The 70,381-nt window shown below is 45.5% G+C and overlaps 2 protein-coding genes across 2 annotated transcripts in view; both read left to right on the forward strand.

The window, feature by feature from the left end:
* The first annotated feature begins 3,046 nt into the window (after positions 1 to 3,046).
* Positions 3,047 to 50,764, forward strand: SLC7A3 (solute carrier family 7 member 3). The gene is made up of 12 exons (XM_069747297.1): positions 3,047 to 3,118; positions 15,950 to 16,335; positions 23,022 to 23,180; positions 26,684 to 26,849; positions 27,047 to 27,165; positions 36,037 to 36,259; positions 38,567 to 38,706; positions 45,817 to 45,919; positions 46,081 to 46,286; positions 46,372 to 46,538; positions 46,652 to 46,760; positions 47,746 to 50,764. The coding sequence occupies exons 2-12, from the start codon at positions 15,966 to 15,968 to the stop codon at positions 47,874 to 47,876; spliced, it is 1,893 nt and encodes a 630-aa protein (XP_069603398.1). The 5' UTR covers positions 3,047 to 3,118; positions 15,950 to 15,965; the 3' UTR covers positions 47,877 to 50,764.
* An 18,604-nt stretch (positions 50,765 to 69,368) lies between these two features.
* The window catches only part of LOC138667243 (serine protease 23-like), a 13,902-nt gene continuing 12,889 nt past the window's right edge, over positions 69,369 to 70,381 (forward strand). Inside the window, exon 1 of the mRNA XM_069755505.1 lies at positions 69,369 to 69,441. The gene's annotated coding sequence lies outside the window, so the exon portion shown is untranslated. The remainder of the gene's footprint in view (positions 69,442 to 70,381) is intronic.

The following is a 70,381-nucleotide window of genomic DNA, read 5'->3' on the forward strand; positions in this document are numbered from 1 at the left end:
GGAGTGAAATCGCATCATGCTGTGGTTTTTACTTGATTTTTTTTCTTGTGCCGAATAGAGCTGAGAATGAAAAATACTGATCTGCACTGCCTCATTGGCTATCAGATTGCTCTCGTCCGATTTATTAACTTGTGTGAGCGAACCCTAAGGCCAGAAATCCCCTTTTAATTATGCATTTTGTAAAGGGGTAAATTTATGTGTAATTGAACTGTCTTCTCAATAACTTCTTTAGTCCTCCTTTGTTGCAATATCTATATAGCGGTCAGTGTTACTGGGGGGCTGCTCTAGTAACTGGTTGATTTGTTGTAAGTAACCGCTTAGGGATTACTGTACTTTATTTGTAAATGGTCATCTGTTTCTATTTACGGTGCTGTAAAAATAGTCAGACAAGATCATAGCCCTGCCGAAAACTATGCAAGATCTGATGCAACAATCTTCTGTGCAGGTTACATGATGCAACCCTCGCCCTGGTGTCGTCAGGAGGAGGAGGTGGTGTAGGAGGGGAGGAGGGCAGCCCTGCTGGACCCTTTACCACCGCAGCCCCAGGTCCTGGCCAAAAGATTTTTCCTTAGCAAAATGATACAAAATGCAATCAAACAGGTTTTCTTTCTTAAGAGCGGCACTATCATTTACATTGGGTGCGCAGGTACCCACCGAACCTCAAGTACAAATTCAGAGATTGGAGACAGCACATCATCCAGAGTAGGGAAAAAGGGACCTCTGTATAATGAGCCAACATGGCGACGTTTCACCATTATAAGACCAAATCCACAGCGCCAGGCTGGGCGACATTCCCCTCTAATAAACATCATGACAATAAAATAAAGTTGAAGAAAGATGGATGTGGGCGGGTGCTTCACTCGTCTGCAGGTTGAATGAACAGCTGACAAAAAACTGGGACATTTATAGCCAAAAATCCTCCCGCACTTTCAAATTAACCAATCAGATTTTAATAAAAAGACCGCCAAAAAAACGAACAACCTGCTGGTGAACTCCCAGCTGACTAATATTGGAACTATTGACCTCAGATGAAAACCGAGTTATACACCACACAAGAAAATCATGAGACCCCCATTATATTTGTTATGGGGGCTTCCATTAGTGAGAGCCTTTCTCGAGCATCTATATATGGTGCACAATAAGGGAGTCGCTTTCCTGTCATGTCTCCCAGCCTGGCCTCCCTCTTGGTATCATGTGCCCCATCCTAGGTGCTCTGTTTTGTAGGTTACATTAACAACAAACGATGGTGCTCCCCTTCCTGGGTGTCGTCTTCTACAGCCGTCACTGGAGCCGGCAGCTGACTTCGGCGTATGATGTCGCCGTCATGCGCCTCCGGTCACGGGCACGCCGACGTCAGCTGCTAGCCTCTGATTGGCTAGCGCCGTATACAGTAACGCTAGGGCCTGCGGGATCCTTGTGCCTCAATACATGGAAGCTGGATCTGAGTCCAAGGATAGACAACCAGCTGGAAAGGTCGCCTGTACCTCCGGGCCCTGCCGAGGATGGAATATGTGCTCACTAATGTCGCTTTTTACAATGTTGGCCATTCTGTTCATTTTATGGGGAGCCTTTGTAAGTAGATTCTGGACAGACCTAAGTGTAATGTTTCTTTCCATGGAGAGTTTCTCCTCCAAAAAACAGCAAAACAAAAAGTCTGAACACACCCTAAAGGAAGCGTGTGTGTGTGTGTGTGTGTGTGTGTGTGTGTGTGTGTTGTTTTGTTTTTTTGAGGGGGGTTTGTGGATTTTACTACATAAGTTTTTTTTTTTGTTTTTTTTGTTTTAATTTTTAGATATGGGTCTTTTTTATTTTTTATTTTCTCCCCAAGATGAAATCCTTCTCATTGGAATGAATGGGAAGTGGATTGAAAGTGTTTAAAGCTGTTGTTGATGAGCAGAAACTCTCCACAAACCTCCCGTGTAAACGTTCCCTTAGGCTATGTGCACACGTTGTGGATTCCATTGCAGATTTTTCCACTCGGATTCTGCAGAATCCGCAGGTAAAACGCCCTGTCTTTTACCTGCGGATACCCCGTGGATTTACTGAGGATTTTATGCGAATTTTGCCTGCATTTTCACACCTGCGTATTCCAATTATGGAGCAGGTGTAAAACGCTGTGGAATCTGCACAAAGAATTGACATGCTGCAGAAAATCGCAGTGTTTCCATGTGGAATTTTCCACAGCATGCGCACAGCGGATTTGGCTTTCCATAGGTTTACATGGTACTGTACAACGCATGGAAAACTGCTGTAAATCCACAGCCAAATCCGCAATGGGTGCACATACCCTCAGGGCATGATGAGGGGGTGTGCTGGTGTCAGGGGCGTCTGATTTGAGAGGTGCACGCCTGTTAATGATTCCGGTGCTTTTGAAAGGTGTAGAGTGCCTCAGGACAAACCATACTCCGGTCAGTGACTGGAGTAAGATTTGTGGCATAAGAAATGCTGCAGAGCGGCGTCATGACCGCGCGCCCGTCCTCTGCCGTTTTGGGAGTTGAATCTGGCTTGGTAAAACTTACAAAGATGCAATTATTATTATTTTTTTTTTTTACAAACTCTGCATTGTGCAAAAAAAGTTGTGACTCTTGAAACAGAATCGCAATCGCTGTGGTGAATACAGAAGCCCGTGGTCTCTTTGATGCATTTTTGGAGCAGAAACACAGGGCGGAAACTCCACATTTTAGAGAATTTGGAGACTTTGTGCCCCTAAACCTGTGTGCACCCTGCGATCCGTACAGAAATCCGTGCCCGTGTGTATGCAGTCCTAGCTGCGATGCAATGGATATAATTTACACACAGGATTCCTCGGCTCGGGCAATGTCCTGCTCGGTCATTGATGAGTATATACTTGATGTGATTTCCAGCAGTTTCGTCCTGATTTTTGCTTTAGATAGAACCCTGGCGTGAAAAAACCGCAGCAAAACCGAGAACAAGTCTCCTGTAAATCGCAGCCTGGCTGTGATGGGGCCGTCATTGGTCGCGGGGCTGGACTCCGCCCACGCCTGGTCACATGACCTTGACATCATATAGTCTTTCAGCCGAGCCCCCTGACTTCCATTCATTAGTCAGAGCTGAGCGGGAAACCCAGAGGCGGAATATTCCGGAGGCACCGGCACCGGTAAGTGCTGCCGGCAGGGAGGGCGCCATGGCCACACGCGTGCGTTTCCCTCTGATGAACTTCTGCAGGGACTGAGCGCTCCGGAAGGCGCGGATCCTGGGGATCTAGTGATCTGTTAGGTAGTGATCCCCAGTGTGCAGGCTCAGGGGTCTTTGGAGTTTTCCGATCCCATCTCTGCCAGTCTAGTGGAATCTCTCAGGTGGTCGTCACCGGTGGGATCGCACCGATCTTACAGGGCTTCTCCAGTATCGGCTCCATCCTCTGATAATCTCTTGGTTCCCTGCAGAAAACTTCCTGATTTGATTAGTTCCTGTTTAAAGGAAAACTCTTCTTCTTTCCTTCCCCTCCCCAGGTCCAGTGTTAGTGTCTGTTGTGTGAGGTCTCGGTGACAGCACTGCAGCCAATCACTGTGCTCGGCGTCGTGCCACCACTGCCGATGGGCTCCATGTGAGCGTGGTGACACTGGTGGGGCCATCGCCCCAGTATTAGTCCACCACTCAGCCGGTGATGGCGTTTACACCCTGGGAAAGTGTTGTCCTCCCCTTCCCACTAATGTCTGCCTATCCTCCCTGTTGGTAGAAATCTTTTTATAGCGTTGGCCATCGGATGCCCCACAGGCCACTGTTGGCATACAGTCGGGGGGCAGTGCGGCGCTCGCTCACCACTTAAGGGCTATTATCTGACCTCCGTGTGGCCACAAATCTCGGCTCTAGTGCCATCTGATGGTGCGTGTTTCCAGTAATGGCAGCAGCTCCCCTGCCGACCCACGATATTGACGAGCGCAAGGATCGGCTCTCTGATCTAATCACCCCCACAGTTGACCTCTTTGGTGGCGTCTGATACACTGGTGGTAGATGGGGCTGCCCTGCTTTAGATGTGACCCTGATCGATCTGCCCCGCACACATAGGCCGCCATTGTTCCTGGGCATCCTCTTGTGCAGCACTATGGCTTCCCCTGTAGAATGAGCCGTTTTCTCTTTGGGTGATCGGCCGCCTGTCTACACTGTGCGATCATCCTAAGACATTTCCAGGTACACGGGCTCACGATAAGCGAGCAGTGGAAACGGACCTACAGACTTTGGGCACAATCTGGCGCTAGATCTTGGCACGGATTGGAAACCAGATTAAAAGAAACCTGTTACTGGGTTTATGGAGCCACTGAATGACCATTATGTATCTGGAACTTAGTGTTACAACGTGCCCATGTAACAACTGTCTGAGCCCGCTGCGCACTGGAGCCGAGGACCGCCCAGCTGTGTGCACGAGGGGGTGCCGATGTGTGTGATGTACGAGTCCTACTAACTAATGCTGAAGATTAGACCTGGCTGTGTAGGAAACTCCAGGCTTAGTGGCCTGTAACCAATGAGTTGTATCGCCCATCTCTGAACGTATTGTATGGTGCATCTGTTCAGCACGGACGCCGTACGTCTGATAAAGAATGATGGCGAATCTGCCATGGTGTGGAGAGCTGACGATACACAGGTCCCAATCCCCGACAAACGTTATTTATTGTGCCCGCTTATATAGGTCCATCATATTCCACACGAGCCCCAATGGGGACAGTGATGATAATCTAGATTCCCTATCTATATGTCTGTGGGGTGCTGAGGAAACCCACATGATCATTGAAAGAACATACAAACTCCTTGCTGGTGGGATTTTTAACTCAGGACCCCAGTGCTGCAAGGTTACAGTGCTAACCACTGAGCCACCATGCTGCCCAACCTTACAGCAGAGCTCAAGCTCACTTTTCACAACCTGGTTGTGTGGTGAATAGACAGTCGGCCATCTCGGCACACACACATTACTGTCGGCAGAGCCAGTCTATAGCAGCCAACATTCATCTAATATGTATGAGGGGCTTTGGCTACGTCATTAGCACACAGTGCGGGCGTTTGTTTTTTTAATTCCTGCTGTGGGGTTGTGAAAGTTAAGTCAGAAGTAAGAATAAAGTTCCCCCTACGCATTAGACCAACAGCGGTTGTAGTCTGTGTAAGTATGGGGGCCTCACCGATTTGTCCTCCAACACAAGTCGAGTGATACGAGGATTCGGCATGTACAATTTCAGACTGCTGATCCTTATGTTCTCCGAGAGATGCCCCAGAAAGAGGAATCTGGCAGTGGTTTTCTAGTTATTTGGGCAAAATAAGCTTTTAATTGGCTTAGAAATATAATTCTCGGCAGCACATAGTCCTGTGTAAGCAGGAGAAGTGCTGCCGAGAACAAATTACAGCCTGTGTGCACAGAACGATCGACTATTGGTCTTCCTGTGTGCATCACATGTGCAGTTCCTGTCTAAGGCTAGGGTCACATTTGCGGTTGAGTCCGCAGCTTTTCGTATGCAACCGCATGGCAAAACGCATGTTAACGCTGCGTTTTTTTTTATCCGCATCAACTTATAATTTTACTTTCGCAATGGCGAAATCCGTCATGCATAAGTGCAGCCAATTAATGCAATATTTGTAAAATGACACCTGAAGCAGCTTGGCTTAAAAATACCCCCTACCGTTTTGTGTTTCCAGCTCCTGTGCGCTTCCATGACAAGGCCACAACCAAAACTGCAATCTTACGTTCCAGTACACGTCTCCTTGTAAAATGACTATTTGCAAGGTGAAATGCAAATCTGCCCCAGAGCTGTAGACCTAAAACTGACGACTATGGCATATCTATTTCTCAGAGGCTGCAAAGTTCCATCATTTTTGCTACATTGAAGCAATCTGAATTTCAAAGTTGTCTCCAGCCTTGTTTAAGATCTCCCTCCTTTCTAGATTCTGTAGAGAACGTTTTTGGCGTGGCTGAGGCCGATTACCTTTGTTTTTAATTTTTTTTTCTGTTTTTGCTTGCTGCACTTTTCCTGTTCACACCAAAATCAAGCTGGATGAGTTGATTTCTTTTCTTTCCAGTGACGTATCGCGGTCCTGTTTCCTGTACGCTGCCCCCTGTCTCGTGCATAACCAGCAGCTGTGCAGGATATATCCATATATAATTAGTGGTGTTGACATTGACAAAGGATCTCCAATATAACGTCTGCAGCTTCCGTAGGCCTTATGAAACATGACACATTCACCAGGAAATGGCAAAACAGCCGTCCAATATTGTGATGCAACCCCTTTGGAGAGCAGGCGCCCTGAGCAGCATGTACTGGTGACTGCCCTGTCCGTGTGCCATTCATCTGTCTTGTGAGGGTCGTGAAGTGGATGGGATCTTTATAGAGCGGCACCTGGATGATTCTGGCGAGCTCTTTTCAGTCCCATTGAGCGGCTTGTACTCATCATTTTCTCGCTGGTGACAGCTGGAGGTGTTAAGGCTCCAGAGTGCAGTAATCTCTTGAGAGACGGAGGCTTCATTTTCATAAAATGTTTGCAGAGGTAAATTGAAGCAGTCCTACGTTTAGGTCAGAGGAGTCAGACGGTTTACAAACAGAAGGAAACAGTTTTGCTGATTTCCTTAGTGGTAATGATACAGTAGAGCACATTGTCTATACCTATAAGTAGGGGCACACTGGGCCTTAAATATTATTATATATTACTTTCTAAGAAATTGGAATTGTTCACTAGTGTTAATGTTTGAGAAGATGAACATTGTACAACATACAGATAGGTCCAGAAATATTTGGACAGCGACACAAGCTTTGGCATTTTAGCCGTTTACCAAATCACGTTCAAGATAGTTATATAATCAATATGGGCTTAAAGTGCAGAGTTTTGGGCTTAATTTGGAGGTATTCACAGCTCTTTAATATGTTGCTGTCTCTTTTTGAGAATTGTTAAATCCCTTTAAAAGGTCATTAATGAGCTATTCACTCGCTAATCCATAATCGGTTAAGTAGGTAAAAGGTCTGGAGTGGATTCCAGGTATGGAATTTGATTTTGGAAGTTGTTTTTGTGAACCCACAACATGTGGTCAATGGAAGAGAAACACCATCTTTGGGCTGAAATGGGGGAAAAAAAGAAAAAATCCATTAGAGAGCAGAAGTGTTTGGAGTCTTTTTTACATTCTTGCAACATAAAGGCGCACTGGTGAGCTTTTGGAACTCAAAAAGGCTTGGATGTTCACAGAAGACAACAGTAGTGGATGATCACAGGATCCTTCCCATGGCGAGGGAAAAAAGAAACCTCACAACAACCACCCAAGTAAAGAAGACTCTCCAGGAAGTAGGTGTTTCAGTATCTAAATCTACCATCAAGAGAAGACTTCATGAGAGCAAATACAGAGGGTTCACCACAAGGTGCAAAGCATTAATCAACCTTAAAATAGAAAGGCCAGATTAGACTTTGGCAAAAAAAACATGTAAAGAAGCCAGTTCAGTCCTGGGAAACTATTTGGACAGATGGAACTAAGAGCAGAATGACAGGAAGAAGAAAGTATGGAGAAGACTTGGACCAGCTCATGATCCAAAGCACAGCACATCCTTTATAACCTATGGTGGAGGCGGTATGATGGTTCGGGCATGTATGGCTTCCAATGGCGCTGGGTCACTAGTGTATATTGATGATGTGACTGAAGACAGAAGCAGCCAGATGAATTCTCTATGTAAAGGGCGATACTTTCTGCTCAGATTCAATCAAATGCCACAAGGTTAATTAGATGACTCTTCACAGGCCAGATGGACAATACCCTAAACATACTGTGAACGCAACCCAGGAGTTTAATGCAAAGTGGAATATTTGCAGTGGTCGAGTCATCACCAGATCTTAACACCATCAAGCTGCATTTCGAGGCAGAAAGACCCACAAACAAGCAACATCTGGTGACGTCCAGACTTCAGGCCGTCAATGCCTGCAAAGGATTCTCTACAAAGTATTAAAAATGGACATTTTATTTATGGTAGTTAATTTGTCCAATTACATTTGAGTCCCTGAAGTGAGGAGGCTTTGTAGAAAAATGGATGCAATTCTGAAAAATTCTGAGCTCCAAACGGAAAAACGAGGCATGGAACAGTGCTCCGTGTTATTTTGCTATATGCTCAGGAAAAAGCCTTCATGTCAATCACTTTTCAAGGTGCTGACCACGGAGTTCCTGCTCTTGAGGTGACTGTCAGATGGATCTGCCTGTCTCATGCTCTGGGATATTCAATTTCATTACATTCTTAAAATTGTGGGGGAAGATGTGGTTTAAAAAAAAAAAAACCTCCCCAGATTTAAAAAAAAAAAAAATACAGTAAATCAAATCCTTCTACAGGGTTGTTCTCATCTTATTTGGAGGGCTCCGCTTTCCAGCTTTGTCCCTGTAGCATCGGGAGAGCGCAGGGGCACTGAAGCTGCGGAGTACTGGGATGTGACCAGCTGAAGAGCAGTAATGGAAGAGAGCTTGTAAGTGCTGTGCTCCTTGCAGACTGGCCACTGCTGACTGGACTGCAGTGGTGGCCAGTAACCTTGGCAGCGAGCAGTAAATGACAAATCGTACTGTTGATGCATTTTCTAAGCACGTTGCAGTTTTACCCATTTAAGATTAAACACGTTTTAATCAATACTATTTGATCAGGTTAACTCCAAGAAAGTCACCCCACCGATGCAGTGTTCAAATGACTTGAAAGTGTTATCCAAATTCTGCAAACAAATAATAATGGCAACTATTACAATCTGGCTGTGTGGGGGTCCTATTGGTTCATGTTCACAAGCAAGCGGCACGTGAACCCTGCAGCCAGTCTGGGGAAGAGATAACAAGTGCCATGATGCACAGCAAGTGTTAAGGATTTTAAAGAATACTAATAAAGATGCAAGAAGGACTACAGTGTTGGCTTTGGATTGCTTTTCACTCTTGGTTTGATTTACTTACATTTTTAAATGCAACATTCGTTGTTTGTGGCGTTACTGCTTTTTTTTTTAAACATTTTTCTTTCCATAATATTCCTTAAGTGATTTTAAATAGTGTCTGAAAGGTGATGTCTGAATAAAGAAAGTCACCCAAAAAAAAGCACAATTATTTTGAAAAACCCACAAAGCTGAAAAAACTAAAGTCTTTTAAAGTAGCTGCCTTGCTTGGAATTCAAAGGTCTACGGTAATTTAATGCAGTCACCATTGAGAGGTTCGTGGATGTCTGCCTCGGTATCCCTTTGCAAACAGTATCGACATGTATAATAGTATCGGCATGTAAAATGTATACTATTATACATGTATACATGCAGATCCTATTATACATTCTGATACTATTATACATGAATACATTATACATGCTGATCCTATTATACATGTATACATTATACATGCCGATACTATTATACATGTATCGGCATGAATTATGTATAAATGTGTACTAGGATCGGCATGTATACATGTATACTAGGATCGGCATGTATAATGTATACTAGGATCGGCATGTATACTGGGATCGGCATGTATAATGTATACTAGGATCGGCATGTATAATGTATACTGGGATCGGCATGTATAATGTATACTGGGATCGGCATGTATACTGGGATCGGCATGTATACATGTACACTGGGATCGGCATGTATACAGGGATCAGCATGTATACATGTATACTGGGATCGGCATGTATACATGTATACTGGGATCGGCATGTATACTGGGATCGGCATGTATAATGTATACTGGGATCGGCATGTATAATGTATACTGGGATCGGCATGTATAATGTATACTGGGATCGGCATGTATAATGTATACTGGGATCGGCATGTATACATGTACACTGGGATTGGCATGTATACTGGGATCGGCATGTATACATGTATACTGGGATCTGCATGTATACATGTATACTGGGATCGGCATGTATACATGTATACTGGGATCGGCATGTATACATGTATACTGGGATCGGCATGTATACTGGGATCGGCATGTATACTGGGATCGGCATGTATACTGGGATCGGCATGTATACATGTATACTGGGATCGGCATGTATACATGTATACTGGGATCGGCATGTATACATGTATACTGGGATCGGCATGTATACATGTATACTGGGATCGGCATGTATACATGTATACTGGGATCGGCATGTATACATGTATACTGGGATCGGCATGTATACATGTATACTGGGATCGGCATGTATACATGTATACTGGGATCGGCATGTATACATGTATACTGGGATCGGCATGTATACATGTATACTGGGATCGGCATGTATACATGTATACTGGGATCGGCATGTATACATGTATACTGGGATCGGCATGTATACATGTATACTGGGATCGGCATGTATACATGTATACTGGGATCGGCATGTATACATGTATACTGGGATCGGCATGTATACATGTATACTGGGATCGGCATGTATACATGTATACTGGGATCGGCATGTATACATGTATACTGGGATCGGCATGTATAATGTATACTGGGATCGGCATGTATAATGTATACTGGGATCGGCATGTATAATGTATACTGGGATCGGCATGTATACTGGGATCGGCATGTATACATGTATACTGGGATCGGCATGTATAATGTATACTGGGATCGGCATGTATAATGTATACTGGGATCGGCATGTATAATGTATACTGGGATCGGCATGTATACTGGGATCGGCATGTATACATGTATACTGGGATCGGCATGTATACATGTATACTGGGATCGGCATGTATAATGTATACTGGGATCGGCATGTATACTGGGATCGGCATGTATACATGTATACTGGGATCGGCATGTATACATGTATACTGGGATCGGCATGTATACATGTATACTGGGATCGGCATGTATACATGTATACTGGGATCGGCATGTATAATGTATACTGGGATCGGCATGTATAATGTATACTGGGATCGGCATGTATACATGTATACTGGGATCGGCATGTATACATGTATACTGGGATCGGCATGTATAATGTATACTGGGATCGGCATGTATAATGTATACTGGGATCGGCATGTATAATGTATACTGGGATCGGCATGTATAATGTATACTGGGATCGGCATGTATACATGTATACTGGGATCGGCATGTATAATGTATACTGGGATCGGCATGTATAATGTATACTGGGATCGGCATGTATAATGTATACTGGGATCGGCATGTATAATGTATACTGGGATCGGCATGTATACATGTATACTGGGATCGGCATGTATACATGTATACTGGGATCGGCATGTATACATGTATACTGGGATCGGCATGTATACATGTATACTGGGATCGGCATGTATACATGTATACTGGGATCGGCATGTATACATGTATACTGGGATCGGCATGTATACATGTATACTGGGATCGGCATGTATACATGTATACTGGGATCGGCATGTATACATGTATACTGGGATCGGCATGTATACATGTATACTGGGATCGGCATGTATACATGTATACTGGGATCGGCATGTATACATGTATACTGGGATCGGCATGTATACATGTATACTGGGATCGGCATGTATACATGTATACTGGGATCGGCATGTATACATGTATACTGGGATCGGCATGTATACTGGGATCGGCATGTATACTGGGATCGGCATGTATACATGTATACTGGGATCGGCATGTATAATGTATACTGGGATCGGCATGTATACTGGGATCGGCATGTATACATGTATACTGGGATCGGCATGTATACATGTATACTGGGATCGGCATGTATACATGTATACTGGGATCGGCATGTATACATGTATACTGGGATCGGCATGTATACATGTATACTGGGATCGGCATGTATACATGTATACTGGGATCGGCATGTATACATGTATACTGGGATCGGCATGTATACATGTATACTGGGATCGGCATGTATACATGTATACTGGGATCGGCATGTATACATGTATACTGGGATCGGCATGTATACATGTATACTGGGATCGGCATGTATACATGTATACTGGGATCGGCATGTATACATGTATACTGGGATCGGCATGTATACATGTATACTGGGATCGGCATGTATACATGTATACTGGGATCGGCATGTATACTGGGATCGGCATGTATACTGGGATCGGCATGTATACATGTATACTGGGATCGGCATGTATACATGTATACTGGGATCGGCATGTATAATGTATACTGGGATCGGCATGTATACTGGGATCGGCATGTATACATGTATACTGGGATCGGCATGTATACATGTATACTGGGATCGGCATGTATACATGTATACTGGGATCGGCATGTATACTGGGATCGGCATGTATACATGTATACTGGGATCGGCATGTATAAGTTCCCAGGGGAGCATTGCACGTCCTGTCGGTCTCTGTTACCTTTGTGTTTTCCACAAGGAGAAACTTTCACGGTATAACAGCAATATTCCCCCTCGGTAGCGCCAGCGCGCGTGTGTGTGTGTGTTTGTGTGTGTACATCAGTCTTCTGTTCCATACGGTGTTCTGAACAGTGTGAATAAAGTATTACTCTGGTAGGTTACATCGACATTGGACTGGTTAGTCAATTTGGTGGCTGCCCGTGTCATCAGGCTCTTAGTCCAGCAGATCGGGGATGTCGGTATGATGCCCATCATCATCTTGCTTTCTTTTTAATCCAGTTGCCTTGGATACTCGGACTCGAGCCGTGCTCTGCTTTTGATTTATTTTTTAATTCTCGTCTGTGCTTCCTTATTACCTTGTGCTGCTTTCCTTCCAGTTGTGGCTTTATTACTGTAGTAACGTCTGCTTTCTTCTTTTTTGTTGTTGTTGTAATTTTAAGACTATTTTCCTGCTTTACTTACAGGGTCATTCATTGTGTTTTTTTTCTAATTTTATCGGATTGCCACCTCTAATTGCTTGACCTGTGCTGATTTTGGAACAGTTTTTCTTTTTGAAGTTTTCTGTGATTTTGGTGCACAGGGGCCGGACTGAACACGGGTCTCCTCCTCCCTGACTGATTCCTGGACCCTCTGCCGGCCTCCTCTATATGGAGACTAGGTAGGTCACTGCTAGTGAGGAGCGCCAGTGGTCGTTACTCGAGTCTGCCTAGGGGGCTCGGGTATTCGAGTATGTCGAGTGCTTGAGTGACATGTTCGCGTCCCCGCACCCCCATGTTACATGGATGTTAGCCATAAAACATGCAGGGATTGGTTGACATAGGCAGGTGCGGGGACTTGAACATGTCGCTTGAGCACCCGCGATATTCGGTGCAAACTCCAATAACGACCACTTGCACTCATCACTAGTCAGTTTTTTTTCCCAAGACCGTAGGCAGGCGGAGAACATGGATTTTTACTAATGACGCCCCGAATTGTAGGAATCGTGATCTCAGCCAGAGAGCAAATGGGCAATATTAACTTTTAAAGCCATGAAGCCATTATTTGTAGATAGTACACACAATGTTTTTACAGTGAGACTGTGTGGCCCTTCGGGCTTTCGTGTTTTAACCTATTGCTATTAAGGGTGCTTTTTTCCAGTTTGGGCAAATCACATTTTCTTCATTGAACTGTAAAATGAATTGGCCATGATATCTATATTATTGGAGCATGGCGTTCCTCATTTATTAAGGGAATTAGGCTGAAAACTCTTCTCCATAAACTGGCAGTTCTGTAGTAACTGTTATATTTTTAAATTTACATTTTTGTTGAGATTTTTTTTCTGTTCTGCATTTAATATAAAAAAATGATTACTGTAAATATATTTTTCACTTTTATTCCATGTTTAAAAAAGTAAAAATAAAAAAATGCAATTTTACAGTAACTGGGAAAGGTGGAAATATGAGCATACGCCACTGAGCTATACACACACATGAATATGGGGGACTTGTCAGTCAAGCAGAACCGTCTGGAGATTTTCCTCAATGACTAGTATTTCTGTTTGCCTCGTTCCCAGATGTGCTTTCATCTATGTTTGGGGGATCAGCTCTTATTCAAACAGCCCCTTCTGGCTGCATGAATCACATGCCTGGTTCCTTATAACTGCTTTGAGCATTGGGATGAAAGAGAGATCCAGTAGATCATCGGGGTGTCAGCGATTGATCCCTCACCAATATTACCTTCAATATGCACTTTTGTCATTTATTTGAATAGTGGGACATGTTCACTGCCACAATTTTCATACTATGTGAAACGGCCTCAGGTGGCTGAGCACTGTACTTGGGTATCTTTGGCAATCCCAGTGTGAACACTGCCCTGATGTACTCTGTTATCTTCCAGCATCACTAGACCAAGAAGTTGCACTAACAATGTGACTTTTTTTTTTTTTTCTGTTTAGGTGGCCATTGAAATGACTGACAACTAGTTGGTCATCTCACAAAGTCTGGAACCCTCTCATCCTGCTAAGATTTTTTTATCTTGTGTTGAGCAGAAGTCTGGTGGATACACAGCGGATAGTCCTACTGAATAGACTGTTAGCTGCTTTTTTCTTGCCATAATACAAATTCTAACAGTCTATTCAGTAGGACTATCCGCTGTGTATCCACCAGACTTCTGCTCAACACAACTGATGGTCCCAACCCCATTTATAAGGCACGAAATCCCACTTATTAAACCTGACAGGGCACACCTGTGAAGTGAAAACCATTCCCGGTGACTACCTCTTGAAGCTCATCAAGAGAATGCCAAGAGTGTGCAAAGCAGTCACCAAAGCAAAAGGTGGCTACTTTGAAGAACCTAGAATATAAGACCTATTTTCAGTTGTTTCACACATTTTCGTTAAGTATAATTCCACATGTGTTAATTCATAGTTCTGATGCCTTCAGTGTGAATTTTCTGTATTTTCATGACTACGAAAATTGTACAATCTTTAAATGAGAAGGTGTGTCCAAACTTTTGGTCTGTACTATACATACATTTTAGCTGAATACCCAAAAGAGGAGTCCCCACCACCCTTCTGACCGGATCGTCAGAATCTGCCGCAGTAGTCTTGCTTTAAGACTGCAGAACCCTGATGAACCCCATTGTAATTCAGAATTTGTTGGGATCCATTGAAAATGTGAGCAGTCTTGTTTGTTTCAATGCAAACATAAGATCTCCACATACAAGAAATAAAGTATATATTTAATGCTATGATGACGTCGGGGGAATAAATCTGACACCCGGCTAATTGAATGTTTGACTATATCCTGTGGCACAGCCGTGAAGAAGGTTGTGTGTGATTCTCCGCTGCCTATTGATCGCCCCCTGGCCCAGCAGTGTATGGCCATTATTCCTAAGTGATATAGATTAGGTCTGTAGCATTGTCTGACGTGTAGTTTATATCCGGTGTTCTCACGACGCCATCAATAATTCTATTATCTACTCTACTTGTCGTGAACGACTAAGAAATCCATTTCTCCTAAAATTTCCAATTTCCACAATCTCACTGATGGGAAAAAATGTCTAACCTTTGTCACAACAGTTCCTTTATGTTTAGGAAATGTAAATTTGTGCAGCGTTTTAATAGTGCAATGAAGCCTGTGCCTCACAAGCCACGGGGAAGACTTGTGTATTATTAGTGCGGCTGCAGCCATAGACAGGACTGTGCCTTCTGCAATATGACGGGCCCTTCTGTCACTACATCGTGCTACCTTGTCTTAGTTGGGGGATCCGCTTTAAGGGAGAACCTTTCATGTTCCTTGATGGATCTATAAAAGTAAAAATGTAATTTTCAATTTCCTCGTTCTTAAAATCTGGCCCCATTCTTCAGATTTTATTCTGTATTTTCATTTCTTTTTATACTTTACCGCTCATTGTGTAGGGGACTGTCTGTCTAGGAGCGGTGGCTGAATATGCTCCGTGCTTACAAGCTCTTTGGTGCTAAGCTTGTAAGCTCAGCGTTGAGAATGGCTGAGATCACCAGAGTACGCGGCTTTCTCCTGATCCTGTCCAGTCTGTGTGGCTGCACTTCCAGTTTCAGACCTTTTTGACAGTGTTTTTTTTTGTTTTTTTTAAAGGTATTACATTAACAAGATGACTTGTGGCGGACTGACGATAATTGGCAAGAAATTGATCCGCCGGAGAGTCATAGACCTGAACAATGAAGAATCCTGCTTTGCCCGCTGCCTGACCACATTGGATCTTATTGCACTCGGAGTTGGTAGCACACTTGGAGCTGGTGTTTATGTCCTAGCCGGTGAAGTTGCGAAAGAGAAAGCCGGGCCGTCAATTGTCCTCTGCTTTCTTGCTGCCGCGCTTTCTTCAGTGCTAGCTGGTCTGTGCTATGCGGAGTTTGGTGCCAGGGTACCCAAGACTGGCTCTGCCTACCTGTACAGCTACGTCACTGTTGGAGAGATCTGGGCATTCACAACTGGGTGGAATTTAATACTTTCATATGTTTTGGGTAAGTTTTTTTGTTTGTTTCTCTATCTATCTAATATATATATATATATATATATATATATATATATATATATATATATATATATATATATATATATATATATTTAAACTACCAAGCTTTAGTTCATTTTTTCCCTAACAGAGGAATTTGGATAGCGCCCTGGGATCTGAGTGATTATCTATTATAAGTGTCATATTGTGAGCATAGAAAGAGGCGAGACCCCAAGGGCAATGGGGTCTTATCTGGTGGAGAATTTGGTCTAGGTCGGAGGTATAGGAATTGCTCACCTTTTAGGGCTTGTTTAACCCATAACTGAAGAATCGAGGTATGAGAGCTGCTGCAGTACCCTCAGGTCGGGAGATCCCGCCATGTAGGACAAGTGGTAGATGATAGGAGTAAGCAGTGTGCGCTGCTGTGCCAGATACAAGACATCTGGAGGACACAATGAGGGGTGAGACCATAAGGTTTGTTCTCAACACGTTTTTGAAGCTGGGGTTCTCCTGAGGATGATGGTTCAACTTCAGAATGCGTCTAATCCCTCCATCACACTACTACTCCTATCCTCCTACCAATTGTTCTACTCTTAAGTGTAGGTGTATAGGATCATTCAGATTCTTGTTTTTGGACCCAGAAGCCTAAAAATCTTTTCATTTTATTGAACTAGTGGAATAAATAACTAATTTGTCTTATCGTGCAGGTTGTTACATATGTGGCAACATACAAGACATATAAGACATACAATTCTGCCCTTCACCTCTCCAAACAAACCTACTTCAACACCCTCATCATCTCCCTGTCCAATAACCCTAAACGTCTCTTTGACACGTTCCAGTCCCTACTCAACCCAAGAGAGCAGGCCCCAACCACGGATCTCCGTGCTGACGATCTGGCCAATTACTTCAAAGAAAAAATTGACCACATTCGACAGGAAATTATCTCCCAATCTCTTCATACCATGCAATGTCCTCCCTCCCCCACTGCATCTAATTTACTTTGAAGCAGTTACAGAAGAAGAAGTAAGCAGGCTCCTTGCATCTTCTCGCCCGACCACTTGCACCAGTGACCCCATTCCGTCACATCTCCTCCAGTCCCTTTCCCCAGCTGTCACCTCTCACCTAACAAAAATATTCAACCTTTCCCTCACTTCCGGTATTTTTCCCTCCTCATTTAAGCATGCCATCATACATCCATTACTTAAAAAACCATCCCTCGACCAAACTGTGCCGCTAATTATAGACCTGTCTCTAATCTTCCCTTCATCTCTAAACTCCTCGAACGCCTGGTCCACTCCCGTCTTACCCGCTATCTCTCAGATAACTCTCTTCTCGACCCTCTTCAATCTGGCTTCCGCTCTTTACACTCTACTGAAACTGCCCTCACTAAAGTCTCTAATGACCTACTAACAGCTAAATCTAATGGTCACTACTCCATGCTAATTCTCTTGGATCTCTCTGCAGCATTCGATACTGTGGATCATCAGCTCCTCCTCACTATGCTCCGCTCCATCGGCCTCAAGGACACCGTTCTCTCCTGGTTCTCCTCCTATCTCTCTGACCGATCCTTCACTGTATGTTTTGCTGGTTCCTCCTCCTCTCACCTTCCCCTTACTGTTGGGGTTCCTCAAGGATCAGTCCTAGGCCCCCTCCTCTTCTCGTTGTATACTGCCCCTATTGGACAAACAATCAGTTGATTTGGTTTCCAGTACCATCTCTATGCTGACGACACCCAATTATACACCTCTTCTGTTGTCACGCCGACCTTTTTAGAAAACACCAGTGATTGTCTAACCGCTGTCTCTAACATCCTGTCCTCCCTCTATCTGAAACTAAACCTGTCAAAAACTGAACTCCTCGTGTTTTCTCCCTCTACTAACCTACCTTTGCCTGACATTGCCATCTCCGTGTGCGGTTCCACCATTACTCCAAAGCAACATGCCCGCTGCCTTGGGGTCATCCTTGATTCTGACCTTTCATTCACCCCCCACATCCGATCACTGGCTCGCTCTTCTTATCTGCATCTCAAAAACATTTCTAGAATTCGCCCTTTTCTTACTTTCGACTCTGCAAAAACTCTTACTGTTTCACTAATTCATTCTCGTCTGGACTATTGTAACTCTCTACTAATCGGCCTCCCTCTTACCAAACTTTCCCCGCTCCAATCTGTCCTGAATGCTGCTGCCAGGATCATATTCCTCACCAACCGTTACACCGATGCCTCTACCTTGTGCCAGTCATTACACTGGCTACCCATCCACTCCAGAATCCAGTACAAAACTACTACCCTCATCCACAAAGCACTCCATGGCTCAGCACCACCCTACATCTCCTCCCTGGTCTCAGTCTACCACCCTACCCGTGCCCTCCGCTCCGCTGATGACCTCAGGTTAGCATCCTCAATAATCAGAACCTCCCACTCCCGTCTCCAAGACTTTACACGTGCTGCGCCGATTCTTTGGAATGCACTACCTAGGTTAATACGATTAATCCCCACAGTTTTAAGCGTGCCCTAAAAACTCATTTGTTCAGACTGGCCTACCGCCTCAATGCATTAACCTAACGATCCCTGTGTGGCCTATTTAAAAAAAAAAACAAAAAAAACAATCCGGTTCCTCGCATCATGTTCTCATTCACTTTATGCAGTTAATAGCCCTCTGTGTCTGTACTGTTACATACTTAGGCAGTTAACTGGTTCATGCAGCTTTACATGAACACCTGAGCCTTACACTATGGCTGGTCCGAATAACTAAAGCAATTGTTACCATCCACCTCTCGTGTCTCCCCTTTTCCTCATAGTCTGTAAGCTTGCAAGCAGGGCCCTCATTCCTCCTGGTATCTGTTTTGAACTGTATTTCTGTTATGCTGTAATGTCTATTGTCTGTACAAGTCCCCTCTATAATTTGTAAAGCGCTGCGGAATTTGTTGGCGCTATATAAATAAAAATTATTATTTATTATTATTATTATTATTATTATTATGTGGCTATAGCAATTGTGTGCTAATTTTATTATTATTTTTTTTTTTTTTTACGTAATTATAATTTTGTAACATTTATTTTTTTTATTTTGAACAGTTCACTTTTTGTTGATTCCTTGACTTATGATCACCTAAATAATGCGCTGCAGTTATACACTGTTAGAAATAAGCAAATTGGTACTTGGGCTCCTGGTCCAGTGGCCACTTGAGTAGGCCCAGCGCCATGTCAATCGTACGCCATGCCAAAACAATGCCCTGGGCCTACAAAGCCAGAGGCACCAGGGATGGTGGCAGGTACGTAGTGACTCCTGGCTAACAGCCATGGACTATTGTGGCCGCTGGGCTTAGGGTCCTGTGAATCGATTCCCTCATTTCTATATACTGTGTAATAAACCTGTTGGTGTGACACACGTGGTCCTTAAGGTCCTGTTGGGAAATTGGCCGATTCCCAGAACACGTACACATTACTAGAATTGCTTATAATTGTTTATCTACAAAAACAGGTATTCTTTATGAAAGGTGCCCATGTTTTAAGATGCCTCCATTTTTGGATCTAGCTTAACACCTCACAGGGTTTCCAATATCCGCCTCATTAGTGCAGTGTATGAAGGGGCCTGGCTGGTGGCTCATATTAATAAGCCTGTCCCCTCTGTCGCTGCTAATGCACTGACAGTGAAGAAGGCTCACTGAAATGAGCCAGTCAGCCGGCCACCTTCTCTATGGAGAGTGCTGTTCACCACTGGGATGGCGGCCACCGGCAACCAGGCGTCGTCTTGTATCTGTGATGTTCTGAGGGAACACTCGAATACCATATGCCTCCTGAAGAACTCATACCATGGGAGGGAAACGCGTTGAGGCTGACGCTGATTGAGCAGAGATAAAGCTGATCAAGCATGTGTAAGCGAAGTATATTTTATAGCTGCCAGATTGTTTTTATTATCCAGGCATAGTACAATAGAGAAGTGATCTATAGGAGCGATGAACAAGGAGAGGGTTTTTGACTGGCATATCAATACCCTATTATTCACTTGTTCTGTTTAAGGGCTCGGATGCTCTCACCACTGTTTATAATTGTTTTGCACTAATAGATAGATAGATATATCTATCTATCTACTATATAATTGTCTAAGGGTCACTTCCGTCTGTCTGTCTGTCACGGATATTCATTGGTCGCGGCCTCTGTCTGTACTGGAAATCCAAGTCGCTGATTGGTCGCGGCAAAACAGCCGCGACCAATCAGTGACGGGCACAGACCGGAAGAAAATGGTCGTTCCATACTCCCGTGGCGCAGTCAGTGTCCCCGGCGCCCGCTCCATACTCTCTGCGGCGCAGTCAGTGTCCCCGGCGCCACTCCATACTCCCCGTGGCGCAGTCAGTGTCCCCGGCGCCCGCTCCATACTCCCCGCGGCGCAGTCAGTGTCCCCGGCGCCGCTCCATACTCCCCACTCCATACTCCCTGCGGCGCAGTCAGTGTCCCCGGCGCCACTCCATACTCCCCACTCCATACTCCCCGCGGCGCAGTCAGTGTCCCCGGCGCCGCTCCATACTCCCCGCGGCGCAGTCAGTGTCCCCGGCGCCACTCCATACTCCCCGTGGCGCAGTCAGTGTCCCCGGCGCCCGCTCCATACTCCCCACTCCATACTCCCTGCGGCGCAGTCAGTGTCCCCGGCGCCGCTCCATACTCCCCGTGGCGCAGTCAGTGTCCCCGGCGCCCGCTCCATACTCCCCACTCCATACTCCCCGCGGCGCAGTCAGTGTCCCCGGCGCCCGCTCCATACTCCCCACTCCATACTCCCCGCGGCGCAGTCAGTGTCCCCGGCGCCGCTCCATACTCCCTGCGGCGCAGTCAGTGTCCCCGGCGCCCATTCCATACTCCCCGCAGTCAGCGCCCGCTCCATACTCCCCTCCGGTCACTGCTCACACAGGGTTAATGCCAGCGGTAACGGACTGCGTTATGCCGCGGGTAACGCACTCTGTAACCGCTGCTATTAACCCTGTGTGACCAAGTTTTTACTATTGATGCTGCCTACGCAGCATCAATAGTAAAAAGATGTAATGTTAAATAATAAAAAAAACAAAAAACCTGCTATACTCACCTTCCGACGTCGGACGATGCGCTCGCACCGGCCGCCATCTTCCGTTCCCAGAGATGCATTGCGAACTTACCCAGAAGACTTAGCGGTCTTATAAAATATATATAAAATAATGCTGTTTCGGCTGAGGTAATGGGTAATGTCAATCTAGCACTTTTAGGACAAATAGTATCTTGAATTTATCTACTTGATCTACTGCTGGTTCGTTTGGGGCACAGTGCAATAGAACCATAATCCTAATCTACCTAAACTGCTATGGTAAAAAGCAGTGAGAGAATCTAATGTTTTGTTTGGGCACAGTGCCATAGAACTACAATCTATGTAGACTGCCATAGCAAAAATAACTGACAAAAAGATTTTTTTTTTCCTCTAACAAAATAAGTCGTAATGCATCAGTAACGACTGTTAAAAAAATAAAAAAAAAAATTTGGCACAACTTATTGGCAGTATAAACCGTGCCCAAAATGGTCAAATAAGAGATAGGTAGGCTCTAGTTGATGGCCCAGAAGGCCACTCATTGCATACTGATTCTCAATTCCCTTTTTTTCCCCCCTTAATTGCATTTTTGCTTTTTGTTGACAATAAGTAAAGGGTAGTTTGTAGGGAAATCAAGGGTAAGGCTTTGTTGAGCGGGGGCGCCACTTGCGTGCCGTGGTAGGGTGCCACCCTCTGCAGACAAGGAGGGACATGTTATATAGGAACCGTGTAGGCTTCACCCCCCTTTTTCACTGAAATATTGACCAGAGTTTTTGACGTTGATGTTTGACTGTATAATGGTGGCATTGCTTCCAGAAAATGTCTTGGAACCCCCTGGCTCTATCTCTAAGGATTTTGTTGTGTGTATCCTAGTATTCCACAAAGGAGTTATGTTTATTGGATTGTGATATTAGTGTATATACACTTGTGGTTGTACCATTCTAGGGGCTTCTATGGACTATAGGGCGAGCCGCCGTTGAGTGGGGGTGCCATTTGCGTTGAAGAGGGTGCCAACCTCCGCTGTCAGGAAGGGTCCAGCTAGGGCTAATTAGGCTTACACCGGTTTAACCACCGCCTATGCTGTCACACCTTATACGGATTAGCGGTATTTCTATAGTTTTCGTTTGGTTTTTCTGACACTGTGTGGTTTGGGGATTAATTCCCCTTTAAAAAAAAAAAGATTTCAATAATAAAGGATATTTTTTAGAGGTATTAGTTTTTTTTTCAAATGAGTCGGCGGCCACGTGTACAGACACCTGTGGGGGTGGCCATGATCCTGTGGGGGATTTCTCAGGTAAGTAATGATTCTTGCGTCACATTTTATTATTTACTGTACTTCCTTTAGCCTAATTTACCAATGGGGAAAATCCACTTTTAAGTAACTGGAAATGTTGTGCTTGGTTAAAATACGCCTCAAAGAACACATTGAGTCATGGCATAAAAATCTTGTGCTGCTGATTATATAAGTAATGGCTTCCTCCTCCGGAGCTTCGGCAGCACACAGAGGCCTTTGTCCTTCCTGGGCGTCTGGCTCCTGAGGAAGTCTCTGGGGCAGCACGATATGGGCGAGGGGTCAGTGTCCACCCGTTGTCTTGTAAAGAAGAAACCTTAGTAATTTTGCCCCCTCTGTCTTGCCCTGACTCAGGTACCGCCAGCGTAGCCAGAGCGTGGAGCTCTACTTTCGATGATATCATCGGTAATCACATTAAGAATTTCTTCGTCGCGAGAATAAACATTAAAGTGGAAAATGTGTTGTCAGAATACCCGGATTTCTTTGCGCTTTTACTCGTGATCTTGCTAACTGGTAGGTATATTTTTTATAATGGGGGGGGGATAAATGGCTTACAATCTATTTATTATGTCCATAATTGATGGAAATCTACTGTTTTTCCGGAGCAGAGTCACTTTGTCCATAAGCTTAAAGAAGAACCATACTATATTCATTAACTCGTTAAATTACACATTAGGCATATTTTGGTGATATAAACTGTACTTCACGGACACCTTTTTCCTGTGCTCCGCCCATTACCTCTGCAATGATTGCCTGCCTATTAGTGACGAGCGAATGTGCCATCATAAGGTGTTATCTGAGCATGCTCGGGTGCTAACCAAATGTTAGACAGCTGTAATACATGCAGGAATTGCCTAACAAACAGGCAGTCCCTGCATAGGTTGCACTGTTGAACAGCCATGAGACATGCAGCCTTTGTTTTTCAAGCACGCTGAAGTCACTATTAGGACCCGAGCATGCTCAGATAACACCTTATCCCAGCACATTCGCTCATCATTAATGGCTATGGCTCACAAGCATTTTAGACGGACTTCAACGATTGTCGTATTGACAGATAAATAAGGAGTAGGGTAATAACTGCCCGATCAACGAGGTGCCATAATTACACTCTTATCAAGTAATAAATAAAGGATCTCTGTTGTAGAGACCGATTGGGGGGGGGGGAAGAAAGCGGAGCTCTGTGCAGACATTGAATAAGCCAAATTGTTTCTGCTTCTTCAGCAAAAGTTAATGAGGACTAATGACCTCATTAGGCTAATGACAGCTATTTCTGTTTGCTAGTTTTTGGTCCAACGGTGTTTATGACAAGACTTACATTCACAAATTGAAGATTGGGTGTGTAGTTGGTGCTGTCTAATTTAAAAAAAAATTAAAATAAAAAATGATAACTTACAAAAACCAAATACAAAAAAAAAAGGACATTCCTTTGAAGAGAGTTGGATATTACGGTAATTTTGTGCCTGAACAAATGTGTGTTTTTGGGTTTTTTTTAAACTAAATAAGTTACAAAATTCCTAATTTTAACGTTTGACTGAAGACTTCCATTTATCAGGACACATCCTATGTAATTTATTTTTTTTTCAATTGCATTTCTCTTTGGTCCTTTTTGTTTTTCTCTCCTGATGCTGGCCATCAAATCACAGTTCGGTGGTGTACACCCAGTTGGTGTAAGGTGAAAGTATGAATTATTACTGGGGGAATACCTTTGCAATGGAGGGGATATTAAAAAAAAAAAGAAAAAAAATTTAATGACTGTTGAATGTATAAAGCAGCCTCAACTGAATGAGTTTTTTGTTAAAAAGAAAAAAATGCAGTGAAATGTCCTCTTCAAGGAGCGTTGGAGGGTAATGACTTGGTATGGATGGAGCTGTAATTCTTAGCCCATAAAGCAAAGTTGACCCCAACGTCTTTAAAAAAAAATAAAAAAATCAAAAACTGAAATCCTAAAAGTCCTTTTGAATAACTCGAGTGCAAGTACAGGGAGAGGATATAAACTCTTTGGAGATGTTCTTGGTGGGATTTAAACCCAGGACCCCAGCGCTGCCGAGTGTTGGGGTGCTAATCACTGAGCCGCGGTGCTGCCCATCATTACAATATGAAGACGACAGCTGATCAGAGATCGGCCTATATTCTTTTTGCGTGTTTGCTAGATACTTTTTCATAGTCGCCATGAGAGTCGTGAATATCTTCGCAAGATCTTTAAAGGGACTGTTGGCACAGAATGAACAAACCAAGTACAGGCGCTTGGTGCCTCATCGTGGGGCCACTTGCTTGGTTTCCCTTTGTCTCCACCCTTCCCCCCGTTGATTGACAGCTCTGGCTTGTTAGACAAGGGTGGAGGTAAATAGAAAACAATCAGGTGGGAAGGTGTGCCTAGTTGTTTGGCCACCCATGATGCACCGAGCGCCTGTGCACAAAATAACTGTTCAAGCCCCTTAAGGCTAGGTTCACATTGCGTTAGTCCAAAAAGGGATTGCGTTCAGCGATCCCGCTAGCGCAGATGCCCGATCTGCGCTATTGAAGAACGGATTCTGAACGCTGCAAGCAGCATTCGAGGTCCGTCCGAAGTTAACGGGACATCGCTGACGCATGCCAAAAAAGGCATACGTTAGCGATGCGTTGGTTACATTGCGGTCAATGGGTGCGCTAACGGATCCGTTACATTGCGTTAATTGCGCCATGTAACGGATTCCGTTAGCTGACACCTACTAACGCAAAATGAACCCAGCCTAAAGGTACCGTCACACTAGACGATATCGCTAGCGATCCGTGACGTTGCAGCGTCCTGGCTAGCGATATCGTCCAGTGTGACAGGCAGCAGCGATCAGGACCCTGCTGTGCTGTCGCTGGTCGGGGAAGAAAGTCTAGAACTTTGTTTCGTCGCTGGACTCCCCGTAGACATCGCTGAATCGGCGTGTGTGACACCGATTCAGCGATGTCTTCGCTGGTAACCAGGGTAAACATCGGGTTACTAAGCGCAGGGCCGCACTTAGTAACCCGATGTTTACCCTGGTTACCATCGTAACAGTAAAAAAAAAAAAACACTACATACTTACCTACCGCTGTCTGTCCTCGGCGCTCTGCTTCTCTGGTCTGGCTGTGAGCACAGCGGCCGGAAAGCAGAGCGGTGACATCACCGCTCTGCTTTCCGGCTGCCCGGCGCTCACAGCCAGTACAGAGAAGCAGAGCGCCTAGGACAGACAGCGGTAGGTAAGTATGTAGTGTTTGTTTTTTTACTTTTAGGATGGTAACCAGGGTAAACATCGGGTTACTAAGCGCGGCCCTGCGGTTAGTAACCCAATGTTTACCCTGGTTACCAGGGACCTCGGGATCATTGGTCGCTGGAGAGCTGTCTGTGTGACAGCTCTCAAGTGACCAAACAGCGACGCTGCAGCGATCCGGATCGTTGTCGGTATCGCTGCAGCGTCGCTTAGTGTGACGGTACCTTAAGGGTACCGTCACACAGTGGCATTTTGATCGCTACGACGGCACGATTCGTGACGTTCGAGCGATATATCCGTGACGTTCCAACGATCTCGCTGTGTCTGACACGCTCCTGCGATCAGGGACCCCGCTGAGAATCGTACGTCTTAGCAGATCGTTTGAAACTTTCTTTCGTCGTCTAGTGTCCCGCTGTGGCGGCATGATCGCATGGTGTAACAAAGGTGTGCACGATATTGTATACGATGTGCGCATAGTAACCAACGGCTTCTACATCGCACATACGTCATGAAATTATCGCTCCAGCGTCGTGCATTGCAAAGTGTGACAGCAGTCTACGACGCTGGAGCGATATTGTTACGATGCTGGAGCGTCACGGATCGTGCCGTCATAGCGATCAAAATGCCACTGTGTGACGGTACCCTAAATCTAGACTGGTCAGATCTGAGCACTTGTCAGTGGTAGATGCGGTAGATCGAAGTTATTATTTCTTTTTGTTTTCTGTTACTGGACTTTATTTCAGATTACTTACAATGTGTCACATATATATATTGTTTTTGTTGGGTTTTTTTCAGTGTTGTTGGCTGTCGGTGTAAGTGAGTCTGCATGGGTTAACAAGATCTTCACAGCGATCAATCTTCTGGTGTTGGCCTTTGTCATCCTGTCGGGCTTCCTGAAGGGTGATATTAAAAACTGGAATCTTGCTCAGGAAGATTATGATAATGTTAACGTATCGGAAGGGTAAGTGTGTTTCCGTTGGCGGCTCAATGTCCGTTTTACATGAAAAACGGATTATTGCCAAGTGGCCTGTGTTTCCTTTATGGGGTCTTCTGCATTATGAGTATTTTGCAGGACTGGAGATCTAGCAGCCCTTTTAAATAGCAGATCAGTGATGCTGTGAATCCTTTTCCTAACCATTACTTGCTCTTTTATTACAGCACAGAAGTCGGTTCCTTTGGTTCTGGAGGTTTTGTTCCTTTTGGTTTTAGCGGAGTTGCGTCTGGAGCTGCAGCGTGCTTTTATGCATTTGTGGGATTTGACTGCATTGCCACCACAGGTAAGGAGCTGGATGCTGATTGTACTAGATAATGGTGAATTGGTGGCTGGCCATGTACATTATCACTTCATTCTCTCTAGTTTTTGCCCCCTCTCCTTCCGTTGATGCTTTAAGTTTTAGGTTATGTTCACGCGTTGCGTTTTTTGCAGCATTTTTTTTGTTTTTTGGGCACTAAACTTTATCAACATGCACAAGAGACAATAAGAAGGCAGCAAATCCTGCTTTTTGTAAGCAGCATCTTTAGTGACGAGAGATGTTTTTTGTTTTTTTTTCTGTTTTTTTGTGCGGGGGAAAAAAACGCAACGTGTGAACATAGCCTTATTAGAAAGGGAAAGCCTTTTACTACCTTTTGGATGAAAAGCTCTGTCATATGCATGGTTTGGAAATCCAGTTGGGTAATGAAAATCATTCCCTAGTTTTGTACATTTTGTAGGACTCATAAATTTGCATTTTGTTTTAGAGAAAAAAAAATGGATTTGCGAATACCTGATGGAAATGGATTGAAGTTTTAAACAACGTATTTAGCTGCTAGAAAAAGGACAACATGAATGTTATTCTTTATAATGTACCTGATCGCTTTCTGGCAAATGGGAAGTTGCATTTCCCAAGAAATATTTCTGAATGTTTCTTTAGACGTGCGCTGTGCCTTTGCTCTTGTATTTTTCCCTGAAACGTATGAATAACTTGATAATGTCACTACACTAGCTGACCCTGCCTTGACAGTGTCACATTGTGTCCATATGCTATCGACTGACAAGGGCAGAGGTAATGCCACATTGTGAATGTATTCAGACATTTTCAGGAGGATCAGGAAAGGCTCCAGAATGTAAAGAGACTTCAGGCATTTACTAGTGGAAAGGTGATGAGCGAGGAGTTATCTGAGCATGCTTGTGTCCTAATTGATTATTTTTCATGCGCGGGCATGCTCGTGTCCTAATTGATTATTTTTCATGCTCGTGTCCTAATTGATTATTTTTCATGCTCGGGCATGCTCATGTCCTAATTGATGATTTTTCATGCGCGGGTATGCTCGTGTCCTAATTGATTATTTTTCATGCTCGTGTCCTAATTGATTATTTTTCATGCTCGAGCATGCTCGTGTCCGAATAGATTATTTCTTTATCGCCTCTCATTGGGGGACACAGGAACCATGGGGTGTATGCTGCTGCCACTAGGAGGCTGACACTATGCAAATAAAAAAAGTTAGCTCCTCCTCTGCAGTGTACACCCCACCGACTGGCATTATACTCTTCAGTTTAGCTTAGTGTCAGTAGGAGGTGGACACGGGTCTTTCATTAGACCCTTATCTACCTCAATGTGTTCGTCGTTTCTTTTCAGGTTTCCGGAGGGATACAGGGTGAGCAGTCACACCTGTAGTCCCACAATGCGGACTATGAGTACGGCGTGTACTGCCACCCCGTATCCTCATAGATCCCTCTCCAGGACCAAGAGCCTAGCACACAAGCGTGCTTAGAAGTCCGGTCCTGGCTCCGTCCCCCACCCACTCGCCTTCCAGAGCCTGTCGGTTGGAGGAGACGAGGACGTCCGTCTCCACCACGGACGTCTAATACTTTCCACGCTTTAAGGTTAGTACCGGACGGCGTGGGATTTTAGGTGAGTATTTTTTTCCCCTAATCAGCTCTCCCACGGCGCCTTACAAGCGGATTCCTTCCTTTCCTGCGGCTGCATCTTTACTGTGCGGTGCGGTGCCTTACAGGCAGCCGCGCTGCTATTTCTGCGGCCGCACTTCTATTACTGCGGGCACTTTTCCTGGCATATCGTTTGCCCTGATGTCCGGCAGCTTCCCCTCGGTGGCCGCACTTTTACAGGCAGTCACACTGCCTTGTCTGCGGCCGCACCCTTTCACCCTGCGGCGCGGCTATCTGGGGGGGCCGTACCTTTTAGGAGCCTGCTCGCGGCCCGCCGTTCTCTCCAGCGGCCGCCGCAGCCTTCTAATATAGACCCCGGCGGCAGCGCTCCCCTTTCTATGCGGCGGCTGCCGTGCATCTTAGCCGGGCAGCGCCCGCCCCGCTGTTTACCTCCAGCGGCCGCCGGCTTCTAATCTAGGCCCCGGCTTTTCCGGGGCCTGCTTCCGGCGTCGGCGGCAGCGCTCCCCTTTCCATGCGGCGGCTGCCGCGCCTCTTAGCCGGGCTGCGCCCGCACCGCTGGTTACTTCCGGCGGTCGCCGGCTTATAATTTAGGCCCCGGCGCTTCCCGGGGCCTACCTCCGGTGCCGCGCTCCGCCCACTTCCGTTTTAATCGGGCGGGCTTTCTCCCGCCCGACAATCTGTCCGGCGCCATCTCAGCTGACTCCTCCCCTTCCTCTACGCCGCTGCTCGGCATCTGGATTTTAACTCATCGCGCTCCGCACCTTCCTGAGCGCACATCATGCTCGTCCTTCCAGCGGTCACCATCTGCGCGAATTGCAGCAGGGGCTCGTCTTCTCTCCGGAGATCCACCGCAGCTGGACAGCTTCCTCTACTTGGTATCCGTTTTCTCATCTGCCGTATCTGCACTGCAGACTGACACCCCCCTCTGCTCCGCTGTCCCCTAACCCTCTGGCTTTTCTTCAGATCTCCGCTCTGTCAGGCCTGCAGCAACACAATTATTCCTACCGTCCGAGAGTGATATGCCTCCTCTCTGTCACAATCGGTGGCCGATCTAACACGGGTGTCTCAAATTTTGGTGTCCGTGCTGGATTGATTACCTCTGCAGACCCCCGCAGTAGCCAGCGGGTCACAGGAGCCTCCGTCCGAGCCCTTCTTGATAAGCCACAAAAGGTCCAGACAGGAACGTCGGTCTGAGTCCTCTTCTCGCTCCATCTCGCCACACGGTTCTCCTCTGCGGTAGGCGTCCTCCTCCCCTGAGTCAGGCAAGGCGTTCTCTGGGAAGGTGCCCTTTCTTATGCCCCCTCGGATGATATTTCGGAGCTGGATTCTAACCAAATCGCCACTATGAGGGATATGGTTCAGAATCATTGGAGCTATAAACCAAACCTGTGGCATCAAGGATCCCTCTACGGAACCCGCAGATCCGGCGGTTTCGTTTAGACGGGCTAAACCACCTTCCAAGTTTTTTGCTCCTCATCCTGAATTCGAGAAAATCATGAACAGAGAAAGAGCAAACCCGACCAGTCGTTTTCAGAGTGGAAAACGCCTTGGTGTTTTGTATCCTTTTTCTCCAGAACCTACCGCCAATTGGACGGTCTCGGTGGATCCCCCGGTTTCCACGGTGTTCACAAACACGGTGCCTCCACTGTCCGGCGGAGCATCTCTGAAGGATTCTAACGACAGAGTTATAGAATCCTTCGCGAAATCTGCCTTGGAAGCGGCTTCAGCGGCTCTATGTCCAGCTTTTGCTTCCACTTGGGCCTCAAAATCCATCTCAAAATGGGCCAAGGATCTACGGCGAGGTATCCTGGACGGGGCGCCTCCCGCGCAATTAGCGGAACTTGCCAACCAGATTTCCCACGCCGGTGAATACCTGGTCTCCGCCTCCCTGGATGTCGCGTCTTGTGCGGCTCAGGCTTCCAGCAATGCCGTTGCCATCCGCCGGACTGTTTGGCTCAAGGCCTGGCAGGCGGACTTGTCTTCCAAAAGTCCCTCACTAGTCTGCCCTTCCAGGGCTCTCGTCTCTTTGGTTCCCAGCTGGACCAAATCATTAAGGACGCCTCCGGGGGTACAAGTTCTCTTCTCCCCCAGGCTAAGCCTCGTCGCCCTCCTCCTAGATGGCACTTTTGCTCTTTTCGGCCTTTTCGTCGCTTCGCTGCGTCAAGCTCCCATTCCCAGCAGCAACAGAGGCCACAGGCACGTCAAGAGAAGAATGCGGTGGCCTTTAGGCCCACTCCGTCCTGGCGTCCTCGCTACTCCCAGGGTAGATCCTCCAGACCCAGGACTGGAAGATCCACCTCCGCATGGCTCTTGGCAAGACTCCAGCCCAACTCCCAGGTTGGGCGGCCGTCTTCTCCTTTTCAGGGACGTCTGGTTTTCCGCAGTAGAGGACGCAGGGGTCATTGAAATTGTATCCTCGGGATACAAGATAGAGTTCACCTCCCGACCCAGGGATCGTTTCTTCCAATCCCGTCCTCCAAGAGATCCCGCTCTAGTTCCGGGCTTCTTCGCAGCCATCGCTTCTCTGCTCAAATCCGGGGTAATCGTTCCCGTCCCAGAGAGAGAACGGTTCACGGGTTTCTACTCGAACCTTTTTGTGGTACCGAAAAAAAGACGGCAAGGTTCGCCCCATTCTGGACCTCAAATTGCTGAACAGGAGAGTTCGCCTGAGACACTTCAAGATGGAATCCCTTCGTTCGATAATTGCTTCCATGGAGGCCCAGGAATTTCTAGGCTCAATAGATATCCAGGACGCCAACCTCCATGTCCCGATATTTCCCGGACATCACTGTCTCCTGCGCTTCGCAGTGCAACGAGAACACTTTCAATTCGTCGCCCTGCCGTTCGGTCTCGCAACAGCGCCAAGGGTGTTCACGAAGATCATGGCGGCGCTGATGGCCATCTTGAGAGTCAGAGGCTTGGTCCTATGTCCATACCTCGACGACATCCTCCTCAAGGCTCCGTCCTTTGCTCAGGCTCACGAAAGCCTGTCTATTGTTCTCGACACCTTAGCCCGTTTCGGGTGGCTGGTCAACCGAAAGAAGTCCTGCCTTATTCCTTCTCAGCGCATCATCTTTCTGGGCATGCTTTTCGACACTCGTCAGACCAGAGTCTTCCTTCCCAAAGACAAGAGATCCACTCTTTGTCGGGCCATACGCTTGCTCCAGGGTCCTCGGCCTCCCTCCCTCCGATCGGCCATGAAGGTTCTGGGGAGGATGGTAGCTACATTGGAAGCGATTTCTTCGCCCAATTTCATTCGCGACCTTTTCAGCAAGCCATTCTGTCTCAGTGGGATAGGTCTGTCTTCTCCCTGGATCGGCCGATCAGACTCTTTTCTCGGGTCAAACGGTCCCTCAACTGGTGGCTGACGTCACCTCTCATCTCCCAGGGCAGGTCCTTCCTTCCAGTTCACTGGCAGGTGGTGACAACGGACGCCAGCCTGTTCGGCTGGGGTGCAGTTTTTCGCCACCTGACGGTTCAGGGCCGTTGGTCGTCGCAGGAGTCATCTCTGCCAATCAATGTCCTCGAAATTCGGACCATCTTTCTGTCCCTCCGCCACTGGGAAAGGATCCTCAGTGGCCTTCCAGTCCGGATCCAGACGGACAACGCCACGGCTGTGGCATATGTCAACCATCAGGGGGGGACCCGGAGCTCCTTGGCCCTTGCCGAGGTATCCAAGATCCTCCTCTGGGCAGAGGCAACGGTTCCGGTGATATCCGCGGTGCATATCCCCGGCGTGGACAACTGGGCCGCCGACTTCCTCAGCCGCAAGAGCCTCGCGGCAGGGGAATGGTCCTTGCATCCGGAGGTCTTCCATCAGATTTGTCTTTGATGGGGCACTCCGGACGTGGATCTCACAGCGTCTCGAATCAACAGGAAGGTTCCGCAGTTCGTCTCCAGGTCCTGTGATCCTCTCGCAGTGGGCGTCGATGCTCTGGCCATTCCTTGGTCTCAGTTCGAGCTGCCCTACCTGTTCCCACCCCTTCCATTTCTTCCCAAACGGTTGAAGATCAAAGCGGAAGGGGTGTCGGTCATCCTGATCGCCCCGGATTGGCCCAGGAGAGCTTGGTTCGCGGAGCTCGTCAACCTTCTCGCGGACACTCCCTGGCGCCTTCCAGACAGGCTCGATCTGCTGTCCCAGGGTCCGATCTGCCACCCGAATTCTCGGTCGCTCAGTTTAACGGCGTGGCTGTTGAGACCGCGGTTCTAAGAGCGTCCGGCCTTTCAGTCCGGGTGATTCACACCATGATTTAGGCTCGGAAGCCTTCGTCTTCCAGGATCTACTACCGTACCTGGAAGGCTTACTTCCGTTGGTGCGAATCCAACCGCGTTCCGCCTATGGTTTTTTCCCTGCCTTCTCTTTTGGCCTTCCTTCAGGCAGGACTGGATTCGGGCCTGGCTCTTAGCTCTCTAAAGGGCCAGGTTTCTGCGCTTGCCATACGCTTTCAGAAGAACTTGGCCTCTCGGCCACAGGTTAAGACCTTCTTTCCAGGAGTAGCCCACGCTGTCCCGCCGTACAGAGCCCTTGTGGACGCAGAGGACTTAAACCTGGTACTGGACGTTCTGAGGGTTTCCCCCTTTGAACCTCTTAGGGAGATTCCTCTATCGGTTTTATCTTGGAAGGTGCCCTTTCTTGTGGCCATCACGTCTATTCACGGCGTTTCCGAGCTGGCGGCCCTGTCTTGCCGTCCTTTGTTTTTGGTCATTCGCCAGGACAAGGTGGTCTTCCGGCCTCCACCTTTTCTTCCTAAGGTGGTTTCCACCTTCCACCTCAACGAGGACATCATTCTACCTTCCTTTTGTCCAGCTCCGACTCATCCTCTGGAGCGATCGTTGAACAAGCTGGACCTCGTCAGGGCAGTGAGGATCTATCTGGACAGAACGTCCACTTTCCGGAAGACGGATTCTTTTTTTCGTCATTCCTGATGGCACGCGCAGAGGCCAACCGGCTTCTAAAGCGACTATTGCTCGCTGGATCAGAATGGCAAATTTGGAGGCTTACCGGGTCAAGAACAGAGTGCCCCCTCCTGGGATTAAGGCTCACTCTACCCGGGCAGTCGGCGCCTCCTGGGCGGTGCACCACAGGGCTTCCGCCCTACAGCTTTGCAAAGCGGCAACTTGGTGTTCCATCCACACGTTCGCAAAATTTTACAAGGGCCATACCTATGCTTCGGCGGACGCCGGCCTAGGCAGAAGGATCCTGCAGGCAGCAGGGGTGAGTCCTCTGGCCTGATGGAAGTCTGTTTTTCCCGCCCTAGGGACTGCTTTGGGACGTCCCATGGTTCCTGTGTCCCCCAATGAGAGGCGATAAAGAAAACAGGATTTTTGGTTGCTTACCGTAAAATCTGTTTCTTGGAGCCTCCATTGGGGGACACAGCTCCCTCCCAATGTTTCTCAATTTCTATGTTCTATGACTGTTCTCACGTTTACAGTTCTCAAGTTTCTGGTTATGGTTTTCAACCTTGTTATTTATCTCCTACTGCTTTCTCACTAACTGAAGAGTATAATGCCAGTCGGTGGGGTGTACACTGCAGAGGAGGAGCTAACTTTTTTTATTTGCATAGTGTCAGCCTCCTAGTGGCAGCAGCATACACCCCATGGTTCCTGTGTCCCCCAAAGGAGGCTCCAAGAAACAGATTTTACGGTAAGCAACCAAAAATCCTGTTTTTTCATGCGCGGGTATGCTCGTGTCCTAATTGATGATTTTTCATGCTCGGGCATGCTCGTGTCCTAATTGATGATTTTTCATGCGCGGGCATGCTCGTGTCCTAATTGATGATTTTTCATGCTCGTGTCCTAATTGATTATTTTTCATGCTCGTGTCCTAATTGAGTATTTTTCATGCTCGGGCATGCTCGTGTCCTAATTGATGATTTTTCATGCTCGGGCATGCTCGTGTCCTAATTGATTATTTTTCATGCTCGTGTCCTAATTGAGTATTTTTCATGCTCGGGCATGCTCGTGTCCTAATTGATTATTTTTCATGCTCGTGTCCTAATTGATGATTTTTTGATGCTCGGGCATGCTCGTGTCCTAATTGATTATTTTTCATGCTCGGGCATGCTCGTGTCCTAATTGATTATTTTTCATGCTCGTGTCCTAATTGAGTATTTTTCATGCTCGGGCATGCTCGCGTCCTAATTGAGCATGCCCGAGCATGAAAAATAATCAATTAGGACGCGAGCATGCCCGAGCATGAAAAATAATCGTGTCCTAATTGATTATTTTCCATGCTCGTGTCCTAATTGATTATTTTTCATGCTCGTGTCCTAATTGAGTATTTTTCATGCTCGGGCATGCTCGTGTCCTAATTGATTATTTTTTCATGCTCCGTCATGCTCGTGTCCTAATTGATGATTTTTCATGCTCGTGTCCTAATTGAGTATTTTTCATGCTCAGGCATGCTCGTGTCCTAATTGATGATTTTTTGATGCTCGGGCATGCTCGTGTCCTAATTGATTATTTTTCATGCTTGTGTCCTAATTGAGTATTTTTCATGCTCGGGCATGCTCGTGTCCTAATTGATGATTTTTCATGCTCGGGCATGCTCGTGTCCTAATTGATTATTTTTCATGCTCGTGTCCTAATTGAGTATTTTTCATGCTCGGGCATGCTCGTGTCCTAATTGATTATTTTTCATGCTCGTGTCCTAATTGATGATTTTTTGATGCTCGGGCATGCTCGTGTCCTAATTGATTATTTTTCATGCTCCGTCATGCTCGTGTCCTAATTGATGATTTTTCATGCTCGGGCATGCTCGTGTCCTAATTGATTATTTTTCATGCTCGTGTCCTAATTGAGTATTTTTCATGCTCGGGCATGCTCGCGTCCTAATTGAGCATGCCCGAGCATGAAAAATAATCAATTAGGACGCGAGCATGCCCGAGCATGAAAAATAATCGTGTCCTAATTGATTATTTTCCATGCTCGTGTCCTAATTGATTATTTTTCATGCTCGGGCATGCTCGTGTTCGAATTGATTATTTTCAGCGTGCTCGGAAAAAAACGAAAATGCTTGACTTACTGCGGCTGTATGTCTCGCGGCCGTTCAACATCTGTAACCCATGCAGGGATTGTCTGACAAATGGGTAATTCCTACATGTGTTGCAGCTGTTGAACAGCCACGGTGAGTCGAGCATTTTTTTTTTTTTTTCGAGAATGCTGAAAATATTCTATTAGGACACGCGCACGCACACTCATCACTGTTTATTATTCATCACCATATTGCAATATACCCTTGTAAAATGTTATTTCATTCCAGGGGAAGAAGCAAAAAACCCCAAGCGTTCTATCCCAATCGGTATCATTGTTTCACTCCTAATCTGCTTTGTGGCATACTTCGGAGTATCTGCCGCACTTACACTCATGATGCCATACTACTTACTGAATAAAAGAAGTCCCATCCCGGGAGCGTTTGGGCACGTACAATGGGAGCCTGCTCGTTACGTCGTATCTGTGGGGTCTCTATGTGCCCTCTCAACAAGGTAAAGTGTTTTAAGGGGGAAAAATAAAATTCTAAAATTTCAGTCTCTTTTGGTTGCATACTTATGTGTCCTATAGATTTCACGCCCTTAAACACTAAATGGTGCACATGTATTTAATGTGGCAAATTATACCGTTAGGATTTACATGTGCATAATCTGGGTGATGTTGGTAATTCCAGATATGTTATTTCCATCCCTAAGGAATTAAATAAAAAGCTTTCTGTTCCCAAAAGTGGCAGCAATGATAACTACAGCTTGCATCTGCACAAAAGAAAAAAATAACAAAACACACAGCTTTGTCTACTACGTAGAAAATGTAAAAAATGTATTTATGGCTTCAGAAAACACTGTCTCCAGGTACATACAGTTTACTTAAAACCTGAAGCAAAACAAGCTGAGCTTTACGCTCACTCCCTGTCTCCAGCGCTGAGTCTCCGCTGCTGCTTTTGGCGTCTCCTATTGGCTGCAGTGCTGATGTCACATAATCGGTGAAGTCACTGATTGGCTAGAGCGCTGCAGACAATAACTCGCCGGGAGTAGCAGCCGAGACTCAGCGATGGACTCTAGAACAATGAGTCCTGCACAGTCCCCTGGGGACAGGGGTTTTCTGAAACCGTTAAAAGAACCCTTTAAAGGGCTAGTCCGAAGGCTAAATAAATTTTCATCTAAATCTGTGTAGTCACATAATAAATAGTGATGAGCGAATATACTTGTTGCTCGGGTTTTCCTGAGCACGCTCGGGGGTCCTCAGTGTTGTTTTATTGCTCGGAGATTTTTTCTTGCCGCAGCTGAATGATTTACATCTGTTAGCCAGCATAAGTACATGTGGGGATTCCCTAGCAACCAAGCAACCCCCACATATACTTATGCTGGCTAACAGATGTAAATCAGCTGCGGCAAGAAACTAAATCTCCGAGCACTAAAAAATAATCGGAGGACACCCGAGCATGCTCGAAATCTCAAGTAACGAGTATATTCGCTCATCACTAATAATAAAAACTAATTTCTAGTTATGCTTGCATTAGAAATTCCCTATCCTTCCCTAACTACACGATCTATCTGCTATTGTATTTTTTTTCCTTACTTACTGTGTGATGACGCTTCAGTTGAGAATCACAGTACATGCTGGGATGCTCAAACGAGTCGTCATCAGGGGGCAGAAACTACGGTCACTGCTGCAGCCTTTGCCCCCTCCCTGAAACATAGCTTCATCGGGGCAAAAAGCCACAACTGCCAGAACACATCCTACAGATTTCCCATACTTTCAAGTCTGTAGAATACACATTGAAGGCTGGAATTGCATGACACTTCAGAAGCCATTTTTTAGAGCTAAACACAGGAGTGAATGAGTGTCTGTGTTTTTTCCCTTTTTTTTTCTTATTGGAGCCACTTCTAATTTTTGCTCCAGAAAACTTTATTTCAGCCGTGGCTTTAGCAGAGGGGGTTCTCTGAGGGCGTGTACTTTGTACCTTGCATGACGTTGACCAATCATATGCAAGAGGCATAATGCTGGGAAAGATAGAACACTCCCTTAGAAGGTCAGAAGAACATGGCATAAAATGATACTGTCATAATGTCTACACTTGTGTAAAGTACAGCAAAGTTGAGTGCGATTACAAACACCTCCAGCTTTCATCTCCCAGCAGTCACTGTGGTGGGAGGGGCTTTAGAGCCGAACGGTGTGATTATAAACATCTCTGCAGCTTTTTTATCACAGAATGGTCAGCTCTGCTGTATCCCCCTCCCTTCACTGACTGCCATGAGATGAAAGGTGAAATCATTTGCAATCACACTCATGTCACACATGTTCTCTCAGGCATATTCTTCTTTCCCTTGCATTACACATTCTGCTTATGATTTGGCAATGTCCAGAAGGGGAAAAATACCTCACACCCCAGAGACAAATCTCTGGTAACATCCCGCTTATACCATAATCCTTTTAAATTATACCTTAATCCTTATAATTAATGTCTCGGCAATGGAGATGATGTGGCCAGTTTAACATGTCCAAACTGGTGACCAGTCCTCTAACATATTTAAGTGCTGTTAAGCTAAACGGCAGGGGGAAAAAAATGTTCAGTCCTCTAGAGAGACTCTTCAATGATTAAAATGTGAGTGGGGGAAAAACCCCAGTACTTACTGGAATCTCACTGTATATCTAATTTTATTTTTATTTTAAGAAAAATGTCAGTATCCATATTAGATGTATAAACCGGTTGTATAGAAACTGTTAATACATTGGAGATTGTTATGATGTGGAAATGCTCTTACTGTATTAAGTATGTTTTTATTTAATGGTTTTTACAGTTTATTGGGTTCCATGTTTCCAATGCCACGTGTTATCTATGCGATGGCTGAAGATGGACTTCTCTTTAGGTTCCTAGCTAGTGTCAATAAGAAGACAAAGACTCCACTGATTGCAACCATTGTGTCTGGTATTGTGTCAGGTGAGAATGTGTCTCCGTAACCCTCTATTGTGTATATTCTAAGAAAACATGGTGCTCGTTGGTCTTGTATAGCCGCCAATCTGTTGTGCATCCACTTTATGGCCGTGTTCTGATTTGTTTTATTTTTAAGTTAGGATAGGCTAGGACTGTCCCAATGGGTACACCTTGTCGTGGTTGAATGGCATTTTTTTTGTCAAAATAGCATTAAAGGTAATCTGTCGGCAGGTTTTTGGTATATACCGTATTTACTCGAGTATAAGCCGACCCCCCCCCCCCCCCCCCCCTCCTAATTTTGCAACAAAAACTGGGATAACTTATCGACTCAAGTTTAAGCCTAGGGTGGAAAATGCAGCAGCTACTGGTACATGTCAAAAGTAAAAATAGATACCAATAAAAGTAAAATTAATTGAGACATCAGTAGGTTAAGTGCTTTTGAATATCCATGTTGAATCAGGAGCCCCATATAATGCTCCATACTGTTCATTATGGCCCCATAAGATGCTCCATACAAAATAGGCCCCATATAATGCTCCATACAGTTCATTATGGCCCCATAAGATGCTCCATCTACAAATATGCCCCATATAATGCTCCATGCAGTTCTTTATGGCCCATAAGATGTGCCATATAATGCTCCATGCAGTTCTTTATGGCCCCATAGATGCCCCATATAATACTCCATGCAGTTCTTTATGGCCCCATGTAATGCTCCATTTTATGCTCCATGCAGTTCATTATGGCCCCATAGATGCCTCATATAATGCTCCATGCAGTTATGTCCCCATAGATGCCCCATATAATGCTCCATGCAGTTATGGCCCCATAGATGCTCCATATAATGCTCCATGCAGTTCTTTATGGCCCCATATAATGCCCCATATAATGCTCCATGCAGTTCTTTATGGCTCCATATAAAGCTCCATATAATGCTCCATGCAGTTATGGCCCAATAGATGCTCCATATAATGCTCCATGCAGTTATGGCCCCATAGATGCTCCATATAATGCTCCATGCAGTTCTTTATGGCCCCATATAATGCTCCATGCAATTATGGCCCCATAGATGCTCCATATAATGCTCCATGCAGTTATGGCCCCATAGATGCTCCATGCAGTTCTTTATGGCCCATAAGAAGTGCCATATAATGCTCCATGCAGTTCTTTATGGCCCCATAGATGCCCCATATAATACTCCATGCAGTTCTTTATGGCCCCATGTAATGCTCCATTTTATGCTCCATGCAGTTCATTATGGCCCCATAGATGCCCCATATAATGCTCCATGCAGTTATGTCCCCATAGATGCCCCATATAATGCTCCATGCAGTTATGGCCCCATAGATGCTCCATATAATGCTCCATGCAGTTATGGCCCCATAGATGCTCCATATAATGCTCCATGCAGTTCTTTATGGCCCCATATAATGTTCCATGCAATTATGGCCCCATAGATGCTCCATGCAGTTATGGCCCCATAGATGCTCCATATAATGCTCCATGCAGTTCTTTATGGCCCATAAGAAGTGCCATATAATGCTCCATGCAGTTCTTTATGGCCCCATATAATACTCCATGCAGTTCTTTATGGCCCCATGTAATGCTCCATTTTATGCTCCATGCAGTTCATTATGGCCCCATAGATGCCCCATATAATGCTCCATGCAGTTATGTCCCCATAGATGCCCCATATAATGCTCCATGCAGTTATGGCCCCATAGATGCTCCATATAATGCTCCATGCAGTTCTTTATGGCCCCATATAATGCTCCATGCAGTTCTTTATGGCTCCATATAAAGCTCCATATAATGCTCCATGCAGTTATGGCCCCATAGATGCTCCATATAATGCTCCATGCAGTTCTTTATGGCCCCATATAATGCCCCATATAATGCTCCATGCAGTTCTTTATGGCTCCATATAAAGCTCCATATAATGCTCCATGCAGTTATGGCCCAATAGATGCTCCATATAATGCTCCATGCAATTATGGCCCCATAGATGCTCCATATAATGCTCCATGCAGTTGTGGCCCCATAGATGCTCCATATAATGCTCCATGCAGTTCTTTATGGCCCCATAGATGCCCCATATAATACTCCATGCAGTTCTTTATGGCCCCATGTAATGCTCCATTTTATGCTCCATGCAGTTCATTATGGCCCCATAGATGCCCCATATAATGCTCCATGCAGTTATGTCCCCATAGATGCCCCATATAATGCTCCATGCAGTTATGGCCCCATAGATGCTCCATATAATGCTCCATGCAGTTATGGCCCCATAGTAACATAGTAACATAGTTAGTAAGGCCGAAAAAAGACATTTGTCCATCCAGTTCAGCCTATATTCCATCATAATAAATCCCCAGATTTACGTCCTTCTACAGAACCTAATTGTATGATACAATATTGTTCTGCTCCAGGAAGACATCCAGGCCTCTCTTGAACCCCCCGACTGAGTTCGCCATCACCACCTCCTCAGGCAAGCAATTCCAGATTCTCACTGCCCTAACAGTAAAGAATCCTCTTCTATGTTGGTGGAAAAACCTTCTCTCCTCCAGACGCAAAGAATGCCCCCTTGTGCCCGTCACCTTCCTTGGTATAAACAGATCCTCAGCGAGATATTTGTATTGTCCCCTTATATACTTATACATGGTTATTAGATCGCCCCTCAGTCGTCTTTTTTCTAGACTAAATAATCCTAATTTCGCTAATCTATCTGGGTATTGTAGTTCTCCCATCCCCTTTATTAATTTTGTTGCCCTCCTTTGTACTCTCTCTAGTTCCATTATATCCTTCCTGAGCACCGGTGCCCAAAACTGGACACAGTACTCCATGTGCGGTCTAACTAGGGATTTGTACAGAGGCAGTATAATGCTCTCATCATGTGTATCCAGACCTCTTTTAATGCACCCCATGATCCTGTTTGCCTTGGCAGCTGCTGCCTGGCACTGGCTGCTCCAGGTAAGTTTATCATTAACTAGGATCCCCAAGTCCTTCTCCCTGTCAGATTTACCCAGTGGTTTCCCATTCAGTGTGTAATGGTGACATTGATTCCTTCTTCCCATGTGTATAACCTTACATTTATCATTGTTAAACCTCATCTGCCACCTTTCAGCCCAAGTTTCCAACTTATCCAGATCCATCTGTAGCAGAATACTATCTTCTCTTGTATTAACTGCTTTACATAGTTTTGTATCATCTGCAAATATCGATATTTTACTGTGTAAACCTTCTACCAGACCATTAATGAATATGTTGAAGAGAACAGGTCCCAATACCGACCCCTGCGGTACCCCACTGGTCACAGCGACCCAGTTAGAGACTATACCATTTATAACCACCCTCTGCTTTCTATCACTAAGCCAGTTACTAACCCATTTACACACATTTTCCCCCAGACCAAGCATTCTCATTTTGTGTACCAACCTCTTGTGCGGCACGGTATCAAACGCTTTGGAAAAATCGAGATATACCACGTCCAATGACTCACCGTGGTCCAGCCTATAGCTTACCTCTTCATAAAAACTGATTAGATTGGTTTGACAGGAGCGATTTCTCATAAACCCATGCTGATATGGAGTTAAACAGTTATTCTCATTGAGATAATCCAGAATAACATCCCTCAGAAACCCTTCAAATATTTTACCAACAATAGAGGTTAGACTTACTGGCCTATAATTTCCAGGTTCACTTTTAGAGCCCTTTTTGAATATTGGCACCACATTTGCTATGCGCCAATCCTGCGGAACAGACCCTGTCGCTATAGAGTCCCTAAAAATAAGAAATAATGGTTTATCTATTACATTACTTAGTTCTCTTAGTACTCGTGGGTGTATGCCATCCGGACCCGGAGATTTATCTATTTTAATTTTATTTAGCCGGTTTCGCACCTCTTCTTGGGTTAGATTGGTGACCCTTAATATAGGGTTTTCATTGTTTCTTGGGATTTCACCTAGCATTTCATTTTCCACCGTGAATACCGTGGAGAAGAAGGTGTTTAATATGTTAGCTTTTTCCTCGTCATCTACAACCATTCTTTCCTCACTATTTTTTAAGGGGCCTACATAGATGCTCCATATAATGCTCCATGCAGTTCTTTATGGCCCCATATAATGCTCCATGCAATTATGGCCCCATAGATGCTCCATGCAGTTATGGCCCCATAGATGCTCCATATAATGCTCCATGCAGTTCTTTATGGCCCATAAGAAGTGCCATATAATGCTCCATGCAGTTCTGTATGGCCCCATATAATACTCCATGCAGTTCTTTATGGCCCCATGTAATGCTCCATTTTATGCTCCATGCAGTTCATTATGGCCCCATAGATGCCCCATATAATGCTCCATGCAGTTATGTCCCCATAGATGCCCCATATAATGCTCCATGCAGTTCTTTATGGCCCCATATAATGCCCCATATAATGCTCCATGCAGTTCTTTATGGCTCCATATAAAGCTCCATATAATGCTCCATGCAGTTATGGCCCCATAGATGCTCCATATAATGCTCCATGCAGTTCTTTATGGCCCCATATAATGCCCTATATAATGCTCCATGCAGTTCTTTATGGCTCCATATAAAGCTCCATATAATGCTCCATGCAGTTATGGCCCAATAGATGCTCCATATAATGCTCCATGCAGTTATGGCCCCATAGATGCTCCATATAATGCTCCATGCAGTTCTTTATGGCCCCATAGACGCTCTATATAGCCACATGTAATGCTGCTGCACTAAAAGAAAAAAAAATGACTTGCTCACCTCTCGTCGCTGCTCCTCAGCGTCCCGTCTCTCCGCACTGACTGTTCAGGCAGAGGGTGGCGCGCACACTAATACGTCATCGTGCCCTCTGACCTGAACAGGCCGTTGCAGAGGACGCGGAAGATGGAGCGTCGGTGGAACGCGGAAAGGTGAATATGACATACTCACCTCCTCCCAGCGCTCCTGGCGCGGTCCCCGCATGTCCCACGTCTCTGGGAGCCGCAGCTTCTTCCTGTAGTGAGCGGTCACGAGGCACCGCTCATTACAGTAATGAATATGCAGCTCCACCTCTATGGGAGTGGAGTCCATATTCATTACTTTAATGAGCGGTGCCATGTGACCGCTGAACAGGGGAAGAAGCTGCCATGCCCAAGGACCGTGGAACATGCGGGGACCGCGCTGGGAGCAGGTGAGTATTTGACAGGCGTCGCTCCCCCTCACCCGCTGACCCAAAACAAACCCCCCACCCCCGCCGCCTTCTATGACTCGAGTATAAGCCGAGAGGGGCACTTTCAGCCCATTTTTTGGGGCTGAAAATCTCGGCTTATAGTCGAGTATATACGGTAATCTGAAGACAGCATGAGATGGGGGCTGAGACACAGAATTCAGGGATTTGTCGTTTGTTAAAGTGTGTGTGTGTGTGTGTGTGTTGTTTTCCAACTGTGAATGATTTCAGTAAGAGATTAACATTGCCAGACTAGTTCGGCAATGCCCTCCTGTGATAAGCAGCTCACTGTCTATGAACATTGTACATACAGAGCCTGGTGGGGGCGGGGTTAGCTTCCTCAGCTCTGCTTCATTCTAAATCTAAAAGCTCTGACTGTGTCAAAACGGCTGCATGCAGTAATCTGTGCGATACCTCGTTGGATTTAGCTTTTCCATACATTAAGCTGCTCTTGGATGAGGTAGTTAAAAGGGAATCAGTCTGCAGGTGTTTGCTAAGTACCCGGTGTTATTTACATGTACTATTACTATTTACCTGCTATAGGATATATGCTCATTTTTTTTTTTTTTCTTGGGTTTTGTCTGTGAAATGGCCACAGTATGAACGTGCTCTTACACATTGCATGTATACCAGCTTATAGTCTGGCTCATTTCTTTGGTTTTATTTTTAACGGTGCAGCTTGTAGGGTTCAGCTCGCATTGTGCGTAAATGTCATTTTACACATGGAGTCATTTTGCGATACATTTAATGTTCCTGACGCTGCTGCAGAGTAGGTATGAATAAACAGGGATGATTCAGTGCAAAGAAAAGGCACCTGGTCCTTCCAGATACATAGTAACATAGTTAGTAAGGCCGAAAAAAGACATTTGTCCATCCAGTTCAGCCTATATTCCATCATAATAAATCCCCAGATCTACGTCCTTCTACAGAACCTAATAATTGTATGATACAATATTGTTCTGCTCCAGGAAGACATCCAGGCCTCTCTTGAACCCCTCGACTGAGTTCGCCATCACAACCTCCTCAGGCAAGCAATTCCAGATTCTCACTGCCCTAACAGTAAAGAATCCTCTTCTATGTTGGTGGAAAAACCTTCTCTCCTCCAGACGCAAAGAATGCCCCCTTGTGCCCGTCACCTTCCTTGGTATAAACAGATCCTCAGCGAGATATTTGTATTGTCCCCTTATATACTTATACATGGTTATTAGATCGCCCCTCAGTCGTCTTTTTTCTAGACTAAATAATCCTAATTTCACTAATCTATCTGGGTATTGTAGTTCTCCCATCCCCTTTATTAAACTCTGTATCTATCTAATGCCATATCCCAATGTTTTTCTTCTATGTGTTCTGTGTTCTTTACACATAGAACATGCATCTATTATAGTTTATGTGGTTGTTGACATGTCTGTGATTTTTTTTTTTTTTTTTTTATGCGGGTCTAAGTTTTTTTTTTTTTTTGTCACGGATTAAAATTACTCTTACAAGTTCATGAAAATCACTGAAGATATGTATAAAATCAGATGTTTAAACGAGGCCTTGTGCGCCTATACAGCTGCCTATAAAGGAATTAGGATATTAATATTATAAGCCTAAGTTCACATGAGCATTTAAAAAAAATATCTGATTTTTGTCTAAAAAAAAATAAATAATTTTTTAATCTGTATTGGCACCTGCTTCTAAACATCAGTAGTTACTGAAATTAACAATACCAAATAGCTTTTTTATGTTGCTAATAGCTATGTAAAAATAGTTGCAATGCAAACGACCTGTATGGTGTACAGTTTTTGGTGTTTTTGCATTTGCTGTAAGTACGTGTTGAGTTCATTTATTTGTTCTTGTATGCCTTTTTTTGTGCTCTTGTTTGGTGTAATTAATGTGTTGTTGGTATTTGCTTGCAGCAATCATGGCCTTCCTTTTTGATCTGGAGGTCCTTGTGGAGCTGATGTCCATCGGTACCTTACTTGCTTACTCCCTGGTGGCTGCCTGCGTCGTTATTCTCAGGCAAGTTGTATAGTAACACCTCTATAATGCATCCATATGTAAAGTTACCTGTTGTCCTACAGCATTAATCCAGAGGAGAACTTTTCACCTTGGTCAGGCTCTTGCTAAATGTGTTAGTTGAAAAACAAAACTCCAATAAATAGTTATCTTTGGGCTTGTAGATACCAACCAGAGATGCTGAACTGCCCGCTGAAGACCACTGAAATGGAGAAGCTGACTAAGGCAGACAGTGAGAAGACGCACGCAGATGTTCAGGTCACCTTTACTCAGTGTGATTCCTTCAACATCCGGCATCTTGTGTCTCCCGGAAGTGATGTCCCCACCAAAACGTCAGGACGCGTAGTTTATGGCTGTGTCTCAGTGATTTGTAAGTCGTGTTGGCAATATTCATTAGTTATCATCAGAGCGGCTCGCTTATGTCCCCTTCATTACTCTCTCGTCTTGTTTTCCAGCCATCTTATTTATTGCCATGTCAGTGATACTGGGTCAGAAGCTCGATGACCTTCTTGCCGGGAGCCCCATCTGGATCACGGTCTTCACCCTCCTGTCTGTGGGGTCCGCTGCTGTTACTTTTGTGATCTGGAAACAACCAGAGTGTAAAACCCATCTGTCATTTAAAGTAAGTTATCGCCTGATTACTACATGGAAGAAAAAGTTTTCAGAATGCCCAATGTAATTATTGCGATAAGGAAAATCCACTTGAATACATGTGGCGATGTTTTTGTGCTATAGGTGCCCGCGCTCCCGCTGTTGCCTCTCTTCAGCGTGTTTGTCAACCTTTATTTCATGGTCCAATTTACCGCTGGGACTTGGATTCGATTTGCTATTTGGATGGCTTTAGGTAAAGTCTATTTCTTTCATATCACTAACAAATTCTGTAGATCTCTCATCACTTGCATTATTTTAAAGGGATTGTTCTGTGTATTTAAATTTATGAACAAATGTAAAGGGGTTGCTTCGTTTAGAAAACCCATAAGGGGATTCTGAGTAAATAGAATGGAGTCCCCTGTTCAGACCCCCCACATTGATAGCCAGAAGAGAGCGCAGATGTAAAGGCTCCATCGGAGGATCTGCAGACAGGCTGGGTGTGAGGCCTTCCGATTCTCCGCTGACGGATTGTCGGGAGTGAGCAGAATCGGGCCTGTTGAAAGCTGTTCCTTTCCTTCTCCCTGGAAGTACGCCAGTGGGGAACCAAGCTTTCCTGGTATGGGCTGGGAGTCATGGCCGTTCAGCAGAGTAATTGACCCACGGGTGCCTAATATGTATGGGGGACCTTTAAAAGAAGAATGCCTTTTGGCTCTGAATGACCCAGTATAACCATGCACTATACAGACAGCCTGGTCCACCTCCCGTCTAGAAACGAGTTGTGTGAAGGCAAATTTACTCATCTCACGTTTGATTTATGGAATCCAGGAGCTCTATCCATGAAGACTCACAATTTTTTGTTTTAATCATCCCTGACTTCTATCATGATCATCGTTTCTATCATATTCATAGTTTAGTTTATTCATAAAGTTCTATGGACTTGTCTTGTTCACACTTTTTAAAGTAGCAGCAAAGTGAATGAGATTTCTGCTTATTTTGTCCTCGCAGTTTTGAATTATTGGTGCATTTTTTTTTTTTTTTTTTAATCTGCAACCTGTCGCTTCTTTCTTCGTTGTTGCAACGTTTTTCAACGATTCAAATGAATGTGGGGAAAAAGTGACGCGCAAATTTTTCAGTGTTTATTTTCCTGCCAACACTATGGTTTTAGGTGCCGAAAATCTTCCGCAAATACTCAATATCTCCACGTAATCTTTTAGTAATAATCCTGTTTTGTGCTTTAGGTTTCATTATCTACTTCAGTTATGGCATTAGGAACAGTACGGAGGAACAGAGCTCTAAAGGAAAGGCCAATCTGAAAAACCCTGACTCGTCTAGTCCAGCTGTCAAGGATCATTCGACAACTCTTCTGTAGTAACCATTTTGTTTCACTCATGCACTTAGATCATTTTACATTGTGTCTATGCAGGTAAAATGTGTCCCATAGAATACTAACCTCAATATTTGATTTTCAACCTTTCTATTTTAAAGAGGATCAGTCGTCAAGTTTTTGCTATTTAATCTGAGAGCAGCATAATATATAGAAAAAAAATTCTGATTCCAGAGATGTCACTTACTAGGCTGTGTGCTGTAGTTCGTATACAACCAGCGTTTTATCAGCAAGAGATTCAGTAGAGGACTAGGTGTTATGTGGAAACCAGTCCAGCTATTGTGTAACCCCGCCCCCACCACTGATTGGCTGCTAACTTCCAATGTGTATGGGAAGCTGCCAATCGGTGGTGTGGGCGGGGTTATACAGAGCTCAACATTCCGACCACTGTTACATTTACAGCAGAGAAAACAGGGATTCTATCCAAACTACACCAAACAGCCCAGTTATTGACACATTGCTGGAATCGGGCTTTCTGCCCCTACATCATTACTGACATTCCTTTTAATTTAAATGGGTTAGTTTAAAATCCTGTGGTTATTGAGCATTTAAAAATGATTGATTAATATCACAGAATTTCAGAACGGTTTAAAAATCCGGTTTCTCTTGATCTCTCCATGTTCGGCCAGTTTATTGCATACAGTAATATACATAGCTTTGTGTGTTTCCTTCTACTTGGCATATAATAATGATCCTGTTACTTCCGACATGAATTGTTATAAAAAAATGTTTGCTATTCTTGTTCTTATTCTGTATTTTGCGATTTAACTTCTATTGTCAGCTGTAATGAAAATATCTCACATTCAATCTTGGCTTCATCACTGTAATGTATTGAGATTTGGGCATATCTTCTGGCTGAGCGCTGCCAACAAGTTTATTTATATATTGAATTATTCTTTTTGAATGGAAGTTTCCTTTTAAAGTGGCTGAATGTAAAGGAAAGATTTTAGAAAAGTACTCAGATGGGCATGATTTAGAAATCCCAATACTTGACTCTTTATGTTTACAGAGTAAATATTTATTGTATTTTTATTACTTTTTATACGCCCGCTTCATCTAAGATTGCAACCTAGTTTCTTGTATTTCTTCTACCATCTACTGCACTACCAGTATTTTTTTGTAATATATTCTTATGTCGACCAATTTTTCTATTTGTTGTACATTTTCTTATTTCTAGGCTGTCAATGTCACATTTTGGATATAGACCTATGTTACAAATCCATTTTATTGTACGGGCCCTTTCTTACCAGGGTGATTAGTAGGTTGTGCCGGGATAAGGTGTTATCTGAGCATGCTCGGGTGCTAACAGAGCGTCTTCAGCGTGCTCAGAAAATAGGTTCGAGTTCCAGCAGCTGCATGTCTTGTGGCTGTTAGACCCGCAGGGATTACCTAACAAAACAGGTAATCCCTCTGTGTTACAGCTGTCGAGCAGCCACGGGAACTTACTTTTTGAAACCGCTGAAGACCCTTTTAGCACCCGACAATGCTCGGATCACGCCTTATCCGAGACTGGGAAGTACTAATGGTGCCTGGTGTAGACACCTCGGGATGTCTCCTACATCAGGAGAATGGCGTCTCTTAGGCCATTTGGCACTTCATAAAGTAGTATGTGACTTAGACAGGTGAACTTCCTTATCTGTGACTCTCTCCATTGTAGTTTATGGGAGATATAAGATATATGCAAGCTTTGGGTTTTTTTTTCTTTTTTTACAAGGATTTAAAAGTGGATTTTACTACAAAATATATTGAAAAAATCGTTTCCTATTTTAATTGTAAATGCTCAAAATAAGGTGGGGAAAAAACACCACCATAGAAGCAATCTCATTCAAAGAGTATTTGATGTAAAATTTGGTGCAAAATCTTTCTATATCTTTGTAAAAAAAAAAAAAAAGAAAGAAACCTGTGTGAATGTCCATTTAGAGCTGATTGGTGGAGGTAAGAGTCCTGTAAGTAGGTGGAAATTCTATCAAACATTTATGATATATTCTTTTTATATATCGCAAATGTCACGGAAGGTAATACACCCCATAATTTTCATTATGACTATCTGACCCTTGGACCAAAAAAGGCCGTGCACCCCTGACTTATGAAATGAGAACATACCAGCACCCTGGTTCCACGTAGTAAATCTACATTGTGGGTAATAAAATAATAAATGTAACTTAAGTGGACGATGCTTCCTCTGCATTCATGCGACTACGGTAAAGATGAGCAGATAGTTTCGCCGTCAACAAGTTTCAACTTCTTATCCTCTCTTGCAGCCGGGATCTCTTGGGCCGGACCAGAGATTAGAACCAGGGCTGTGGAGTCGGTAAGCAAGACCTCCGACTCCTCAATTTCCATGACACCGACTCCACCAAAATGGGCTCCGACTCCAGTTCTAATCAGGGCTGTGGAGTCGGAGCCCATTTTGGTGGAGTCGGTGTCATGATCCTGTATTTGCTCATCTCTGGACCGTAGATGAAAGTATAATGAATAGCAGACCTTTTACTATTGAAGATGGCACAAGAGCATTACTGTAATCGGCTCCTGGGGGGCGACTCCTGGGTATTATTTTTATTATATTGACACATGTGCGATTGAAAGTATTTTATGATATTGCTTTTTCATTTAATCATATATTTTAGGTGAACTATTTTACAATCCAGCAGTACAATGTTTTTATAGTGTTTCGATGTCGTGTGTCCGATCTTCATTGTTCGAAATTTTTCCTATATTTAAACTGTACATTTTTATATTGCAGATAAAGATTTGTAACTTCCTAAAGTTTGTGGTATTAAAATTGTCTTTTTTTTATTTGTATGAACAATGTCATCAATGATTTAAATGTCTCTTTGGATGTATTTTTGTAGAAAATAAAAAAGTAAAATTTTTTTGTGCTTTCTGTTACTGTTCAATTTTGTTTGTTTTTTAAGCCATTAAATGTTACTCTGCTTTCAGACAAGTAGTCAGTCTGCTGCTGATCACACGATGACAAATTACAGAACATAAAGTGAGAATGTGGGCAAGTTACTCATAAAGCGTACGACAACTGCAGTCATGCATGGTTGAAATTGGGATTTCTATACAATGAAAACTTTGTGTGAAGCCCCTGAGCCCTAGGGCTCGTGCAGACGACCGCAGTTTCAGTCCGAGTGCAATCTGTCAAAACAGAGATCTCATTGAGACCAATGTTGTTCAATAAGGCCGTGAACATGGTCCAAGGGGGAAAAAATAAATTCCGTATGCATGACTTTCCTCCCAAATACATGAGTTTGGGTCAGCAGACCTGCAGCTGGGTCTGACACCCTTGTCTGTACTCGGACCGTACTTCTTGGATGTCTAAAATTCGGCCATAGCTTAATTTCCCTTTGTTTATGTGCAGCACTTCCTTGATATTCTTCTTTTTATCAATAAGGCTTTGGTAGTGGATGGTTCATTAAAGACGTTTTCCAGTACTTCGACAACTTCCTGTCATACCCCTCGCCTGGCTCTCATAAAGTAATAAAGCCTACACTCCCCTCCCATGCTGGTGCCGTTCCCGCGTTGTCCGCACTCGCTCTCCCAGGGCTCTTGGGCTGTTGTTGTGACATGTGGTGCCAGCGTCACTGTCCCCCCTCCAGTCGAATTTAACATGAAGAGGAAGTGAGAGCAGCTGCGGCACGGACTACTTCTTCATGTTCAATTTGTCCAAAGGCGGGGACAGTGATGCCAGCGAAGATTGGGCGCTGGCGTCATGTGTCACAACCGCTACACAAGAGCCCTGGGGCTCTAGAAGTGCACCACATTCGGGTAGTGTCAGACAACGGTTGCCTATATCAAACATCAGGGGGGCACAAGATCCCAGGCCCTGATGCTGCTATCACAGTCAATTCTCCAGATCATGGAAGAGCATCAATTGAGACTAACCACAATACATATAAAAGGGAAGGAGAATGAAGAAGCAGATTTTTACCCTTCGCCACGACAGCACCCCACATGAGAGAGAGGGATCCGCCCATAGGAACAGGAAACCTACAGAATAAAAGGAGGCGGTCCCCTCTCCTCCTCAGTTTAGGTTTCCTGTTCCTACAGGGACCCGGCTTACCTACAGATGAAGAGGATCCCTGGGCCATGCACCCGCCTGCGCCGGTTTCTGTGGGAACGGCAGGGGCTGCGGTACCAGAAGCAGCGGCGGGGGAGCCCCTGCTTGCAGCCTCCCCCCTCGTCTGGCCAAACATTCACGGTCCGGGTCCGGTCACCGTAGGTCCGGCCGGCACTGTGAGGACGCGCGCGCTGCAGCGGCCGGCTTAATAGCCTCCGGCTGCCGCATGGTGAGTGAGAGCGGCGCGTCTAACCCGGAAGTCGCGGGAGCACTTCCGGGTTGGTCCGGGGAGGCAGGAGAATGGGCGGCAGTTTTAAAAATGCAGTGCTAGCGTCGGGCCGGTGTGTGTGAAATGGCTTCACCGGCCGACGAAGCGCACCTGCCCGCAGTGCAACAGCGCTCTCCCAGCAGGGAGAGAAGCACGAGGAGCAGCACAAAGAGTGGTGGCCGACCTCCAGAGAAGAGTTCTACCACCAAACGAATTCCGCCTCCAGAACCGGTACCTGTCAGCTTCACTGGGTGAGTTTTTGAAAGAGTCTCTTCCTATATGCTGATATATGTTCCTCCTGTATCCTTCCTCTAGACTAAGAAAAGGACACACAAATCTAAGCATAAAGAGTGTGCTTTATGTACGCAGCCCCTCCCGGATGATTATGCCAAAAAACTGTGTGCGGAGTGTATCATGCAAACTCTACGGCAGGAAAATATCATGACTCCCTCAGATGTCAGAGCTATTATCCGAGAAGAGATGCAGGGTTTGGCGCAGACAAGTAGCGCCAGTACCCGTCAGCCTAGCAGGTCCCGGTCTCCGGTTAGTTCGGAGTCAGAGGGTGTATGTATTTCTTCAGACGAAGAGGGATCTTAGCCGAGCTCATCCGAGACTGAAGGGGGACTTTGTCTTCCCAACAGTAATGTGGACAATTTAATAAAATCTGTCAGGAGCACGATGGGGTGCCCAGATGGGAAAGAAAAGAAATCAGCACAGGACATAATGTTTGCGGGGTTAGGACAGAGGAAACGTAGGTCCTTCCCCGTCATACAAACCATCAAAGATATTGTTAAAAAGGAGTGGGACAAGCAGAATAGAGGGTTTTTACCATCATCCTCTAAAAGGCGCTATCCCTTCAGCGATGAAGACCTAAACACCTGGTCAAAGGTGCCGAAAGTTGATGCTGCGGTAGCCTCCACAACCAAACAGTCGGTCCTACCAGTGGAGGATTCAGGGGTCCTGACAGACCCGCTGGACCGTAAAGCAGAAGCTTTACTAAAGAGGTCATGGGAAGTCAATACGGGGGCGTTCAGGCCCGCCATATCTAGTACCTGTACTGCAAGATGTCTACTAGTATGGACGGAGCAATTGGAGGAACAGATTAGAGGCAAAACTTCGAGGGAATCTATCCTGCTGAAATTGCCTCAAATTAAAGAAGCAGTAGCATTCCTAGCTGATGCCTCAGTGGACTCGCTACGTCTTGCAGCCAGGTCAGCCGGCCTAGTCAACACAGCCCGGCGTGCACTCTGGCTAAAGAATTGGAAGGGGGACGCACAAGCTAAAGCGAAACTTTGTGCGATTCCCTGTCAGGGTGAGTTCCTTTTTGGGAAGACGCTGGATGAACTCCTGAATAAAGCAGGTGAAAGGAAGAAAGGCTTCCCTAACCAATATCTCCCATCCTACAGGAGAGCCTTCAGGAGACGCCCCTTTACTAGGAACAAGCCGCTTGAACAAAGAGAGCGATGGGAGTCGAAGGACCCAAAGCAAAAAGGTGCCTTTTTTAGCGGGTCCCATAATCCGAGACGTAAATACCGCTAACCAGGAAGTAGGCGGCAGATTAAAATTTTTTCTTCCCCAATGGGAACAGATAACATCCAGCCAGTGGATTCTGGACATTGTGCAATACGGCCTTAAATTAGAATTTGATCGAATCCCTTGGGATTCCTTCATAATAACATCTCCAAAAGGTCAGGACCAACAGAGGGCTCTAGAAATAGAGATCCTATCTCTTCTATCTAAAAAAGTCCTGATAGAAGTTCCCCAGGATCAAAAAGGGAAAGGGTTCTACTCCCCTTTATTCCTGATTAATAAACCAGATGGTTCATTTAGAACCATCATAAATCTTAAAAAATTAAATTCTTTCCTGCGTAATCATACCTTCAAAATGGAATCCATTAGTTCTACCATAAAACTCTTATTCCCTAGGTGTGTCATGGCCGGAATAGACTTAAAGGACGCCTATTACCATCTTCCCATACATGCCGAACATCAGCAGTACCTAAGGGTAGCAGTCACCCTGGAGGGAAAGGTTCGTCACTTTCAGTATGTTGCAATGCCATTTGGGCTTTCTATGGCTCCCCGCGTCTTCACTAAGGTGATACTAGAAGTGATGGCTCATCTACGCCAATGAGATACCTTGATAATACCCTACCTAGATGACTTTCTAGTGGTAGGAAGCTCTGCACTTCAATGTAAAACTTGTTTATCTAATACGATCTCGTCCCTACAGGAGTTAGGTTGGATCGTCAACTTCGAAAAATCTCGGCTGAATCCAGAAACCGTTCAGACATTTCTAGGAATCCAGCTAGACTCCGTAAGTCAGAAATGCTTTCTTCCTCAGTCAAAGAGGTTGACTATACAATCAAAGGTATCAGACGCAATACGCAAACCCTACATGACACTAAGAAAGGCCATGTCCTTACTGGGGTCATTATCATCATGTATCCCTGCTGTACCTTGGGCACAATTCCATACCCGTCAATTGCAGTACGAAGTATTGTCGGCTCAGGGGAAAGACGGTTATCTAGAAAGTAGAATAACTCTTTCCAGTAATGTCTTAGAATCACTATCCTGGTGGCTAGACATGGACCACCTATCACGGGGTGTGCCATGGATAATAGACCCGTCTAAAATAATTACCACCGACGCCAGCCCTATTGGGTGGGGAGCACATATGGAAGACAATCTGGCCCAAAATACTTGGGATCAGACAGAATTAATATGTTCCTCCAACTGGAAGGAGTTAAAAGCAATAGAATGTGCCTTATATCATTTTCTTCCACAGATTCATGGAACAAATGTAAGAATTTACTCAGACAATTCCACCGCAGTGGCATACTTGAACCGTCAGGGTGGTACAAAGTCAGGAAGTCTGATGACCATAGCTGCAAACATCTTTCAGCTGGCAGAGGCTCATCTAACATCCTTAACAGCCCTGCACATCAAAGGTGTAGAGAACATCAGGGCAGACTACCTCAGCAGAAACGAGTTGCGTCAAGGAGAATGGACCTTAAACAAATCCATATTCAGAAGGATAACAGAAGCATGGGGGATACCACAAATCGACCTATTTGCCACAAGAGACAACCGGCAAGTACAAAGGTTCGCTTCCCTGAACACCAGGGATCACCCAGATATGTTGGACTCTCTCCACCATCCTTGGCGGTTCAGACTGGCATATGCCTTTCCTCCAATGTCTCTGATTCCTCTAGTGATCAGAAAGATCAGGAGGGAACAGGCAAGAGTAATCCTCATTGCACCATTCTGGCCGAAAAGACCATGGTTCTCTTGTCTCCAGACCATGTGCCTATGCGATCCTTGGATTCTCCCATCAGACAAGGAGCTGCTGTACCAAGGCCCCTTTTTCCACCCGCAAGTGAAAGGTCTTCACTTGACAGCGTGGAATTTGAGAGGCAACTATTAAGTTCCAGAGGGTTCTCAACAGAACTAGTAAACACCCTCTTATTGAGCAGGAAAAGATCTACCACCCTAATATATAGTAGGGTATGGAATAAATTTTTAGACTTCTACACGGTACCGTTCACTAAGCAAGTTCCACTCACACCTATCCTAGAGTTCTTGCAAAAAGGCCGAGAGTTAGGACTATCTGTAAATACCTTAAGAGTTCAGGTCTCGGCATTAGGAGCCCTATATGGATGCAATATAGCAGCTAATAGGTGGATCTCCAGATTCATAAAATCTTGTGAACGTAGTAAACCGGTCCATATTCCCCATCTACCTCCGTGGGATTTAAATCTAGTATTAGAGGCCTTAACAAGCTCTCCATTTGAACCATTAGATTCAATACCTTTAAAAATCCTAACATATAAAGTAGCCTTACTAGTAGCCCTAACCTCAGCTAGACGGGTTAGTGACATCCAGGCCCTATCAGTAGACCCACCTTTCTTACTGATATTTCATGATCGGATAGTCCTGAAACCAGACCCCTCATACCTCCCTAAGGTAGCGTCCACCTACCACAGGTCACAAGAAATATTTCTCCCTTCCTTTTTTGATTCACCTGTAACTCCAGAACAACATAAGTTCCACACCTTAGATGTCAGAAGAGCCATCCTGACTTATATAGAAAGGTGTCAGACATGGAGGGAGAGTAGGGCTCTGTTTATCTCCTTTCAGGGCCACAAGAAAGGACATGGGGTCACGAGAGCTACCATATCTCGGTGGATCAGAGATGCTATCTGCTTGGCCTATACGTCAAAAGGCGAGATTCCTCCAGTGGGTATAAAAGCGCACTCAACACGAGCCATGGCTTCCTCCTGGGCGGAACAAGCAGATGTACCGATCCATTTAATATGTAAGGCTGCAACTTGGTCTACACCTTCTACAACCATTATAGACTTGATCTGTCCACGTCTTCTGATCTGACCTTTGGTAGAGCTGTTCTTAATACAGTAATCCCACCCAAATAATGACTCTCTGAAAATCTCTCGTGGGGTGCTGTCGTGGCGAAGGGTAAAAAGCCGGATTACGTACCGGTAATGCTCTTTTAATGAGTCCACGACAGCACCCATGTATTACCCTCCCTAAATTATGCACAGCTCTTTCCTTTAAGGTCACAAATAATGGTTGTATAGAGTTAAGAAATTTATGTGACTGAATAAGAATGAATACTAACACTTTTGCGGTTCCCTTTTTATACTCTGTAACTAAACTGAGGAGGAGAGGGGACCGCCTCCTTTTATTCTGTAGGTTTCCTGTTCCTATGGGCGGATCCCTCTCTCTCATGTGGGGTGCTGTCGTGGACTCATTAAAAGAGCATTACCGGTACGTAATCCGGCTTTTCTCAGCCGGAATACCCAGAAGCAGAGAAACTGGGAACTGCATCCGCTAGTTTTTTGCAGATTGCAGATCGATGGGGATAGCCAGAAATAGACCTGTTTTCCAACAGGAAGGCAAAGATGTTCTGCTCTTTGAACCCAAGAGAAGGACCGTACGCGGTGGACGCACTACAGATCCCTTGGGATTTCAGGCTGGCTTACCCCTTTCCCCATTGATGTTGACTCTGGCAGTCCTGAGGAAGAAAGATTCGGGAGGAGGGGGCAAGAGTCATCCTCATTGCTCCTTTTTGGCCCAAGAGGCCATGGTTCTCATGGATGAGGAGAATGTCCTTATCAGATCTCTGGATACTCTGGGTCTCCTCAGGCAGGGCCAGTGTCTCATCCTTAGAGGTCAGGTCTGAATTTGATGGCCTGGATTTTGAGAGGGCACTATTAATACAAAAAGGCTTTAGTCGCTACCCTGCTGCAGAGTAGGAAGCCGGTAACAACTAGATTATACCGCAGGATATGGGCTAAATTCTTAGCTTGTTCAGGACAGTCTGTGGGTGGCAAAGTCCCAATTAAAGCTATATTAAAATTTCTGCAAAGAGGTAGAGATGGACCTGGCCACTAGCACTCTTAAGGTACAGGTGTCTGCCTTGACAGCCCTATATAATTATGGAGGAAAAGTGAGTCCTTATTCGTGCCATTTCAGGGAATCAGGAAGGTTCTTAAGGTTACAAGGGGTACTATAGCTAGATGGATTAGGGACACCATTAGCCTAGCATACACCTCTAGTAATATGCCGTTTCCTGAGAACCTGAAGGCCCATTCCACCAGAGCCTTGGCAACCTCCTGGCCTGAGAAAACGGAGATGTCGATCAACAGAATATGTAAGGCAAGAACATGGTCTTCCCCTTCAACTTTCTATAAACCCTACCGTCTTAAGTGGTCTTCATCTGATGACATATCCTTTGGGAGAAAGGTGTTATAAGTGGTGATCCCTTCCTAAGGTGCTTTTGATCTATATAAATCTCTCAGGTGGTGCTGTCATGGGAGAAGGGGAAAAAAATCTTAGTTACTTACTGGTAACAGGATTTTACAGAGCCCATGACAGCACCCTTATATTCCTTCCCATTTTATCACTAGTGGTGTGCACTTTAAGGGTGTTTAAGAAAGAATGTTTATTGGTGATGGTTATGGATCTAGCTTTTCTATTAACCCATCTTACTCCTTCACCATGTTTACATATGCCCTTGCAGTGTTTGCTCCACTAATCCTCTCTCCTTCGCTATCCACAAACCCCAGCACCCTCTAACAAAATAATCATCTCCACTGCACTCTTACCTACCCACCTGTCTGCCTCTGTTGACCTGCTCCTCAACCTCAAATCTGTCCTAATAAAACATAAAACAAGTCGCCCACTCTCTGTCTCCCACCTGCTCTCCCTTTCTCTGCTTCTCACTGCTGGCGACATATCTCCCAACCTTGGACCCCCACAGCTCATACCTGCCATTACTATCGCTTCCTATCTAATACAAACTACCACAATCTTTCCAACATAAAACCCATGCCCCTGACACCCACCCCCCTGCTCCCTCTCTGGAGCACTCTGGAACTCCCGCTCAATCTGCAATAAGCTTCATGTGATTCATGACCTTTTTCTCTCTTCCAAGCTTGCCTTCCTTGGCCTCACAGAAACATGGCTAACACCCTCTGACACAGCCTCCCCTGCTGCGCTGTGCTACGGCGGCCTCCACTTCACCCACACCTCTCGTCCCGACAACAGACATGGTGGAGGAGTGGGTCTACTCCTTTCTTCTAACTGCACCTTTAACCCAATCCCACCTCTACCCTCCCTTATCCTCCCCTCTTTTAAAGTCCACTCTGTCCGCATCCACTCTCCCTCCAACCTCCAAGTGGCCGTCATATACCGACCTCCGGGCACTGCCTCTATTGACCAATTCTCCACCTGACTACTTCACTTTCTGCTTATTGACATTCCCACCATCATCATGGGTGACTACAACATCCCCACTGATACCCTTCAGTCAACAGCCTCCAAACTAATGTCCCTTACTTCATCTTTTGGACATACTCAGTGGTCCTCCTCAGCCACCCACACAGACGGACATACACTAGACCTGGTCTTCACCCGTCTCTGCTCTCTAACTTCACCACCTCCCCTCTCCCTCTATCCGACCACCATCTGCTCACTTTCTTTTCCCTGTCCTCACCGGTCACCCATGTCCAACAACATGCGCAACCCCGCAGAAACCTTGCGCACATAGACTCCCAAACGCTCTCTGACTCTATCCTACCACTGGCATCCATATCCTCACTCCATGACAGCGCCACTGCTTTCTACAATGCCACTCTTGCATCAGCTATTGACACGGTCGCCCCTCTCGTTCATGGCGAGGTATCAATAGACAACCCTGGCACAATAACACCACTAAAAGGCTCTGGTAACTGTCCAGGGTTGCAGAGCGGCATTGCAAGAAAACACATTCGCAAGACGACTTCACTGCATTCAAACAGGCAACACTTGCTTTTAAATCGGCTCTCACCTTTGCTAAACAGGCCTACTTCACAACCCTCGTATCCTCCCTATCCTCCAACCCCAAACAGTTATTCAAAACCTTTAACTCCCTCCACTGCCCCCTCCAACCTCCCTCATCTCTGCTTAGGACTTTGCGACACACTTTAAAACTAAGATCGACCAAACAAGGCAAGTCTTCATTGTTCAACCACCACAACCCCTTTGTATACCAGACCAATGCCCAAACCCCGTAACCTCTCTCTCCAAGATCACTGAAGGGGGGGCTTAATTGTCTCCTCTCCAAATCGCACCTCACCACCTGTGCGCTCGACCCCATCCCACCTCCTCCCCAACCTCACCACCACACTTATCCCATCCCTAACCCACCTCTTCAACCTATCACTAACTTCTGGCACCTTCCCTTCTGCTTTCAAACATGCCACAATCACGCCTATCCTTAAAAGCCAACCCTCAATCCAACTGCTAGGTCCAGCTAGCGCCCAATATCGCTGTTCCCATTCGCTTCCAAACTCCTGGAGCAGCACGTCCACGCTAAACTTTCCGCCCACCTCTCATCTAACTTGCTCTTTGACAATCTACAATCTGGTTTCCGCCCCCATCACTCAACTGAGACAGCCCTGACCAAAATCACTAATGACCTACTTACAGCCAAAGCTAACTGACAATACTCTGTGCTCCTCCTTCTAGACCTGTCCTCTGCTTTTGACACAGTTGACCACTGCCTCCTACTACAGATCCTCTCCTTTGGCATCAAAGACCTCGCCCTATCCTGGATCTGCTCATACCTTTTCAACCGCACATTCAGTGTCTCCCACTCCCACACTACCTCCTCATCCCACCCTCTCTCTGTTGGAGTCCCCCAAGGCTCTGTTCTAGGACCCCTACTCTTCTCAATCTATACACTTGGCCTGGGACAACTCAAAGTTCCATGGATTCCAGTACCACCTTTATGCTGATGACACTCAGAGCTACCTTTCTGGCCCAGATGTCACCTCTCTGCTGTCCAGAATCCCGGAGTGTCTATCAGCCATATCCTCTTGCTTCCTCAAACTCAATGTGGACAAATCTGAACTCATCATCTTTCCTTCATCTCATAGAGCTTCCATACCTGACCTATCTATCGCAATTAACAACACCACGCTTTCCCCCGTACCGGAAGTCCGCTGCCTCGGAGTAACCCTTGACTCTGCCCTGTCCTTCAAACCGCACATCCAAGCTCTTTCCACCTCCTGTCGCCTCCAGCTCAAAATATCTTCAGAATCCGTCCTTTCCTTAACCGTCAATCTACTAAAATGCTTGTGCATGCCCTTATCTCTCGCCTTGACTACTGCAACATCCTTTTCTATGGCCTCCCTGCTAACACCCTTGCACCTCTCCAGTCCATCCTTAAAGGTACCTTCACACTGAACGACTTTAGAACGATGACGATAGCGATCCGTGACATTGCAGCGTCCTGGATAGCGATATTGTTGTGTTTGACACGCAGCAGCGATCAGGATCCTGCTGTGAGATCGCTGGTCGGAGCTAGAAGGCCAGAACCCGCTGACATCGCTGAATCGGCGTGTGTGACGCCGATTCAGCGATGACTTCACTTGTAACCAGGGTAAACATCGGGTTACTAAGCACAGGGCCGCGCTTAGTAACCCGATGTTTACACTGGTTACCTAAAAAAAAAAAAAAAACTACATACTTACAATCCGGTGTCTGTCGCGTCCCCCGCCTTCAGCTTCATGCACTGACTGAGCGCCGGCCGTAAAGCACAGCGGTTACGTCATCGCTGTGCTCTGCTTTACGGCCGGCCGGCCGGCGCTCACAGTCAGTGCGGGAAGCTGACAGCGAGGGACGCGACAAACACCGGAATGTAAATATGTATTGTTTTTTTTTTTTTAGGTAACCAGGGTAAACATTGGGTTACTAAGCACGGCCCTGCGCTTAGTAACCCGATGTTTACCCTGGTTACCCGGGGACCTCAGCATCGTTGGTCACTGGAGAGCTGTCTGTGTGACAGCTCTCCAGCGACCACACAGCGACGCTGCAGCGATCGGCATCGTCTATATCGCTGCAGCGTCACATAATGTAACGGTACCTTAACTCTGCTGCCCGACTAATTCATCTCTCTCCTCACTACTCCTCCGCTTCCCCCCTCTGTAAATCTCTTCACTGGCTCCCATTCACTCAGCGTGTCCAGTTCAAACTACTAATACTGACCTACAAGGCCATCCATAATCTGTCTCCTCCATATATCTCTGAACTAATTTCTCGATATCTTCCCTCACGTAATCTCCGGTCCTCCCAAGACCTCCTCTCCTCCACACTTATCCGCTCCTCACCCAACTGCCTCCAGGACTTCTCCAGAATATCCCCATCCTTTGGAATTCCTTGCCCCAACACATCCGACTATCAACCACATTCGGATCCTTCAGACAGAACCTGAAAACCCACCTCTTCAGGAAAGCCTACAGCCTGCACTGACCTTGCTGCCTCCTCACCACTACCGAAGCTACCGCCTCACCAATGTCGGAGCTCCTACAACCCTCAACCTATTGTCTCCATCCCCACCATCCTGTAGAATGTAAGCCCGCAAGGGCAGGGTCCTCGCCCCTCTGTATCAGTCTGTAATTGTTAGTTTGCTTTGCACCATGGAATCAATGGTGCTATATAAATAAATAATAATGTTACTAACTGGAAGCCCTCTCATGCTCTAAAACTGATGCGGAGGAGAGGTACCGCCTTTTTTATTCAGTAGGTTTCCTGTCCTTGATGGGTGGATAATATCCTCTCAGGTGGTGCTGTCAAGGGCTCTGCAAAATCCTGTTACCGGTAAGTAACTAAGATTTGTTGCATTGCTTACCTCCCAATACAGAAGTGAGTGGTGCAGAACAGCCCATCACTCCAATCACCTGGCGCTCCTGCTCTCGAACACCCTGATGGTAGATCAAGTACCATTTTTCAACACGTTCCCTCGCTACAATGTGTACCAGGCCATAAGAAGCAGAAACGCTATTTGATGCTAGGTTTCAACATTTGGATGATGCATTAGTTACCTGTTGTGAATTCTGTTGTCGAACTCCCTCCTGTGGTCGTGAATGGTACTTCGGAGAGTTCTGTCCATGGACTCCCTCTGGTGGCTGTGAGTGAAGCTGCTGCTTCTGAGGTTCCTTACACAGGTGACGTGGTTTATCCTTTGGTTGGCTGCTCTATTTAACTCCACTCAGATCGTTACTCCATGCCAGCTGTCAATGTTCCTGCATTGGTTCAGTTCGTTCTTGGATCTTTCTGGTGACCTGTCTTCTCCAGCAGAAGCTAAGTTCCTGATAGTTATTATTTGTTCATTGCTTCCTTGTCCAGCTGGTTATCATGATTTTGTCTTGCTAGCTGGAAGCTCTGGGATGCAGAGTGGCATCTCCGCACCGTTAGTCGGTGCGGAGGTCTTTTTGCACACTCTGCGTGGTCTTTTGTAGTTTTTTGTGCTGACCGCAAAGATTCCTTTCCTATCCTCTGTCTGTTTAGTAAGTCTGGCCTCCCTTTGCTGAAACCTGTTTCATTTCTGCGTTTGTGACTTTCATCTTTACTCACAGTCAATATATGTGGGGGGCTGCCTTTTCCTTTGGGGAATTTCTCTGAGGCAAGGTAGGCTTTATTTTCTATCTCTAGGGCTAGCTAGCTCTTAGGCTGTGAAGAGGCGTCTAGGGAGAGTCAGGAACGCTCCACGGCTATTTCTAGTTGTTGTGATAGGATTAGGGCCTGCGGTCAGCAGAGCTCCCACATCGCAGAGCTTGTCCTGTGTGAGTTTAACTATCAGGTCGTGTCGGGTGCTCCTAACCACCAGGTCATAACAGTACAGCTGGCCCAAAGTATTAATGCATCTCAATAGAGGGATAAGAGAAGTTCTGAGACCATTTTTTTTCTTTGCACTGTGTTTTGTCTTTCTTTTCCCCTAAACCTTTGGGTGGATCAGGACACAGGTGTAGTTATGGACATTCAAGGTCTGTCCTCTTGTGTGGATCATCTCACTGCAAGGGTACAAAACATTCAAGATTTTGTGGTTCAGAATCCGATGTTAGAGCCTAGAATTCCTATTCCTGATTTATTTTCTGGGGATAGATCGAAGTTTCTGAATTTCAAGAATAATTGTAAACTGTTTCTAGCTTTGAAACCCCGCTCCTCTGGTGACCCCGTTCAACAAGTAAAAAATCATTATTTCTTTGTTGCGTGGTGACCCTCAAGACTGGGCATTTTCCCTTGCGCCAGGAGATCCTGCATTGCGTGATGTTGATGCGTTTTTTCTGGCGCTTGGATTACTTTATGATGAACCAAATTCAGTGGATCAGGCAGAGAAAATCTTGCTGGCTTTGTGTCAGGGTCAGGATGAAGCGGAGGTGTACTGTCAGAAGTTTAGAAAGTGGTCTGTGCTTACTCAGTGGAATGAGTGTGCCCTGGCGGCAATTTTCAGAAAGGGTCTTTCTGAAGCCCTTAAGGATGTCATGGTGGGATTTCCCACGCCTGCTGGTCTGAATGAGTCTATGTCCTTGGCCATTCAGATCGATCGGCGCTTGCGTGAGCGCAAAGCTGTGCACCATCTGGCGGTATTCTCTGAGCATAGGCCTGAGCCTATGCAGTGTGATAGGACTTTGACCAGAGCTGAACGGCAAGAACAAAGACGTCGGAATGGGCTGTGTTTTTACTGTGGTGAATCCACTCATGCTATCTCCGATTGTCCTAAGCGCACTAAGCGGTTCGCTAGGTCTGCCACCATTGGTACGGTACAGTCTAAATTTCTTTTGTCCGTTACTCTGATTTGCTCTCTGTCGTCCTATTCTGTTATGGCATTTGTGGATTCAGGTGCTGCCCTGAATTTGATGGACTTGGAGTTTGCCAGGCGCTGTGGTTTTTTCTTGGAGCCCTTGCAGTATCTTATTCCATTGAGAGGAATTGATGCTACGCCTTTGGCCAAGAATAAGCCTCAGTACTGGACTCAATTGACCATGTGCATGGCTCCTGCACATCAGGAGGATATTCGCTTTTTGGTGTTGCATAATCTGCCTGATGTGGTCGTTTTGGGGTTGCCATGGCTACAGGTCCATAATCCAGTGTTAGATTGGAAATCTATGTCTGTGTCCGGCTGGGGTTGTCAGGGAGTACATGGTTCCATTGTTGTCAATTTCGCCTTCCACTCCTTCTGAAGTCCCTGAGTTTTTATCAGATTACCGGGATGTATTTGAAGAGCCCAAATCCGGTGCCCTACCTCCTCATAGGGATTGCGATTGTGCTATTAATTTGATTCCTGGTAGTAAGTTTCCTAAGGGCCGTCTGTTTAATTTATCTGTGCCAGAGCACGCCGCTATGCGGAGTTATATAAAGGAATCCTTGGAGAAGGGTCATATTCGCCCGTCGTCGTCACCATTGGGAGCAGGGTTCTTTTTTGTGGCCAAGAAGGATGGCTCTTTGAGACCTTGTATTGATTACCGCCTTCTTAATAATATCACAGTCAAATTTCAGTATCCTTTGCCGCTGCTGTCTGATTTGTTTGCTCGGATTAAGGGGGCTAGTTGGTTCACCAAGATAGATCTTCGAGGGGCGTACAATCTTGTGCGAATTAAACAGGGCGATGAATGGAAAACAGCATTTAATACGCCCGAGGGCCATTTTGAGTACCTGGTTATGCCATTCGGGCTTTCTAATGCTCCATCTGTGTTTCAGTCCTTTATGCATGACATCTTTCGAGAGTACCTGGATAAATTCATGATTGTATATTTGGATGACATTTTGGTCTTTTCAGATGATTGGGAGTCTCATGTGAAGCAGGTCAGAATGGTGTTCCAGGTCCTTCGTGCGAATTCCTTGTTTGTGAAGGGGTCAAAGTGTCTCTTTGGAGTTCAGAAGGTTTCATTTTTGGGGTTCATTTTTTCCCCTTCTACTATCGAGATGGACCCTGTTAAAGTTCAGGCCATTTATGATTGGACTCAGCCGACATCTGTGAAGAGCCTGCAGAAGTTCCTGGGCTTTGCTAATTTTTACCGTCGCTTCATCGCTAATTTTTCTAGTATTGCTAAACCGTTGACTGATTTGACCAAGAAAGGTGCTGATGTGGTCAATTGGTCCTCTGCGGCTGTAGAGGCTTTTCAGGAGTTGAAGCGTCGTTTTTCTTCTGCCCCTGTGTTGTGCCAGCCAGATGTTTCGCTCCCATTTCAGGTCGAGGTTGATGCTTCTGAGATTGGAGCAGGGGCTGTTTTGTCGCAAAGAAGTTCTGATGGCTCGGTGATGAAACCATGTGCCTTCTTTTCTAGAAAATTCTCGCCTGCTGAGTGCAATTATGATGTTGGCAATCGAGAGTTGTTGGCCATGAAGTGGGCATTTAAGGAGTGGCGACATTGGCTTGAAGGAGCTAAACATCGCGTGGTGGTCTTGACGGATCACAAGAATTTGACTTATCTCGAGTCTGCCAAACGGTTGAATCCTAGACAGGCTCGATGGTCGCTCTTTTTCTCCCGTTTTGATTTTGTGGTTTCATACCTTCCGGGATCTAAGAATGTGAAGGCTGATGCCCTGTCAAGGAGTTTTGTGCCTGACTCTCCGGGTGTTCCGGAGCCGGCGGGTATTCTTAAAGAGGGGGTAATTTTGTCTTCTATCTCCCCTGATTTGCGGCGCGTGCTGCAGAAGTTTCAGGCTGATAGACCTGACCGTTGTCCAGCGGAGAGACTGTTTGTCCCTGATAGATGGACTAGTAGAGTTATCTCTGAGGTTCATTGTTCGGTGTTGGCTGGTCATCCTGGAATCTTTGGTACCAGAGATTTGGTGGCTAGATCCTTTTGGTGGCCTTCTTTGTCACGGGATGTGCGTTATTTTGTGCAGTCCTGTGGGACTTGTGCTCGGGCTAAGCCCTGCTGTTCTCGTGCCAGTGGGTTGCTTTTGCCCTTGCCGGTCCCGAAGAGGCCCTGGACGCATATTTCCATGGATTTTATTTCTGATCTCCCTGTTTCTCAAATGATGTCGGTCATTTGGGTGGTTTGTGATCGCTTCTCTAAGATGGTCCATTTGGTACCCTTGTCTAAATTGCCTTCCTCCTCTGATTTGGTGCCATTGTTTTTCCAGCATGTGGTTCGTTTGCATGGCATTCCAGAGAACATCGTATCGGACAGAGGTTCCCAGTTTGTTTCGAGGTTTTGGCGGTCCTTTTGTGCTAAGATGGGCATTGATTTGTCTTTTTCTTCGGCTTTCCATCCTCAGACTAATGGCCAAACCGAACGAACTAATCAGACTTTGGAAACATATCTGGGATGCTCTGTTTCTGCTGATCAGGATGATTGGGTGTCCTTCTTGCCTTTGGCTGAGTTCGCCCTTAATAATCGGGCCAGCTCGGCTACTTTAGTTTCTCCTTTTTTCTGTAATTCTGGTTTCCATCCTCGTTTCTCTTCAGGGCAGGTTGAGCCTTCTGACTGTCCTGGTGTGGATACGGTGGTGGACAGGTTGCAGCAGATTTGGACTCATGTGGTGGACAATTTGACATTGTCCCAGAAGGCTCAACGTTTCGCTAACCGCCGGCGTTGTGTTGGTCCCCGACTTCGTGTTGGGGATTTGGTTTGGTTGTCATCTCGTTATGTTCCTATGAAGGTTTCCTCTCCTAAGTTTAAGCCTCGTTTCATTGGGCCATATAAGATTTCTGAAATTCTTAATCCTGTGTCATTTCGTTTGGACCTTCCAGCTTCTTTTGCCATCCATAATGTGTTCCATAGGTCGTTGTTGCGGAGATACGTGGCGCCTATGGTTCCCTCCGTTGATCCTCCTGCCCCGGTGTTGGTCGAGGGGGAGTTGGAGTATGTGGTGGAGAAGATTTTGGATTCTCGTGTTTCGAGACGGAAACTCCAGTACCTGGTCAAGTGGAAGGGTTATGGTCAGGAAGATAATTCCTGGGTTTTTGCCTCTGATGTTCATGCTGCCGATCTAGTTCGTGCCTTTCATTTGGCTCATCCTGATCGGCCTGGGGGCTCTGGTGAGGGTTCGGTGACCCCTCCTCAAGGGGGGGGGGGTACTGTTGTGAATTCTGTTGTCAAACTCCCTCCTGTGGTCGTGAATGGTACTTTGGCGAGTTCTGTCCATGGACTCCCTCTGGTGGCTGTGAGTGAAGCTGCTGCTTCTGAGGTTCCTTACACAGGTGACGTGGATTATCCTTTGGTTGGCTGCTCTATTTAACTCCACTCAGATCGTTACTCCATGCCAGCTGTCAATGTTCCTGCATTGGTTCAGTTCGCTCTTGGATCTTTCTGGTGACCTGTCTTCTCCAGCAGAAGCTAAGTTCCTGATAGTTATTATTTGTTCATTGTTTCCTTGTCCAGCTGGTTATCATGATTTTGTCTTGCTAGCTGGAAGCTCTGGGATGCAGAGTGGCATCTCCGCACCGTTAGTCGGTGCGGAGGTCTTTTTGCACACTCTGCGTGGTCTTTTGTAGTTTTTTGTGCTGACCGCAAAGATTCCTTTCCTATCCTCTGTCTGTTTAGTAAGTCTGGCCTCCCTTTGCTGAAACCTGTTTCATTTCTGCGTTTGTGACTTTCATCTTTACTCACAGTCAATATATGTGGGGGGCTGCCTTTTCCTTTGGGGAATTTCTCTGAGGCAAGGTAGGCTTTATTTTCTATCTCTAGGGCTAGCTAGCTCTTAGGCTGTGAAGAGGCGTCTAGGGAGAGTCAGGAACGCTCCACGGCTATTTCTAGTTGTTGTGATAGGATTAGGGCCTGCGGTCAGCAGAGCTCCCACATCCCAGAGCTTGTCCTGTGTGAGTTTAACTATCAGGTCGTGTCGGGTGCTCCTAACCACCAGGTCATAACAGTTACCCCAGTATTAAAGGGAATCTGTCCACTCCTTTTTTGTATATAAGTTGCAGCCACCACCATCAGAGGCTTATCTACAGCAGTCTATAATGCTGTAGATAAGCCCCGATGTAACCTGAAAGATGAGAAAAACAGGTTATATTATGTTCACCAGGGGGGGGGCAGTCCAGTCCAATGGGCGTCGTGGTCCGGGTCCGGCGCCTCCCATCTTCATTCGATGACCTCTTCCTTGCTTCCTGTCGCGGCTCCTGCGCAGGCGTACTTTATCTGCCCTGTTGAGGACAGAGCAAAGTACTGCAGTGCGCAGGCGCCGGGAAAAGTCAGAGAAGCCCTGCACACTACAGTACTTTGCTCTGCCCTCAACAGGGCAGATAAAGTACGCCTGCGCAGGAGCCGCGACACGAAGCAAAAAAGAGGACGTCATTGCACAAAGAGCATAGCTCTATACTATACTTCCACATATCTGACTTTTTACAGCATTTTTTCCTACTAATTGATTGTGTTCATGATTCCTCGCCATGTTATTCTGTGATGCCATTGAGAATACAATGTTGTACAAAATTTTTCTGTACCTGAAGTCAGCAAAATTGGTTATTCTCAAAATCCATGTGTGAATTAAATATTGAAGTACAAAAGTGTAATGTTACAAACATGCAAAAAATATTTCTTATTGATAGCTGCATATTGCTGGTCTGGTGCGATCATTTAGCATCCATTTTGCTCATAGTTTTATTACCTACATGTAACCAAATTACTATTGTGTATTGAACACAAATGTATTTGTTTTGAATATTATGTTAGCTTGCAATTTGTAGCGAGCTGTTCCTCTCGAAGTGGTAGACAATTGGGTTTTGTTCTACAGGTGGATGATCTCCCTCTCCCCATTTCTCCGGCTGCTACATTCCAATCGTGCAGAAGCTTGCCCCCCACCTACGCGCACAGACTGGAAGGTGTGCGAGGGGCGGGAAGTAGATGACAAGAGACAAAGAAAATAGTTGTGTCCCACTTTTTCTTCAAGACTCTCGGTGAATGAAAACTTCACTCAAGGAGCAGGTTGGTGTAGGATGGTTGGGTGTAGAGTGATGTGACCAGCTGCTGACTGCACGCGTCGAGGCTCTCGTTAGGCTGTATTAACTAATCAATCTGTCAAGTGAAATGTTTAATCAAGGTTTCCTTGGGCATCTGTACTCCAAAAATAGTGTACTTAATATATTAAGTGTACATGATCTCCATTATTTGCACTACAATGGAGGCTCGGAGAAAAATGGATACAAATAATGGATGATATGAGCCCTGTATCATGCGATAAGCGGTCCAAGGGTTAGCTACATCCCGGATATGCTTCCAATGATGCTTAAAGATGATAGATAACATTTCACTTCATGTGAATTAAAGCGATTTTGTTACTCGGTGAACGGTGCAGGAATCAAATGTCTTTACACAATGAGATAACTAGGAACTGGCCATATTCCTGCCGAGCTGTAATCAGCCCATCTCATATCCTCAGGACTACAGCCGCATGTTCTCAATCTGATCGCTCCACGTCAGCACCACAGTCTGATTAGATTTGTATAGACGTGGGACACATCTCTTGGGCCAACACAGGGCTGGTAATCTTATAAAAGGCGCAATGGAATAAGGAAAGCGGTGAAATCTGGTTACAAGAACAAGGGCCTGCTCTGTTCTACTGTCCGGTGCATGGGAGACTAGGCTCTGTCGCTATGGAGCCTGTGCCTGTATTGCTGGGTGATGTGGCAGGTATTGACGCAGAAATGTTTTCTTCCATTAATTGTAAATCATTTTTTAAGCAAGAAATTCAACTTCTATAAACTTAAGAGCTACCGTTGTTTTATCAATGGTACACGATAAGAAGCTTTTAATATATCTTATCAGAGAAATCGTTTTCTTTCTCCTCGTGAGCTGATTAATAATTAATCAAAGTTCTCAATTCACCGGTAAAATCTGTCTTCAGTGAATACAGTGTTCCCGTTAC

Source organism: Ranitomeya imitator, chromosome 2, assembly GCF_032444005.1.
Source record: "Ranitomeya imitator isolate aRanImi1 chromosome 2, aRanImi1.pri, whole genome shotgun sequence".
Taxonomy (NCBI): domain Eukaryota; kingdom Metazoa; phylum Chordata; class Amphibia; order Anura; family Dendrobatidae; genus Ranitomeya; species Ranitomeya imitator.

Excerpts from the sequence above, each read along its gene's own strand:
- SLC7A3 (XM_069747297.1), top strand. The coding sequence starts at position 15,966 with ATGACTTGTGGCGGACTGACGATAATTGGCAAGAAATTGATCCGCCGG. Across the intron at positions 27,166-36,036 it reads TGACTGCATTGCCACCACAG|GGGAAGAAGCAAAAAACCCC; the intron begins GTAAGGAGCTGG and ends ATTTCATTCCAG. Across the intron at positions 45,920-46,080 it reads GCCTGCGTCGTTATTCTCAG|ATACCAACCAGAGATGCTGA; the intron begins GCAAGTTGTATA and ends TTGGGCTTGTAG.